Genomic DNA, 69304 nt, shown 5'->3' with positions numbered 1-69304 from the left:
TGCAACAAAGATGTTGCAGTTGCCGGGTGACCAGGAACTCAAGAAGCTTCGGGATGGCGGAAAGCTTTGCGATACCACGATAGTTTTCAATGTTTGATCTTGAACCTTTTTTGTGAAGCGGAATGATGTAGGACTCATTCCAAATTACTGGGAGACAAGACTGTTCCAAGGAGAGGTTGAAGAGAAAGGTCAAGGGTTTGCAAAGGGACTGGGCACAGTGTTTTAAGATGCAACTTGGTACCTTATCTGGACCCGCAGAAAACGATATGTCCATAGATGACAAACCTTCCAGAACAACGCTTTCCTCGAAAAAGGGCAGAAAAATGCTGTTAGCTTGAGGTAGCTGGTACGGATACGGAGTGGATGCGTTGTAAATATGAGACGAGTACGTTGTTTGGAAAAAGTTAGCGAATAAATGTGCAATACCAACAGCAGAAGCTTCTGTTTTGTTCTGGTAATGAAGGGACGGAGGTAAAAAGTTTGACTTGCGCTTAGAATTAACGAACGAATAGAATTTTTTAGGATCACTACGAAAGTTACTACTACATTGTGAAAGGTAATGATTATAACACTGACTATTGACGGCAAGGAACAGAGAGCGAGCGGAGGAGTATAGAGCTAAGGCCAACGTGGAGCCCGACTTCTGGTACTTTTTATAGAGCCGGGATTTATTATTTTTTAAGTATGACAAATACTTGGAGAACCAGGGAGGCTTGGACGATACAGGTACAGTGATATCTGGAACAAACGTATTAAGGGCGGAGTAAATAGAACTATAAAACGAGTTAACAGTTGCATCTATGTTCGGTAATGAATAAAGAAACGACCAATCAACACGCGAGAGATGTAGATCTAAATCAATAAAGTTTGTTTTGCGAAAACACTTTATGTGACAAGGAGCCATGGAACTGTCAGCACCTCCAGTGATAGCAACAAAGTTGGATGGTAAGGATCTTCAGGGAGAGATATTGGGCTTGCTCTAGATACAGTAGCAAGAGAACCATCGTTAACAAAAACGAGGTCAAGAAGTCTGTCCCTAATGTTTTTAACTGCATTAATTTGGACAAGGGAAATATCCGTTAGCCCATTGATAAAGTCATTATGGCAATTGGGAAACAACAGGTTAGCGTCATTACAAGGCAGCCAAGAAAGAAATGGGAGGTTAAAGTCCACCATGACAATAATTCCATCATTGCACCCTAATGTAGAAACAACATTATTAATTGCTGAAAGGTGGTGTAAGTAAAGCTCAGCATCAGACCTGGGAGGAATGTAAGAGCAGGTTAAATAGAAAAATGCGGAGCCAACACGAACTTTGACTGCAACAAATTCAATTCCATGAATGTTATTGAATGGGAATAACTCAGATGAGAAAACAGATTTAACTGCAATCAGAACCCCACCTGCAAAAGATGTGCGGTCCATTCTATAAATAGTGTAACTATCAATGAAAATTTCGTGATCATTGACAGAGGAGTTAAGCCAGGTTTCGGTAAACGCGATGGCATCGAAATCAAAGGACGCGCTATTAGTATGAATTTGACGCAACTTTCCCAGCAAACTGCGAACGTTCTGATAGTGCATGGAAAAATAGTACATCAGTTTTTTGGAGCATGTTCGGTAATTCTTGGATTCGAGTTCGAATCTTTGAGAAGGAACTCATGCACAATTGTATGCTCAGGCCATATTGACGGTTCTAGAGAACAGGATAGTAAAGAATCAGGGAGAAGAATTTTAAAGGATGATATGTTGCGCTTATGTTTAAATGTAAATTTAGTCACAACTATATCAACAGGCGAAGGGTTAAGTTTAGCGGCAAGATGTTGTTTAACATCCTCCGTTGTAGCCTCAGGAATAAGACGAGAAACAAATATTGCTTTCCGAGGGACCACTGCTTTAAGTTGAAGTCCCGAGCGAGATCGAGATGGTGGAGCCACTCCTAAAAGAGATCTCGGTACAAGGGCAGAGGAATTGGCAGCAATGGCTGTAGCAGGAATTGGAGTAGGAATTGGAGCAGGAATTGGAGCAGGAACTGGAGCAGGAATTGGCAAGACGTCGTCAGCAACCAGCACACCCGCACTAGGAGCACTCACCGCGTCAGAAGTGACGGCCACAGAAACTGCAGGGATGGGATTGATGCTGTTGGGGAGTTGGGTGCTCGAAGGAAGCACATTGCTCGGTGTAAAGAACTCCGGAGCCACCGTTGGCGGATTTACAGACAACGGCGTGGCATGCATACACGGAAATGCTTCCGATGGATGAAGGTGGGAGGCAGGCGTACCAATCGGATTAGGTTGCAAGAGATTGGTATCATTATGCGGAATGTTCCGTCTAGGCGATTCGCTCAAGAGTTTGAGCCCAAGAAACTGTGATTCAAGGGCAAGAAATTTCTCGTTGAGAGCCACAAATTGTTTCCGGACATCCAGAAACCCAGTTCGAGTCTGTCTCATAAATGTGCGCATTTCGGCCTCAATCTCCCGACAAGCCAGACATGACCAAGACAGGCCCATGCGTTTCGAGATCAGATCATTCAGCCGGCCAAAATTTCCACCACCAGCACATTTTATGTGGGCAAAATTGTCGCACAGCCAGCAGCTAAGAAATGAATCACCAATGATAACACCACCGAATTCACATTTCTTTGCACTACAAACGATTGCCATTATTGACAGCAGTAGAATCACTGTGCACGAATAATAAGAGAACGGAGTGAGATCGCAGGTAAAGTAGGAGAGCAGACAGCAGAGCGAGCCAGACAATCAGCTGCAGCGGCAATAATTCAAAGCAGATGATCCAACGAAGTGCAGAAAACGAGCAGTAAACTCACCAAAACAGAGACACAAAAGAAAAGTCCACAGAGAGGGAGAGTATAGGCAATCCAGAGAGAGTGAGAGCAACAATGAGAGAAGCCCGCGTATGCTCACGAGAGAGTGTAGGCGATGCAAACGCTGATGCGCGAGAACAGTGCACACCGAAGAAGCGATAACGAAAAGCAGACTGGGCAAAAAACAATAACAAATTGACTGCACGAGTCCGATGTGTTACGTTGCAATATTGAATTTAAATTAAACACTTGTTTACAAACAAAACACTGGTGGTTAACACAAAGTAGAATCAAATTAAAGAGATGCGATAATAAATCAAAACAAAGACACAACAATGTTGTATGATATTTAGGCAAAGGGCGGAGAATGCGGGAGCAAGAAAAAAACACAACCGGCTTAAGCAAGAGCTAGAAGCTAATCCTTCAGATATATTTTTGAATAAAATTTGTTTTAGAATCAGGTTTTTATTATAGATTTCAAGAGATTATTTTCCACAGTGTGTACTGTATGTAAATATACGAGTTTTTATACCCGATACTCAAAATGAGTATTGGGGTATATTAGATTTGTGGTAAAAGTGGATGTGTGTAACGTCCAGAAGGAATCGTTTCCGACCCCATAAAGTATATATATTCTTGATCAGCATCAATAGCCGAGTCGATTGAGCCCTGTCTGTCTGTCCGTCCGTCCGTCTGTCCGTCTGTCCGTCCCCTTCAGCGCCTAGTGCTCAAAGACTATAAGAGCTAGAGCAACGATGTTTTGGATCCAGACTTCTGTGATATGTCACTGCTACAAAAATATTTCAAAACTTCGCCCCACCCACTTCCGCCCCACCAAAGAACGAAAATCTGTGGCATCCACAATTTTAAAGATATGAGAAAACCAAAAACGTAGAATTGTAGAGAATGACCATATCTTTAAGACTGCGGAATCTGAATTGGATCGTATTATTATTATAGCCAGCATCAAGAAAACAATTTCATTTTTTCTCGCCCTGTCTCTCTCTAACACACACGTAGCATAGGCGGCTTTGCTTAGAGTAAAACATTAGCGCCTAGATCTCAGAGACTACAAAAGCTAGAGCAACCAAATTTGGTATCCACACTCCTTATATATCGGACCGAGACGAGTTTGTTTCAAAATTTCGCCACACCCCCTTCCGCCCCCGCAAAGGATGAAAATCTGGGGATATGCACAAATCTCAGAGACTATTAAGGCTAGAGTAACCAAATTTGGTATTCGCACTCCTGTTAGATCTCACTTTAAAACGTATATCTCAAAATTTCGCCCCCCCCCCTTCCGCCCCCACAAAGGACGAAAATCTGTTGCATCCACAATATTGAGGATACGAGAAAACTAAAAACGTAGAATCATAGATAATATCTATCAGATTGCTGAATCTGGATCAGATCAGATCATTTTTATAGCCAAAAGGAACAAATCAATTTGCACTGGCTACGCAGCCCCCGACGTCACGGTCAGACTGATTTTCTGTCTCTCTCGCACGCACTCTTTGTCGTGTCGTTCAATATTAGCGGCGTCTGCCGGAGGAGAGCCATACTGACTTAGTATCGGGTATAACTGTAGAGTTGCGGTGTCCGCTGCAACTCACAACGTTCCCCCTCGTTTCTTTATTATACCTTTTCATTTTTTGCCTTTTGACGCGTCCGGGCAGCATCTCGCGAGGCGCGACAGTTGCCAAATATTCGTTGTTATACCCGATACTCAAAATGAGTATTGGGGTATATTAGATTTGTGGTGAAAATGGATGTGTGTAACGTCCAGAAGGAATCGTTTCCAACCCCATAAAATATATATATTCTTGATCAGCATCAATAGCCGAGTCGATTGAGCCCTGTCTGTCTGTCCGTCTGTCCGTCCGTCCGTCTGTCCGTCCCTATTAGCGCCTAGTGCTCAAAGACTATAAGAGCTAGAGCAACGATGTTTTGGATCCAGACTTCTGTGATATGTCACTGCTACAAAAATATTTCAAAACTTCGCCCCGCCCCCCTCAAATGACGAAAATCTGTGGCATCCACAATTTTAAAGATATGAGAAAACCAAAAACGCAGAATCGTAGAGAATGACCATATCTTTAAGACTGCAGAATCTGAATTGGATCGTATTATTATTATAGCCAGCATCAAGAAAACAATTTCATTTTTTCTCGCCCTGTCTCTCTCTAACACACACGTAGCACAGGTGGCTTTGCTTAGAGTAAAACATTAGCGCCTAGATCTCAGAGACTATAAAAGCTAGAGCAACCAAATTTGGTATCCACACTCCTAACATATCGGACCGAGACGAGTTTGTTTCAAAATTTCGCCACAACCCCTTCCGCCCCCGCAAAGGACGAAAATCTGGGGATATTCACAAATCTCAGAGACTATTAACGCTAGAGTAACCAAATTTGGTATCCGCACTCCTGTTAGATCTCACTTTAAAACGTATATCTCAAAATTTCGCCCCACCCCCTTCCGCCCACACAAAAGACGAAAATCTGTTGCATCCACAATATTGCAGATTCGAGAAAACTAAAAACGCTGAATCATAGATAACGACCACATATATCAGATTGCTGAATGTGGATCAGATCAGATAATTGTTATAGCCAAAAGGAACAAATCAATTTGCACTGGCCGCGCAGCGCCCGACGTCACGCTCAGACTGATTTTCTGTCTCTCTCGCACGCACTCTTTGTCGTGTCGTTTAATATTAGCTGCGTCTGCCGGAGGAGAGCCATACTGACTAAGTATCGGGTATAAATGTAGAGTTGCGGTGTACACAGCAACTCACAACGTTCCCCCGCGTTTTTATACCCGATACTCAAAATGAGTATTGGGGTATATTAGATTTGTGGTAAAAGTGGATGTGTGTAACGTCCAGAAGAAATCGTTTCCGACCCCATAAAGTATATATATTCTTGATCAGCATCAATAGCCGAGTCGATTGAGCCATGTCTGTCTGTCCGTCCGTCCGTCTCATAAAGATATGAGAAAACCAAAAACGCAGAATCGTAGAGAATGACCATATCTTTTAGACTGCAGAATCTGAATTGGATCGTATTATTATTATAGCCAGCATCAAGAAAACAATTTCATTTTTTCTCGCCCTGTCTCTCTCTAACACACACGTATCATAGCCGGCTTTGCTTAGAGTAAAACATTAGCGCCTAGATCTCAGAGACTATAAAAGCTAGAGCAACCTAATTTGGTATCCACACTCCTTATATATCGGACCGAGACGAGTTTGTTTCAAAATTTCGCCACACCCCCTTCCGCCCACGCAAAGGATGAAAATCTGGGGATATTCACAAATCTCAGATACTATTAAGGCTAGAGTAACCAAATTTGGTATCCGCACTCCTGTTAGCTCTCACTATAAAATGTATATCTCAAAATTTTGCCACACCCCATTCCGCCCCCACAAAGAACGAAAATCTGTTGCATCCACAATATTGAGGATACGAGAAAACTAAAAACTCAGAATCATACATAAAAACCATATCTATCAGATTGCTGAATCTGGATCAGATCGGATCATTTTTGTAGCCAAAAGGCTATGCAAATCTATTTGCAGTGGCTACGCAGCGCCACTTCACTGTAACCCTCTATTTGGTTTGGGTTGCTTTGAATTTTGAATAAGAAACAGCAGTTCCTTGGGGCTTGGGGTTGTGACTGGATGGAACGTAGGTCCCATTCGCTTGTGGGCTAATTGAACGCCATTTGGTTAGACAGTAATTGATGTATGATTCGGTCCTGGATACGCCTGGCCGGGCATCTGGGGGATACCCACTGAAAGGCAAACGGCGCGGCACAGGACTCTCGAATGTCAACCGCTCAGTGTCGCTTTTCGGACAATTCCCGTATCCATTTCGAACTGTATCGTCCTTCTGCACTCTGCAATGCATTTTTCTGCTTTTGCATACCCTTACAGAGGGTACACGAACACGAACTCTGCTCCATTAGGAGCAAAGAAAAGAATGATCTCCCGACTCCCAATAGCTCCCTGCAGAAGCTGCACACCAATTGTCCGCTTTTTTTGGTAACGTCTAATAGCAAATTTATGAAACTGACCAACACAAATGAATCGTGGACAGGAGGCATTTCATGACAAAAAAACTCTCCTTGTTCCCCACTCGACTCAATTTCTCGATCACAAACAAATAGAAGAACTGCCATGTTTCCGTTCCAGTCTATCTGCCGTGGTCAGAGATTCATCCCTAAGGTTGAATCAACTTGATTTCCAATCGTCAGAATGGCTTTTCAACAAAAACATCAAAACAAATAAAAGATAAAGTTAAGTGAAAACTATCGCTAGGTAAATGTGGTCAGAAGGCAACTGCTCGCAGCCGACCCATTCTGAATTCCTATGCATTCTATCCCAGTCGTCCCTTCACTTGTTGAAAATATAGAAATCCCGCTCGAACCCACATCTCACTGGACAGGTTATCGCCTCTGAGGCTAATTTGCCTGCATTCCAAGTTTTTGTCATGGTTCCATGCTCGCAGAAAACTTTGTAGTGAAACAGATATTTGCCATCAAAGCTATACGCTTACCAGCGTAAACTTTACGGACAGCTACCCTACGCTATTCACTCAGACAATACAAGGTTGTAAATAAGACAGATGGGAAAGAAGACAATTGTGTTCAATGTAATGTGTGAGTCCTCCTGGTATTAATTAATCGGAGTCAATCCGATGTACAACACAAGGTGGCCCCACGTTGGGCGCCAAAAATAAGGATCTTCTTAATTATTACTGTAATGGGTAACGAGTACTTGGGCGAGATGGTATTACTCGGCTATGACCGGCACGTATTGTTTCCGGCTGCTGGCTCGTCAGCAAGGGGGTGGAGTTGTTTTATTGTCATAGTCCGAGGCCCTTTACTTTCTTTATTTTAAATTTAACGTGCAAGAAAAAAACAAGCCATACACCTCACCGGACAGAGTTCACTGCAAATGACCACATAACACGGACGATTACCTAAAAGACAGACGGACGATCCTCAGCTGTTTCGAGGACCCCTTGCCCTTGATATTTATTGGAACTAAATTATACATAAAAATACGGGGTATATGTTCCCTCCCATAGGCTACCTGGGCCTGGTTCCCTTGAACTAGGATCAGGTAAACTTATAAACTAGTATTTGAATAAATGTGCAATGGTAAAGATTAAAATTTAAAGATAGAATATAAATGTTGATTCTTACGGGCTACGAAACGGTGAGGCAATTTGGTCGGAACACCCATAGACAATTTCTTCCATGCCCAAATGATTGTAATCAAATACCTAGTAAATAAACTCACTTTTACTGCGGATCCACCGTCGAAAGCGCTTTCTGATGGTTGCTGCAAAACTGTGGTTAATATGATATTTTGGGTTCGGGTGTATTATTATTGCATTTCGGTTATAAACATATTGGTTCTTGTTATTTTTTGTTTTGTTTTGATCTGTGCATGGAAGGTTATCTATTTATGGATTTGTTTTAGTTTCATATTCACTCTTCCTCTTGCCCTTCTTTTCCTACTCTATGCTCCCTCACTGCTGTTCTTCATTTCTGCATTTCTTTTTTATGTATATGTATGTAAACTTAAATAGCTGTTCTGCTGCTCGGTACTATTCTGCTTACTCTTATGTTAACTTATGTTACTTCTCTCGGCTTATCGCCAGCCCCCTTCGGCTCCGTTGCTGGCGAGCGTTTTTATAGCTCGCTCGCTCTCCTATTGGGCTCTGCCTTTGCTGCTCGCGTGTTCTCTCTCTCCCCCGCTTTCACTCTCTGCCTATGCGCGCATCACCTTTGGCTCCGCTCGCTCTCTTTATTTTTTTGGGGCATTACCCTTGCAGCTCTGAGTATTGAACTCCAACAACACACTAACTCTTTCCTTCCCTATGTGCTGCGGATCTTAATTGGGCCTTGTTAACTGTATTTGCCATACGGCACGTTTAGGTAGGATTTGCGCTATTTTCCTCCTTTTTCTCCGTTCGTATTTCGCCGGTGCTGAACTTTCCGCTATCGCGGATTATCGACCGTCCCGCTTTGTGGCCGCCGCCTCACCGACGTCGATCCGGCTGCCCGCGAAGGTCGAGCCTCTCTGAATTTTTTCTGCGTCTCTGCTCCCTCGCTCTGTGCTGCGACGGAGCAGCTGCTTGGAGCGCCGCTGCTTCGCCAGCCCAAATTGCTAGGCGCCAAATCTAGTGCAGGGAGAAAGAACCGTCTAACGTATTCGGCCCCGAAAGATCTGTGGTAACCCACTTTTTGTTCCTCTTACCCGGCAATCTTGGCCCCAGTGGCCGACCTATCTTCAGTTATCGTAGTCCCGCGACTTTTGCTTTGCTGCTGCTGGATACCACTCGCGCTTTGACAATATTATTTTCTTGACTTTGGAACTTTTTCATTAATGATTTTTGCTGAGCCTGTTCGGGGCGATGTTGGTCGCTCGACATCCAAATTCCAAAAGGAAGATGGACACGCTCCCATCCACTATGAGACCGGTCGGATCCGCTGGATGACGTTCGAATGTCATCGCTTTCTCCTCTTTCTCTTCACCTGCCATCAGCGTTAACTCACCCCCAGAGGGAGCCAACCTTTCAGAGCACCGTTTAAGAGGAGCCCCTGACTCCAAAACCCCCTGTAGCAGCGAGACTTTGGCTGTCCATACAACGCCGTTGGCGGTCAATTTAGTTTACGCCCTCAGCTAAAAGCCTCTTACAATACCAATTCCCAGCGCTTGACCAATGTTTCTTGATGATCAGTATTGACGTCAGGAGGCGTTGTTAATGGTTCACCAATCAAGAAGTGTCCTGGGGTGAGCGCTGTTGTATCAGTGGGATCATTTGACATTGGAGTGATGGGTCGAGAATTGAGAATTGCTTCAATTTCGATTATCACTGTGTTTAGTTCTTCAAATGTCAATGAGGCTGTGTTGGTGGTTGTTATCAACAGCTTTTTTGCTGATTTTACAGCCGCTTCCCAGAGGCCGCCAAACGATGGAGCCCTGGGAGGAATGAATTTAAAATCCACTTGCTTTTTGTTGCAATGATTCGTGATCAGAGCACTTCCCTTTGAGCTGAATATAGAGTCTTCTAATTCTTTAAGCTGGTTGTTTGCACCCACAAAGTTCCTTGCATTGTCGCAATGAATAGTTTGGCACCTCACACGTCTGCTTAAGAATCGACGCAGGGCGGCCAAGAATGCATCTGTGGTCAGGTCGCTTACCAGCTCCAGGTGTACTGCCTTTGTGGAAAAGCAGCAGAACACGGCGATGTACGCCTTATCTGGTCTTTTGCCTCGGATCTTATGGTGGATCGAGATTGGTCCACAGTATTCGACGTCTGCATTAAGAAACGGGCGTGCTTGTGTGACTCGTTGTGCTGGGAGATTGCCCATGATCTGGTGCATCAGCTTTGGTCTAGCCTTGGTGCATCTAACACAGCTGTGGATGATGCTTCTAGCCATTGTCTTGTCATTGATAATCCAATATTGTTGTCTTGCGATTGCCCTTAATGCTTGAGCACCACAATGCATGTTCTCCTCATGTAGCTCCCGCAAAATCATTTTGATGATTGGGTCATTGTAAGGCAGCAAAACTGGGTGTTTTGCGTTGTATGGAAGTACCACCAACTCGGATGAGCTCATCGTCTCCTAGGAAGGGAGATAACGATATGATCGAGCTCTTTCTATCCACAGTCTTAAAGCGTTGGAACTTTTTTAACTCTGCTGTAAAATCGACTTGTTGTATGGTTCGCAGGATTATAGTTCGGGCGTGAGTCAGTTCTTCTGCGCAGAGCGTCGTGGTGTTCGCTCTGTTGGTTTTGTAGCAGAAGCGTAACATATATGCCACAATGCGTTGCAGTTTGTGAAACGAGTTGCTATGTCTGCAAGTATATAATTCATCCCCAAGTGCGCTAGGTGTGATTGGCAAGATTGCTGGGTTCTATGTTGGGTGCCTTCGTCCAGTTGTCTCGAGATCCGTGCAGGAATAATGGTTCATATAACCACAGATTGTGATCTGCCAGTCTGCTTGCTGCGATTCCTCTCGACAGGACATCGGCTGCGTTGTTGGCCGATGACACGTGACGCCATTGTGACTGGTTTGTTAATGCCTGGATTTTGGCTATTCGATTTGCCACAAAGGTATGGTATGTTGATGACGATGCGTTTATCCAGGATAACACAACGGTGGAATCACTCCAAAACCATCCTGAAACCGTGTTAATGTCCATGTGCAGATCCTGTCGGACTCGGTTTGTGAGCTCGGCACCGAGGACTGCAGCACAAAGTTCTAACCGTGGTAGCGATTGTTTGGCTGTCGGCGCCACACGTGATTTCGAACAGAGCAGTCTTACTGACACTTGGTTGTTTTTGTATGTAGCGCGTACATATACTGCTGCGCCATATGCTCGTTCTGATGCATCTACAAACGTAAGGAGTTCTTTAGTAACTGGAATTTTACCATCGTAGATATGCCGGGGAATTTGCATTTTGTTCAATGTTTGTAAGTCGTCCCGGTATTCTTTCTATTCGATTTGGTGTTGTAATGGTAATTCGTCATCCCAATCCAGTTTGAGCTCCCAAAGTTGTTGCATGAAGATTTTTGCCTTTACTACCACCGGTGCAAAGAGTCCTAGTGGGTCAAAGATTTGGGCCAGTTCGGAAAATACCACCCGTTTGGTGATGCGTGTAGCCTGACTTTTCTGTGTTCGTCCACACAATGTATCCTTCTCGGCATCCAGATGAGACCCAGAGTTTTCACGCTGTAGTGCTCTAGTGTCTCTCCTAATTTTACATCGGTTACAATATCCTCTTTGGGGATTCCTTGGAGAAGTTGCTCATTGTTGGAGCACCACTTGCGCAATTTGAATCCGGACGGTAGCAATATCTTATTTAGTTCTTGTCGAACATGAATTGCCTCTGGAATCGTGTTTGCTCCAGTTAGACAGTCGTCAACATAGAAATCTGTTTTTAATGTTGTTGATCCTACTGGTAGTCTGTCTTTGTAATGTATTGCCAAATGATCCAGATATTTCGTTGCTAGGAACGGAGCAGCTGTTGTCCCATATGATACTGTTTTTAGGCGATAGTACCTGATCTCTTCGGATGGATTGTTTCTCCAGACTATCATCTGATGGAATTGATCCTCCGGATTCATCCACACTTGCCGGTACATCTTTTCTATGTCCGCTGTGAATACGTACTTATGAATTCGAAATCGTAGCAGAATGGACATAAGTTCGCTCTGAACGGTGGGTCCAGCCTGCAGAATGTCGTTCAAAGATTTCCCGCTTGTTGATTTGCATGAGGCAACGAATACTACCCGAAGCTTTGTGGTGGAGCTCTAAGGTTTCAGTACACAATGATGTGGAATGAAGTAGTGCCTTTTGGGAACTTTTGATGCTGGCACAATCTTCATATGTCCTAGTCCTTCATACTCTTCCATGAAGTCCACATAACTCTTCCAAGTTTTTGTTGAGCTTCGCCGCTCCAACGCTAGGAATCTTTTTGTTGCGGTTTCCAACGACTCCCCCAGGGCTGAAGGGTGTTCGGAAAATGGGAGCTTTACAATAAAACGGCCGTCTGAAGCTGTCTGAAGATTTTCTATAAAATGAGCTTCACGCCGTGCTTCCACTGGAGTGCGTGGTTTGTCTTCCGTCTCTAGATTGTCCAGAGTCCAGAATTTTTCCATGAGCTCGTTTACTCCCGTTGCACAAATGGGTGAGGAATTGTGGGCAGATTTGACTTTTCCTGCCACAATCCATCCCAGTTGCGTGTTTTGTAGCAACGGGCCTCCTGTCCTTAGCTGCTGTTGATCTGGTAGCAGCAGCGAGTAGTAATGCTCGGCTCCGATTAGCATGTCGATTTTTCCTGGCTTATGGAAGTTTGAATCTGCCAGTGAGATCTTGCTTGGTATGTTTAAGCTATCTGAATCGAGTGCCTGAGCTGGTTGATCAGCTATTATCTGTGGTAATACGAAAGCTTCAATTCTTTGCGTAAAACCATTGTGAAGGGATTTCAAGAGCACATTTACTCGTGCTCTGCTGGTCTTTGATTGACCTCCAATTCCTTCGATCCGTAATGTTGTGTCTTTTAGTTTGAGTGACAACATTGATGCCATTCGTTCAGAGATCAAGTTTATCTGTGATCCTGAATCTAGCAGTGCTCTGAAATTAGCAACCTGCCCGTTGTTGGCTTCTACTGCCACCTTTGCTGTGGCCAGAAGATTGTAACTATTGTTACTTGCTGCACCAACCGTCGGGCCTCTTGATTCTGTAGCTGCGCCTGATGCTGTTTCCAAATGTAGCATCGTGTTGTGCTTCTTGTCACACTTGAAGCAGTTTCGACCAGGGCATGCGTTTGTTTTGTGATTTGTTCTAAAACAATTAACGCACATTTTTTGTTTTTGTACCCAATTTAGTCGTTCTGATGGAGATTTGGAGCGAAATTCTTCGCATCCCTAGAGCCAATGGCTTGCTTTTTTGCAGAATGTGCATAAGGGTGCTCGCGTTCTCCCTGTGTTTGCTGATGCACATTTCGTGCCTTTTGGCTTTCTCCTTGATGCTGGTGGCTTCTTACTGGTTCCTAGAACCCGAATTCTTTGCTCCAAGAACTGAAGCATCGTATCCAGCGCCTGAATGTTCTTTGAGCTTCCCAATGATTGCTCATACAAGGCCTTATTTGTTACATCCAGTTTGTTTCTGATAATGGCAATCAATATCGGATCCCATGTAGATATATTGATGCCCAATCCCTTTAGTGATGCAAGGGATTCTATGGTTGTTATATACAACTCTTTTAATGACTTGGGATCGTCATTAATTGTTTGGTGATTGAGGAAGCGGTTCAGTACCGTGTTCGAAACATCTCTGGGATTGTTGTATGCGTCAACTATGCGTCCCAAGCGGCTTCATAATTTTCTTCCTTTAGATCGATATGTCGAATCAATCTTTCTGCCTCGCCGGTAACGGTGGTTTTAGGATACCACATCTTTTTCACCGTAGGCATGTTGGTCTCATGCACCATGCATGAGAACAGATCGAAGAACTGGGTCCATTTTAATAGATCCCCATCAAACTTTGGGATGCTGATGCGTGGAAGATGCACGTTATCCGTGTTTGGTGTGGCTGATTTTGTCAATGCTCTTTGGACCTTACTTTCCAGTGTTAGGTAGGATTCCATGTCATATCCTCCTTCCACTGGGTCCTCGTATTCCTCATGAATTGTGAAGTGGACTTCCTGCGCTTGAGTCCATAGTGATTTTAGATCAGACCGCTTTCTTTGGGATCTACTGGAGGATTCTCATGCTTTTCTTTAAAGATGATTTGACGTTCCCCACGAGCACTAGACGTCTGTGATAGCTTATCCATGCATTCGGTAAAGATCGTAATGTGTTGCTTACATGTTGTACGTAAGTGTTCACGGAATTTTACGTATTCATTCATTCATAATTTTACGTTTTGTCTGTATCGCGAAGTTTGGAGTCGTTTTTGTTGAAGCGATTCCACGCATTTTCGAGTGTTGATATTTTGGCTTGAAAATAAGAGGCCGTTTGCTTTCGTTCTTGGGAATCTTTTTTAAAGTTCCGAGTGCACCTCGATATTTCCTCACCAATCTCTTGCTGCACATCCAGTGCCATTGTAGCGGCAGCTTCTGCCTCCATATGTGTATCCATTCTATCTGTTTGTACTTATTACTTTTGACCCGTTGGGAGTGTTTTATTTGCTTTGCAGCTGGATACGCTCCGAATCGCAACCGTTGTTGGTCAGAAAGGTAATAGTACAGGTGATGTGTTGGATGGAGGGATTTGTGCTGTTTCCAATTTATGGAACGCACGGAACAACAAAAATTGATTGCCTTGGTGGTAATCGAATTCTATAGCTGTTTTTCTGTTGGCTGATAACCTGAATATGTCCGATTTGCCAAAGTGATACTTATTGGTAGGAGATGCTACCGTAAGTGTATGGCCTGATGCCAAATTTTTATTGAGGATGTCCTGTTGACTGCTTCAATCTGATGTCCAGATCGAATCCTTTCACTGTAGCTTGTTAGACAGTTTGAAAGGATGACCAAGGTCGGGGTCACCAAATGTTAATGTGTGTGTGTGTGTGTGTAGGAAGCTGGGTTGCATACGGTACATAAACCGTCTACAGTTTGGTAGTCGCAACTAGAACTTGAACCAGTTGGTCTGCGGAGTGGGTATCCTACGGTGCGCAAGTGAGGATCTGAAGACACGGCGACAGCCTCTGATGATTGCGATGGAAGATGAGTGACAGGCAGCTATGGTACTGTTTCTGATACTGATTTTTATTGAACAAATGCATCTCCTTATATAGCTAGCAGTGGTACTCTTATTCTATGGGAAGGAACGCACATGCTCCTTGTGAGTGTATTTTTAGAGTGTATTTACTTAGGTACTTGGCGGCAATAAAGTAGATAGTTTATTGCTTGATCCCTTTTGGTGGGTTCGAGTTTACAAGTGCTATTGTCTATTCTTAGTTGCTAATGTCTTTTTCGTGTCGTCATATTCAGTTACATGAAATGACATGGACAATTTTATTTATGAGTATTTGTGTATGAGATTGAACTGTATATTCCTAATATTCATTAAATACATGTCTGTGGCTGAACAGTTATAATAAACAAAAAAGTCGAGAACCGACGGCGTTTGCATAACGACTTGCATAACGTTTGCAAACGACTCCTTTGCGAGCTATCATAAATGATACTTTCACTGCCACAAACTGAGCGACACAGGTATCATATTTCTATCATATGCGGGTCCGAATGCGAGCGTTTTATCGGGTTAAGTCTCGCATTTGACTCGTATGCGATATCATTTGTGAGCGTTTGGTTTGCTGGGATATTGCGTGTGTACTAACAAAGATGTTCTCGCTGCAGCGAGCGCATGCGCTCTCTCTGCGCTCTCTCTCATGATGACGTCACTCTGGGGTACGGAACGCGCTAGCCAGTGTGTGACGCTTTCGTTGTATGAACTGGCACATCTACATTGTATGTACATATATACTGTATGGTTAGTGGCTGAGGTCAGCTGCAGCAATTCCGTTGCTTAGGTTAATCTAATTTCATGGAACAAAATTGTTGAACAGTTAATGGTAGAGATTACGAAAACTCATACAGCAGCAGCTCCAGTATGCCCATTATGCATTTTGGTTTTGGTTTTTTTTTTAAATGCATTAACACGGCTCATTACGTAAAAAAACTAACTTTATTTGATTGTTTTATAGCACAAAAGTAAAGCATGAAAATGTGAGAATACAAATATGTACATATGTGAGAGGACTATGAATGGCTCTAATAGTTCTCGGTGGTGCGTACGTAGTTGACGCCGGAGGGCATGGAAACCTTGTCGAAGCCCTTGGGGAACAGCTTGTTAGCCTCCTCGTCTGTGACTGTGGGGAGGATTATGACCTTGGTGCCGGGCTAGGGGAAAAACCATGTCACAATTAGTTTGGAGATCCCTCAGCTGGCTCAGATATATGAGTACTCACAGTCCAGTTGGCTGGAGTGGCCACCACCTTCAGACGATCCGTCAGCTGCAGCGAGTCGATGGTCCTCAGAATTTCAATGGGAATCAGATTGTTAGAGTGGACATTGGGGGAATCTTGGAGCGGATATTCACTCAACGTTGCGGCCAGTGGACATCGGGTAGAACATGGAGAGTCGCACCTTGTGATCAGCTAATGATGAACAGAGCCCGAATGGTCTTGGCCACCTCTGGGTCCTTCTTCTGGTCCTCGTCCAGCATGCCCAGGCTCACGGCCAGGTCGCGGGTAGTGTCGGCTACGATCGGGTAGGGAAAGTCGCCGGGAATGTCCAGACAATAGCTCTTGATGTCGTTCACCCAGTCCACGTGCGAGTTCAGAGCGTCCACGGAGTGCGCCAGGCACTTGATGTTCCGCTTGGCGAACTCGGGCTGGTGCACCGCGATGCGTCCCAGCTCAGTGGCGCACAAGGGCGTGAAATCGGCCGGATGCGAGAACAGAACCACCCATCTAGTAGGTGGTCTCGAATCAACTTTCATAGAGATCGGTTGTGTCGCGCTTGTGCAAAGTTGTTTTCTTTATTCTGCTTTAGCGGAGCATTCTCTTGTGTGCTAAAAATAGCATACATCGTAAATTCGGGTGCTGCTTTGTGCGGTGTCGGCAATTGGACAAAAACAAAAAACACATTTGTGAACATTTTTACAACTGTATTCACTGCCCTTCGGGCAAGACATTCCCCTCAGTCTGCGCACAGCCGCACAAGAGGGGCAATAAAAACTTCGCTGATCATGAGAGAATGCTTCTAATATCAGGCAAATTACCTTCTGAGATTCGTTCTGAGTACCGTTCAGAGGCTGAACGCTCTACATGCACAGAAACCACAACAACAGTAACATTCACTAGTGCTACCAACAACACCACCTACACCATGGCAACTGCTACAATAAGCAGTATCTGCCCTGCACTAAGCTTTGATAGCCAAGAAAACTCCATATCCACATGCCCCGACGACACTGAGGCAAAAACACTTCGCACTGCTGCCGAACGACTTCTGGATGCTCAAAAACGGAGAACGGGCAAAAGAAAAAACGATCAGACTTTGTCATCTAAATCTAAACGAGGGAGCGGCGGCCGGGACCTGGGCTTGCCCCCCACTACAAGCCAACAGGCAAACACCAACAACAGATTTTCCATTCTTGACACGAACATCCCAAGTGATAGTAATAATGAGGAAGTTCGGATGAATGTAGATGCAGACGCTGGAAATGACCAACTGGATGAACACCTTTATGAAGCAGTTAATACAGACCAGTGTCTTCAAGGAGAATCAACGAGCTCTGGTAATCAGCTTAAAGGCCCTCCAAAACCACCGCAAATAGTTGTCAATATTAGCAACTTAAATGACTTATTTGATGTCATAAAGGACGTTGCAAATTTGAATAACGTTGTCGTCAAAGCTAACCAGGGGGAAACGGTCAGAATCCTCCCCAAAGACAGTGATACCTATAGAGCAATTGTGGATTGTTTCGATGCCATTGGAATAGAATTCCACACATACCAATTGCAGACTGAAAAGCCTCATAGAATTGTTGTAAGAGACCTACATCATAGCACCCTAAACAATGATATTACCGCCGATTTTAAAATGTTGGGCTTCGAGTTCCTTCACATCCATAATCCAAGCTCAAAGACTAACAAGGACGAAAAACTTAATATTTTTTTCATTAATATTAAGCCTTGTGCAAAAATTAACGAAATTTACCAAGTCAAGACCCAAAAAATAAGGATTGAAAGGATGCGAAAATCCACAGAGATTGCTCAATGTTGTCGATGCCAGGATTTCGGCCACACAGCCAAATACTGCCGCCGACATCACAACTGTGCCAGATGCGGTGAAAATCACCAAACCTCACAATGCACACGCCCCCTAGATGCACAGCCAACCTGCATTCACTGCTCTGGAAGCCATATGGCCAGTTACCAAGGATGCCAATGGTATCAGGAGTTTCTACGCCGATCAATCGGCTCCGCAAAGAAGGCAATTAATACGAACAGGACGGGTCATGTCCCCTTAAATAATCAAGTGGCATATGCTTACTCTACCACACTTCCTGGAGACCAGCAACAGTTTCCTACCTTGCAGTCTAGTCACAAAAAGGGGGCTAATAGACAAACAATACAGCAGCACCAGCGAAATATTGTTCAGCACCAACCTTTGGTAGGCACTAGAAGTAATACAGGAGCCTCCTATGCTGCCGTAGCAAATGGTAATTCAAATGCAATACCTGCTACACCTGCTCAGCGTCGTTTTCATAGTCTACAAGCGCATCAGCCACAAGGATTGAATAACCAGCAACAGAATTCATATGAAGTTCATGCACTGCTACAACAACAGCAGACAAAATTTCAACAATGGCAACAACAGCTCCAACAGCAGCAGCAGTTTCTTATGTGGCTACAGCAACAGCAGCAAGAACAGCAGCAGCATAATAGTCAAGCCAATCAACGCCTTGAAAAACTTGAAAAAATGGTTTTTGAATTGGCCAACACGATTAAGCAATGGGCTGGATCTAATCTTCAGCTCCAGAACAACGTTTCAGCATCTCAATGAACCCACTAAAGGTTCTCATCTGGAATGCTAACGGCATTTCAGGGAAAGCAAAAGAAGTTGAGCTCTTCGCGCACAAGAATAGCGTTGACATTCTTCTTTTGACGGAGATCAGAATTAAAAGAGGGGCAGCTGTAATAATAAATGGATATGCCTTCTATCCAGCCTTCAAGCCATCGCGGAATAATAATAGCGTTGGTGGAGTTGCGGTTTTAGTTAAGACTTCGCTTCGTCATTTTCCACAAAGGGTCATTAAGACACGCAGCATGCAAATGTCAGCAGTAAAAGTAGCCACAGGACTGGGCGATGTGGAGTTCAGCCCCATTTACTGCCCTCCCAGAGTCAGGATTGAGGAAAGACATTACATCGATGCACTCCGTGCTTGCGGGCAAAGGTATTTGGTTGGTGGTGACTGGAATGCCCGACACTGGCTGTGGGGAGACACTTACAATTCCCCTAGGGGCGAGAGCTAGCGGAAGCCATCTCTGCTACTGGCGCTAAGATCCTTGCAACTGGATCACCAACCAGGTACCCATATGTACTCAATCCGTCCTGCATAGACTTCGCAGTACATCATGGTATTCCGGATTCTCGAGCAACAATAAGTCAGAGCTGGGATCTGGACTCCGACCATCTGGCCTTAGTCATCAGCATTAAAACAGATGGCATTATAGAAAATCCAAGCCCTCATCTAGTCACCAAGCACACTGATCTGCTCGCATTTAGGCAACATTTGGAGAGGTCGATTCAACTGAACGTCACGCAAAACTCTGAGGAAGATATCGAGATGGCTGTAGATAACATCACAGAGAGTATACACATGGCAGCTGCTGCCTCAACGCCCTCGCATCCTCCGACAAGCGCCGCCTATGGAATAGTTCTTACAAGAGAGGCCAGAGAGCTTTTGTCACAAAAAAGGAGCCTTCGCAGACGCGCAATCCGATCTCAAGACCCATAGACCGAATTCTATGGAACCGGGCTGCCAAGCAACTTCGAAACACCCTGAGAGAACTTCGAAGCAACTTCTTTGAACAAAAGCTTGCTTCCATGGATTACACCGTGGATGCTGGATATTCGCTTTGGAAGATCACTAAGTCTCTTAAGAGACAACCGTCAAGACAGATTCCCATCCGGTGTCCCAACGGTGAACTTGCTAGAAACGAAGAAGAGCAGGCCAATTCGTTTGCACATCATTTAGGGGACAGGTTCACCCATTACCAATTCGCCACGGAGGCGCAGTACAAAGAGACAAAAGATAGTCTGCAAACACCTCTACAAATGGCCTTACCCATTAAACCAGCCAGGGCTGAGGAGATTGTTGAAGTCATCAAGTCCCTACAGAGTGTGAAATTCCACACTGAAAGCATTGCCTACTCGGGCGATACTCTACATAGTGCTCATTTTTAACGCCATGTTAAGGATGCAGTTTTTCCCTAAGCAGTGGAAGATAGCAACAATCCTGATGATCCATAAGCCTGGAAAACCGGAGGACGACCCTGAGTCGTATCGGCCAATAAGTCTTTTGTCTTCCTTATCTAAGGTATGGGAGAGGCTTCTTGCCAATCGTCTTGGTAGTATAATCAAGGAATGCCGTATCTTGCCGGATCACCAGTTTGGCTTTCGGGAGGGACACGGCACAGTGGAGCAAGTCCACAGATTGGCAGGACACATCCTACAGGCCTATGATGATCTAGAATACTGCAATGCAGTCTTCATTAATATGCAGCAAGCCTTCGGTAGAGGTTGGCATATCGGCCTACTGAGCAAAATTAAAAAACTGTTCCCAGCACCATACTACGGTGTCCTACGATCATACTTGGAAGGACGTCAGTTTATGGTCAGGTTCAGGAACACACATTCAACACATTGCCAAATGAGAGCTGGAGTTCCACAGGGCAGCGTCCTTGGCCCGCTGCTTTACTCTATCTATACTGCAGATCTACCCTCCCCAAGCGAGCAACATATGGAGGCCCCCCAAAGGCTCTGCTTGCTACCTACGCGGACGATATAGCACTGCTCTACAGCTCCAAGTGCCGCCTTGAGGCAGCAGATGGTCTCCAAGAGTACCTCTACTCTTTGGCAGCTTGGTGCAAAAGATGGAATTTAAAAGTCAACCCACTGAAGACCACCAATCCATGCTTCACCCTGAAAGCGCTCATAGACCACACCCCACCCATAAAGTTTGAAGGCGTAACTTTGGACCAACCAGAGCAAGCAAAGTATCTCGGTATCACCCTTGATAAGCGGCAAAGAATGCAGCAATTGCGGTGGCTGATTAACAGAAGAAGCACCATGTCACTGAGAGCCAAAAGAGCAGATTATGTACACTGTGTAGCCCCGATCTGGCTCTACGGTGTGCAGATTTGTGGTATAGCTGCCAAATCGAACTATAAACGGATACAGGTCTTGCAGAATCGCGCCATGAGGCAAATAACGAACTGCCCTTGGTACGTGCGCGGCTCCACCCTACATCGGGATTTGAATCTGCATACAGTAGAGGAGCAGATTGGAAGGCACACCAGCAGATACAGTGACAGGCTAATTAGACACCATAGTATGCTCGCCAGACGATTACTACCTGCCAGGCCTTTGAGGCGGTTGAAGAGATTGGGTTTTGCCAAAACTATTGGCCAACTCTAAGTTTCCCTCCCAATATTATAATATTATATTTTTTGTAAGTCCTCTCGCATTTAGCATTAGGTTTGGCTACCCCAATATTATTTACCAGTGATGTTAAGATACGTTATATGCAATGTACGGATTCAACGCTTAATAAAAAAATAAAAAAAAAAATAAAAAAAAATCTAGTAGGTATTCGGTATTTAGTGGGAGTGGAAATGAATGCGATTTGGATTCAGCTCACGAGTTTCCCTGCCATTCGTGGAAGTTGATCGGCCCCTTGGTGGTGTCGGCGTGGAAGTTAGGCACAGTCTGTCCCGGACGCATTTTGCACTACTTTTAGTTAATAAATCTCACTACTTTTTAATCTTGTTTAGCTCGCTTGCTTGCTTGTGCCTCCACTGAATACCCATGGAGCGGCGTCGCCTGCTTTTATATCCGACAGACTCGAACCTGCTCGACCAGAGCGACAGAGAACGAAACAGAGGGAGAGCGAGTAAAAGCGAGTGCGACGCTGCCTTATCGCATGTTTATGGTTGTGTATACATAGATTATATAGAATAATAAGCGATTCTAAGTAGCTGTGCTTGAGAGGGGGCATGTATAGGAAACCTCGTGCAAGGCCCCTATACCTACCCTATATAGCGAGCTGGCAGAGAGCGTTTAGCAGGGCAAGCAAGCGCAAAGCTTTAAAAAACATATGAGTGACATAGACATAAGTAACAAACAAAACGAGGGGGAACGTTGTGAGTTGCTGCGGACACCGCAACTCTACAGTTATACCCGATACATAGTCAGTATGGCTCTCCTCCGGCAGACGCCGCTAATATTAAACGACACGACAAAGAGTGCGTGCGAGAGAGACAGAAAATCAGTCTGAGCGTGACGTCGGGCGCTGCGTAGCCAGTGCAAATTGATTTGTTCCTTTTGGGTATACAAATGATCCGATCTGATCCAGATTCAGCAGTCTGATAGATATGGTCATAATCTATGATTCTGCGTTTTTAGTTTTCTCGAATCTGCAATATTGTGGATGCAACAGATTTTCGTTCTTTGTGGGGGCGGAAGGGGGTGGGGCGAAATTCTGAGATATACGTTTTATAGTGAGATCTAACAGAAGTGCGGACATCAAATTTGGTTACTCTAGCCTTAATAGTCTCTGAGATTTGTGGATGCCCCAGATTTTCGTCCTTTGCGGGGGCGGAAGGGGGTGTGGCGAAATTTGGACATGAAACGGTCAAGGTCCGATATCACAGGAGTGTGGATACCAAATTTGGTTGCTCTGGCTCTTATAGGTTCTGAGATCCTTGAACTCATATTTTGCAATTGGCAAAGCCGACCATGAAACCTGTGTGTTAGAGAGAGACAGAGCGAGAAAGAATGAAATTGTTTTCTTGATTCTGGCTATAATAATTATACGATCTGGTTGAGATTTTACACTTTAGAACATATAGTCATCCTCTACGATTCTGCGTTTTTGGCTTTATCGTATCTTTAAAAATGGGGATGCCACAGATTTTCGTCCTTTGTGGGGGCGAAAGTGGGCGGGGCGAAGTTTTGAAATATTTTTGTAGCAGTGACATATCACAGAAATCTGGATACAAAACATCGTTGCTCTAGCTCTTATAGTCTTTGAGCACTAGGCGCTGAAGGGGACGGACAGACGGACGGACGGACAGACAGACAGACGGACAGACAGACATGGCTCAATCGACTCGGCTATTGATGCTGATCAAGAATATATATACTTTATGGGGTCGGAAATGATTCCTTCTGGACGTTACACACATCCATTTTTACCACAAATCTAATATACCCCAATACTCATTTTGAGTATCGGGTATATGTAAAAATACTTATACTGAGGCCATTTTTCTGTACCTTGCCTCGCCCAAAACGAGAAGCAGAAATTCTGGACTTTGTGATGAAACTCGTGATGGAATGGAAAAGTACAGTTTCCTCCTCATTCCTATATTTCCTATTCGATTCGCTTCAAATTAGCAAAGATCCAGGAATTTCCTTCAGGATTTCCATCGCCACACAGCTGTGGAAACAGCTGATCCTTTCCGGCCCGTAACCGGCTCCAAACATAAACAGAGAGTCCAAACAGCGAAAGAGAGCGGTCGCCTTTGCATTGGTGTTGGTATTTAGCCTACAATTACCAATACCAGCTCACTTTTCTGCTCACCACACAGCGCTCTCCCACACGGACAGTAGAGACAAAAGAGAGCAGCGCGCTGTGTGAAGGTGTTGGTGAGGGCCTGTAGAAACACGCACACTGGCAAAGGTTTGCTCTCTCCACGGGTCCACGGACTGTCTCAGAAGGCGAAAGACTGTTCCGTAGAGATCTTGTCCCGACTTGGGATCTGTGAAAGTGAAATGGAAACCTGCAAAGCCCACACTGGATTGTTTCGGACAACGGATACACAGCTGGATAAATGGAGTCAACACCGAAGATGGAAATAAGACCCCCAAGTGCTGTATAGGGATTCTGAATGTCATTTGGAGGAGAATTCCTCGGCTTACACGTGTAACCAGTACAGTCTAGCCATTTAGTAGACATTTATTCAATTTCAGACTGAAATTCAAGACGCAAAAACATTTGGTTCCATAGTAAAGTCCCTGGTAATTTTCCACTTGCCTCCGTTATCGTCGTCCGACGCGTTGTTTGTCAGAAAAAAACATCAACAGTGTCATTCCAGCGATGAGAGGGACGAAAGATCATAGTGTAGTGGTTGAAATAAGTTGTTTGCATGGGAGAGGAGAGAGATGGAGATGGAGAGAGAGTATAACGTGTTGCCGTAAATGAGTGCGGAGAGTAACTAACGAAGAGAGAGAGAGCGATAAGAAGACATTGAGTGGGAACCAGTTTTAAACAGTGATGCCGAATATAGCTGAATCAGAAATGCAAGTAAGTCAAAACAAGCTCTAATCTATTTTAAATAGCTTAAGTAAATTTCGTTATATTTCAGGGTATTACAGAAGAAGAGTATTGCCGACCCTGTAATATCTTTGTATATATTACATCGAACAGGAGTACAAGCCGAGGGAGTTGAAATTCTGGAGGATCATATAGCTATGTCAGCTGTATGATCGATATTAGCGGGCAATCAAAAAGCATATAAAAACTTTGGTTCCAAAGGAAGTTCAACAAATGCTGATTTTGCACTGCTCCGGCAAAGTAAGATCGATTTATCATATCATACATATTGATATATAAAAACGGTCGATCCGAAAAAATGCTGGGAGAAAAACGTTTTAGTCCAACTAGATGATTGTCTGTTTAGGGTCTACGTAATCAGTTTCCATGTCAGGTGCCGGTGCCGCCTGTCGAAACTATCGAGGTTCGCCTTTGAAATTTGTGGGTTCAGTTCGATTCTCGGAGTCGCGGCAAGAAGTGCTAACAACAATTAAATATTCAAATAATCTGAGCATAACGGCTTTATAATGGCGCTGGTGTGGAGGACTTTGTGAAAAAGGCAGCAGAGCAGCTGGAAAAAATGCATTGGATTACTACAGAAGCGGTGCAATTCTCACTGGGGTTAAATCGTGAGGCGTTCCGAAGGCTTCGTCTCCGTCCACGCTGCCTGAGAGGCGTTTCCCAACCGCACATCGGATGTGAGATCTTTGGGGAGCAAATGAAGTGGCCGCTGGGGATCGCACCCACAGCAATGCAGAAAATGGCTCATCCCGATGGCGAGTTAGGCAATGCAAGAGCTGCCGGACAAACCGGCGGCCGCCGGCGCACCCGACACCTGCAAATGGTTTCAGTTGTACATCTACAAAGACCGGTAGGCATGGGGTCGCTTTAGGGTCTCATTACCTGAGTATTATTAACACTTGTGTGTGTATGTCTTTCCGAACCCAGCATGATAACTGAGAATATGATACGTCGTGCGGAGAATTCCAACTTCAAGGCTCTCGTCCTGATCATCGATGCCCCGATCAACGGAGATCGCCGAGCCGATGCTCGGAACAACTTCAGCTTACCGCCACACTTGACTTTGGCGAACTTCCTGGGTGCGAAGGCCGGCGGCGTGGCCCCCGGGAACCTAACGGGAACCTCTGGCATTAATGAGTACGTGGCCGGCCAATTCGATCGCACAATAACCTGGAAGGACATCCAGTGCCTGAAAAAATTCGCTCAACTTCCCATCGTCGTGAAGGGGATATTGACTGCAGAAGACGCCGTATTCGCCAAAGTGTTGGCTATGCCGGGATCATCGTATCCAACCACGGAGCGCGTCAATTAGACACAGTCCCAGCCTCGATAGAGGCCCTTCCAGAAGTGGTGAAGGCTCTGGGCCACGACTTGGTGGTCATGCTGGATGGGGGCATCATGCAGGGCATTGATATCTTCAAGGCCCTGGCTCTGGGAGCCAAGACAGTCATTGTCGTTTGTGTTGTTTTTCTCGGCTGCATCTTCGTGTCGGTGGCGTACGTGCCTCGACCGATATTTGGGGATGCGTCGGTTTTGATGAAAGGCATCCGCTGCTGGCGATCGGTGTTGCTTTACATGAGGGAGCTAGGGATGTGATACTCCTTGGTTTTATGACTAGCTCTGATTGGTCCTCATGAGTGGCATGATTGTAAAAAATCGATTTCTCGAGAGTGGAGTGATTTTGGCGTTGATGAATCAATGGGGTCCATTGTTTATATTAGTGGACTCTAGCTTGGAGTGTGGGAAGAATCAGTTATTGATTCTTGAGTGGTGTCCTGTTACTTTTGTGGATGGGGTGGGTGAATTGGACATAAACATAATGTGTATGTGAAGTGGAGAATTATGGATATGTCACTATATCTATATTATTGCACTGCACTAAAATTTAAAAAAAATATTTATATCATATTTTTCATCTAAAAATAAAGAACGAGACTTACTCAATGAAAGGGACGAAACTCGCAAATATTTATATATTTTCAGACCTGTAAGGATCAAACGCAACCTTGAACCGTTGTAATGAATGTTCTTTCAAAACAATCATGCGTATATTTGGAGTACGATGAGGGAGTTGATAAAAAGAAATATTAAAGTCAATAAATCCCCGGGAAACCATGAAAGTGACGGTCAGAAACTTATTCGAAGCATTCCTATGTGTGTATCCAAATCATAGAATATTGATCATGTACAGAGAACCATTGTAGACCAGTGGGTATTAAAATACACTCTACGAAAATGAATAATTGAATAATTTTTAACGCAGTTGAGGTGAAAGATATCGTAAGGAAAGGAAAGGAAAAATAGAAAGGATAGAATGGATATACAAGAAGAATTTACAAATACTATTATTTTCCGCGGTTAAACTCAAATTGTTCAACTGTTTAAATAGATGGGGGTTAAGTGGGCTAAGTTCATTTTTAGATCGGTATATTTAACATAAATTTAAAAAAAATTAGACGTTATATTTCTGAGGTTCATACTATATGTCTTGATTAACTTTAATTTTAGCCTAGTTTAGGTGAAACATATTTTGGGGTTTTTGTGGGTAAAAAGAGAGGATAGAATGGATCTACAAGAAGAATTTACAATTAGAATATTCTACCATTTTCCTCAAGACGTTGAACTGTTTAAATAGAGGGGGCTAAAGTGGGATAGGTTCGTTTTCACACCATACGAGACTCTATATTGTTGTTGAGGAATACAAATTGAGGCAAAAACTATGAAAGTCAAGTATTTAAAATATGACAGTCAACTAGAAAATAAGTTCATTAATTGGATACAATTATGTGGGCAGGGCTGAGGGTTCTATCTAGCTAGTAGTATTCAACGAAATATAAACGAGTGGGAACGTTGTGAGTTGCTGCGGACACCGCAACTCTACAGTTATACCCGATACTAAGTCAGTATGGCTCTCCTCCGGCAGACGCCGCTAATATTAAACGACACGACAAAGAGTGCGTGCGAGAGAGACAGAAAATCAGTCTGAGCGTGACTTCGGCGCTGCGTAGCCACTGCAAATTGATTTGTTCCTTTTGGCTATAAAAATGATCTGATCCAGATTCAGCAACTGGATAGATATGGTCGTTCTCTACGATTCTGAGTTTTTGGTTTTCTCGTATAATTGTGCGGGCGGAAGTGGGCGGGGCGAAGTTTTGAAATATTTTTGTAGCAGTGACATATCACAGAAGTCTGGATCCAAAACATCGTTGCTCTAGCTCTTATAGTCTTTGAGCACTAGGCGCTAATAGGGACGGACAGACGGACGGACGGACGGACGGACAGACGGACAGACGGACGGACGGACAGACAGACAGGGCTCAATCGACTCGGCCATTGATGCTGATCAAGAATATATATACTTTATGGGGTCGGAAACGATTCCTTCTGGACGTTACACACATCCACTTTTACCACAAATCTAATATACCCCAATACTCATTATGAGTATCGGGTATAAAAACGAGGAATATGAATAATTCATCGGTATTTTTTGAAAATGAGACCGTATATTTCGGACTTTATTTGAATCGGTAATAACCGATATGCCACAATGAGTCTCATTCATAATTCACGGAAAATGTTTCTGGGCATACCCTGGGGGAAATGGGTGTTATAGAATTGAGAATATGTTTGTCATCTCAGGCTCCAATTAATGCAAACACAATTTAGTCTCTGTTTTAAACCTATTTCATTGATATAGATACCAAGAATAGGTATAAGGATAAATATAAATACAAGATAATGATCATATGCATGAATATGTCTAAAACATATCAATTTGAGAAAATAACTTTATTAATTACGTTTTAAAAACAATTTGGATAACATGATCTTCATATGAATAGGGTAATAGGGTATGGAATAGGGTAGGAAATAGGGTATAAAACGGCCTATACATGCATCATGTCTTCAAATACCAGCAACACTGCGACTGTTTTTTTTTTGTTGAAACTATTTTGTTTAAGCCTTGTTTTAGTCAAAATATAATAAAAGCACGTATTAAAAACAAGCCAGTCGAGTAGAAAATTGATTCAGAAATTTTTAAAATTATTGGGGCATGGCAAAATGTTTTATCTAGCTAGTAATAATCGACGGAAAATCAAAAACGAGGAATATGTAAAATAGAATAGTAGAAATAGTATATTTACGGTATATTTTAAAACTGATACCGTATATTTTGGTATATTTCTAAGGGTCGGACGGTATATCTTATCGATAAGTGCTACCATTTTCCTTTCTAAAAATTCGCGTTCGCAGTGAGACGTGTTTAAAGCGTTTTGAGTGTTTTAATAGGTAATTATAGCCCCAAAACAGGTAAAAACGAGCCCGAAGGACCGTGCTAAATTCTGCACATGCCTGCGCACATAAGCAGCGGTCGTAAAGTGTGCGTAAACAAGTGCCGCGAGCAGCGTGTCACACGTTGAGTCTCGGGCTGGTCAACGGAGCATTCTCATTGCAGTGAGGTTATGTTGATTCGCACAGAGACAACAACAACTTGTAGTGGCAAACCATTTGCTAGAGTATTTGTGTAAAACGTTTGACTAATCTGTGGATTTTGTGTTTCAGCTCCGTCAAAATGTCCGGTACAACCGCCACAGTCCGCACCCGCAAGTTCATGACCAACCGCCTGCTTGCCAGGAAACAAATGGTCTGCGATGTATTGCACCCGGGACTCTCTTCGGTCAACAAGACCGAGATCCGCGAGAAGCTCGCTGCCATGTACAAGGTGACTCCCGATGTCGTCTTTGCCTTCGGTTTCCGCACAAACTTCGGTGGCGGCCGCTCCACTGGCTTTGCCTTCATCTACGACACCCTGGACTTTGCCAAGAAGTTCGAGCCCAAGTACCGCCTGGCCCGTCACGGTCTCTTCGAGCAGAAGAAGCAGACCCGCAAGCAGCGCAAGGAACGTCGCAACAGGATGAAGAAGGTCCGTGGTACCGCCAAGGCCAAGATTGGTGCTGGCAAGAAGTAAATTCTCTGACAAATCCTGAGTGCGTGTGTGTTGTCGGCCTGCTGGAACGCTCACCAACAATTCCCTAAAGCAGCTGGTTATGCGTTAGTTACACCTTTACACCAACAAACAAAGGACGAAACAAAATCAGTGTTTACTTTTGGAGTGGCTTTTGTTTGTATACTAAGTAAATAAAACTCTAAAAGTAAATCGTGAATGAACTCATTTGAAAATATTATATGCACAACACCATTAAAAGTAAGCATATATGTAGTATATTGGCGAAAAATGTTCGAAATGGAAATCCAAGTCAAATCTTATGATCTTCCTGGTAATAGGCTATTCACACTGACGACCATCCACCATCTATTTCGGGGATTGTCCGTAAGGTTTTGCCGTTCCGAAAATTTCCCAGTTAGTCCACCATCCATTTTGGATGTTCCTAAGCCGCACGTTTCTATGCGATAGTTAGCCGATGGTTTTCAAATGCAACTCTGAATAATTGTCATTCACAATGGAAAAATGGTATTCACTGCGAAAACGTAAACAATGATTGTGACAAAATTAACAAAAAATAAAAACAATAACAGAACAGCTCGGAAGGACAGCAGACCAAATTTTTGAAAAACTTATTAATAAAATGGATTTAGTGCCAGAAAACTCCTCCAGTGGTACGTTGAGTAGATATATTTGTTTTTTATTGTTTATAATATATAATATTATTACACAATGCAGCAAACAAGAGAACAACAGCAGGCGGCAGGGTGAAATGGAGTGCCGCGCTTGAGAGCCTGCTGATTGACATATGGAAGGAGAAAATTGAAGATTTGCGCGGACCACGCAAAAATTCACATGTGTAAATTAAGTTGTCCGTATGTCCAAGTAGCCTTAGCTGCTTGATGCGGTGGTCCTCGTGCGGGTTCCGTGGTATAGAATCCTTTATGAAGATTATGTTGGAGAGATAACTGTCTCTCTTATCACTGGCCTTGTGGTACAGTGGTATAGAATTAATAATTCAAAGTGTTTACGGCTGGTTGCCGGAGCAAGGTTTATTAACAAGCGTTAGCTTTCGTTATAAGAACAGAACTAAAACTAGGAGCCACCAGCAAGCTGGGGCATAAGCTGAATCAAAAGTATTTAATTGCCAAAGAATGCAAAGCTACAAAATATATGTACTTAGAGCTACAAAGCTACAGTCGGTAAGCCGACTTGGCATAAGCGATAATGCTGATCTTGCGGCATGTGCAAGATATCAGTATTGCAGCAGACGATCGTAATTACCCTATCGTAGCGTGTGCGATGTTGTGAGCAGAGCTTTTGCTATCACACGCCGCGCTCTTGTACTGCTCTCTGCGCATTCAAGATCGGCTCGACGGTGGAGTCGGGGAGTTTTGCTATCTCTGGCTGCGACCAGTCCAATAAATGCTTTGAAGTCGAGCACTTGTTTTTTTTTAGTCATACATTGCCTGAAAATTTAACGTAAAAACCGAAACTAGAGCCCGCTGGACCGGAGTCATCATCACGTTTGTTTTTGGAAAAAGTCTTCCGAATTTTCATTGGCGCCCGAGCAGGGACATCGGCATCCAGCATTTCGTGGAAATTCGCACGACAAACCAGTGACCTACAGTGCATCTTCGTTGTCTCGGCACAAGTCATTGGTTTTTTTTGTTCTGTTGCGAATAGAGCTCTAGCTGGCTGGTTTTGTGCGACAAATTGGATTCATCTTTACTCAACAAAAAAGGAAAGTGTTCGGCTAATCTATGCCGAATTCTCAGGTATTTAGTGCGAAAAAATTAAGTGCTAGAACCAAGCCACCATTTTGTGCGCTGTGTTTCTCTATTTGGCCACTGATCTCAATTTCATTGGCACCTCGTTGAATTGGAATACCAATTAAATAAAACACAAAGTAATAAAATAAACCAAAGTGAACAGCCAGCAACATAAAATATTTATTATATGCGGAATATTGGTGGATTGAAGAAAAGTGCAAGTTGATGAGGGTTTACGGTACTTGCTAATCAGACGCTCCGGTCATTGCCGCTGTTTTCAATTCTCTTTTGCGAAGTACCGCTTATTGGTGCTGCCTTTACTTCGGTAACGCTATCGTTGCGCCAAATTGTGCAATTTGGCTGCGTTTGGTTGTGTGCATTGGCAGCATAATTTGTGTTTGTTTCGCTGCGTTAACCCTTTGAAGCCGATACATAGTTTTTTGTGGAAATTTCGCGTTCTTTCATAGTTTTTTGCATACCCTACAGTATTTTGGTTAACCATTGTCTAAACCCAGTGCATTACTTTCCGACCCTCTTGAAGTAAGAGAAAGCGCCAGAATGAGTGAAAAGGAAAGGGAAATTGTTACCAGGGAAGGAGGTTCAAAAGAAGGAGGGGGTCCAAAAGTCCTGCAAAAGTTAGCAACAGCAATGCAAAGACACGATAGGGTGATGGGCGATCTAAGGCGTGTGAGAACGGCCTTTGAAGAAAAAACTATTTCGTTCGACTCTCTTCAAATTAAATACAGACTCGAGCTGATCGAAAATTATTGTGAAAAGTTGATGGATATACAGGCAGACGTGGATTGTTTAAATCCCAACAACGATCTACGAGCATCGGTCGAGGATATGTGTGTTACCACAAAGGCTCTGTACATGTCTGCACTTAAAGAACCCGAAACTCAGCGAATACAGAGGAGGGATAGGAGTAGCCAGCGTCATTCATCACATCTGCCTAAAATGACTCTCCCCAAGTTTAGTGGAAAACATTCTGAATTTAAAAACTTTATAAGCCTTTTCGAGAGTTTGGTGCATAACGACCCAATATTATCAAATGTGGAAAAATTCACCCACTTACTGTCGTTTCTCGTTGACGATGCATTGGGAACAGTGAAGGCGTTTCAGATCTCTGCAGACAATTATGAGAAGGCTCTTGATAGTTTGAAGGAGGTTTACGACAAAAAATATTTGATCTTTTCTGATACTGTTTCGCAGTTGTTTGACATTCCCAGCACAACAAATAGCGCGATGCTAATTCACATAGCGCTGTCTAAAGTAGATCCCACAACGAAGTCTCGGTTCGAAGAGCAACTGGATTACAATAAACTACCGTCTTGGTCCGAGTGCGCAGCCCAGCTGAATCGGCGCTATCAGCATCTAGCTGCCGAAGAGTCAACACGGAATAAGGATAAAACTAAACAAGAGACAAGTAAAGGACCCACTAAATCGTCATTTTCATGTGCAAAGACGGATAGGCGAGCTGATTCGAAATGTAGCTATTGCCACGCGGGGAATCATACCATAAGCAATTGTCAATCGTTTAGTGCTCTTCCTGTTCTTCAACGGTTCGATATCACCAAGCAACTCCGACTGTGCATAAATTGTTTGAAGCCAGGTCATACAGTGACGAGGTGCAAGACAGCAAAATGTCGAGTGTGCTCTAAGCCCCATAACACTCTGCTTCATCGATACGGGGTTGAGCCACAGCAAAATGTGCCTAGTTCTGTGCCAGTAGAACATTCGTCATCGTCTGAGCCTCAGACAGCTTATTCTAGTCACGTTGCTAGTGCTGACCAGGTTATTCTTGATACCGCTGTTGTAAAGGTGCAATATCGGTCCGGACAATTTCAGTATGCACGGGCACTTCTAGATTCCGGCTCCCAAATTAATTTTATATCCGAGGATCTAGCCCAGCGCTTACGATTGCGCCGTGATGAGTCGTGCCTTAATATCACAACTGTTGGAAAAAACTCGTCCGTCATAAAGCACAAGATTCATACTTCTGTCCAATCTCGTATCAACGATCACAACTTTGATTCCGATTTTTGGGTGTTAAGGTCGATTTCCACATACCAACCCGATCATGTTGTCAATTTCGCCCAATGGAAGATACCAGCAAACCTGCAGATGGCAGACCCGCAGTTTTACAAGCCTGCTAAGGTTGACTTATTGATAGGGGCAGAAACCTTTTTTGAGTTAATGTGTGTAGGCCAATTAAAGGCAAGTTCCGAACATCCAACAATCCAGAAAACATTGCTGGGATGGATTGTTTAAGGAAAATATAAGGCATCAGCACAGGATGCTGTATGCAATATCGCTGTTGGTAGCGATCATTGTTCTCTCGACTCTCTGGTGGAGCGCTTTTGGGAATTGGAACAGGTCCCAGAGAAGTCGAAGGCTGTATATACAGCTGAGCAATTGGCTTGCGAACAAAACTTTAAGCAGACTTTACGCAGGCTCGAATCGGGTCGTTTTGAAGTGGGGCTGCCATTTAAAATAAATCCCAACGTGTTGGGTTTCTCGTTCGAGACGGCAAAACGCCGCTTTCTATCCCTAGAACGCAGACTTGCACGAGATCAGTGTTTGCATGATCTGTATATGGAGTTTATGAAAGAGTATCTCATCCTTGGCCACATGTCATTGCTTCCAGACACTCCTCCAGGACGCCATTACTACATTCCACATCAATGTGTCCTGAGACCTGATAGTAAAACCACCAAGCTACGCGTCGTTTTCGATGCATCGAGCAAAACATCGACTTCAATCTCATTAAATGAGACTTTGATGGTGGGTGCAACTATTCAGAGGGAGCTTTACGCAACTCTTGCCCGATTTCGATTAAATCGTTTTGCGCTCACAGCTGACATCTCCAAAATGTATAGGCAAGTTCAGGTCGCCGAAGAAGACCGAAATTTCCAATTGATTCTGTGGAGGGATAAGGCAAATGTAGATGTTCAAACGTATCGCCTGAATACGGTTACTTATGGGACAGCCTCAGCTCCATTTCTGGCCATCCGCTGTCTCGTTGAATTGGCAGACGTTTATGCTGAGTCCCATCCTATTGCATCACAAGTCATAAAAAGTGACTTTTACGTCGATGATATGCTTACTGGAGCAAACAGTCTGGAAGATTTAGAACGTATTCGGCTGGAAGTGTGTGAGGTCTTAGAATCCGGGGGTTTTAAGTTGGCCAAGTGGGCGTCAAATCATCCCCAGCTGCTGTCCGATAGTGGCCAGGAGAAATCGCTGCAGTTTGATCCTTCGTCGTCTGTTAAAACGCTCGGAATTAGATGGAATCCGCAAAATGATTTGTTCCATTATCATTTAGATGACTCATTTGATTCATTGACCCCTACAAAACGAAACATTTTGTCAGTTGCGTCCCGATTGTTCGACCCATTAGGGTTATTATGTCCCTTAATAACGAGGGCAAAAATATTGCTGCAGCAATTGTGGCGGCAAAAGTTGGATTGGGACGAGTCGGTTCCCATGAGTTTGCACACGAGTTGGAACCACTTCAAGCAAAATTTGTTTGAATTAGACAAGATAACCATACCTCGCTACATTGGCCTTCCCACGAATAAAAGCGTTCAGATTCACGGATTCGCAGACGCATCAGGTGAAGCGTACGGATGCTGCATTTACATCCGTACCAGTGATGGTAAAAATGTCGTGTCTAAGCTTCTTACCGCAAAGTCTCGAGTAGCTCCTCTCAAAACGAAATCGATTCCAAGACTCGAATTGTGCGCAGCACTCCTGTTATCCACTTTATGGGCTCAAGTAAAACCGCTCCTGGACAAGTTCATGATCGAAAGTGTGAACTTTTGGTCGGACTCCCAAGTCACCTTGTACTGGCTGGAAAGGGATCCAGCCACGCTCGCAACGTTTGTGGCCAATAGGGTTGCTGAAATCCAGGAATCGTCAAGCGGTGTGACTTGGCGGCACGTTCCTACTGAGCAAAACCCAGCCGATTTGGTGTCACGTGGCACAGACGTAGACGGTGTAACGTGCTCATTGTGGACTGAGGGTCCCCAATTTCTGCTCAGGAATTCTGAGGAGTGGCCATGTCTACATCAGGTTGAGTTGTCCCCAGAAATGGAACGGTCGGAAAACAAGAAGTGTTTGGCAACACATTCAGTGGAAAAGTGTCAGGCCAATGATTTCATCGAGTTGATTGAAAGATGCTCTTCCTTTGAGAAATTGCTTCGGATTATGGCATATGTAAACCGGTTCCTACAAGGAAGCGAGCGTAGTCGAGAGGTCGTTCTGTCAGCCAAAGAACTTACGGTCTCATTTCTATGGCTGGTAGAAGTAGTCCAAACACACGAGTTGGGACCAGAATTCCACAAGCTAGCGAGGTCGGAAATCCTGTCACCGCATCTTCAACGACTAAACACGTTCATACATACGAGCGAACTCGACGGAGTAACGCTGCGACTGATTCGAGTGGAAGGAAGGTTGCTCAACGCAGAGATTCCGTATGACGCCAAATTTCCTCTGCTGCTGTCGCAAAAGTCGCAGTTCGTGACGCTTTATCTTCGCAATTTGCATCGGACTCACTACCATGCAGGCGCCAAAGTCATGGTTTCGTTGCTAAGGCAGCAGATATGGCTAATCAATGCTCGAGAAGCATGTACAAGGATCCTGAGAAATTGTGTGCACTGCTTCCGATACAAGCCAGTCCTACAGGGACAGATCATGGGAAACCTGCCAGCAGATAGAGTGCGAAGAGCTCGGCCCTTTTTGATTTGTGGGGTAGATTTCTGCGGCCCATTCTACGTGTCTCTCAAGATTCGCGGCAGGCCCCCTATTAAGACATATGTAGCCGTCTTCGTCTGCTTTGTATCAAAAGCTGTTCACCTGGAGCTTGTAGCAGATTTTTCCACTGATAGTTTTTTATCTGTTTTTAAAAGGTTCATCGGGAGAAGAGGCCTTCCGGAGAAGGTGTACAGCGACAACGCCACCAACTTCGTGGGCGCGAGCAAGGTGCTGAACGAGCTGCAACAAGCGTACCAGAGGGACCAGGACCGGCTCAAGGCGTACGCAGCGCGCCAAGGCGTCGAGTGGTGTTTCATACCACCGAGAGCACCACAATTCGGCGGATTGTGGGAGGCAGCCGTCAAATCAGCCAAGCAGAGGTTGGTACGCGGAGTGGGCAACGCCAAGCTCACCGCGGACGAGCTGTGCACCCACCTGGTAGAGGTAGAGGCTCTTCTCAACTCCCGGCCAATCGCGTCCCCGGGAATCGATCCCAGCGATGGAGAAGCGCTAACGCCAGGGCACCTGCTGATCGGGCAGCCGCTTCTTTCGCTGCCGCCCGAATCAGATCACGACTTGAAGCGGTGGCGAATGCTGTCAGCGCTCAAGCAGCAGTTTTGGCAGGGCTGGTCCAAGGACTACCTGGTCAGCCTGCAGAAGCGTCACCAGTGGGCTACCAAAGGGCCAGACTTGGACATTGGCTGTCTAGTGCTCGTCCACGAGGACAACACACCGCCACAGAAGTGGACCACAGGACGAGTGGTGGCCGCAATCAAGGCAGAAGATGGGAGAGTGCGCGTCGCCGAGGTGCGAACACCCGCGGGCGTAATTAAACGCCCCATACACAAATTGGCAAAACTGCCAATAGACGGTTGAAGCACCGGAGGTCTTCAACGGGGCCGGAATGTTGCAGCAGACGATCGTAATTACCGTATCGTAGCGTGTGCGATGTTGTGAGCAGAGCTTTTGCTATCACACGCCGCGCTCTTGTACTGCTCTCTGCGCATTCAAGATCGGCTCGACGGTGGAGTCGGGGAGTTTTGCTATCTCTGGCTGCGACCAGTCCAATAAATGCTTTGAAGTCGAGCACTTGTTTTTTTTTAGTCATACATTACCTGACAATTTAACGTAAAAACCGAAACTAGAGCCCGCTGGACCGGAGTCATCATCACGTTTGTTTTTGGAAAAAGTCTTCCGAATTTTCAATCAGATTACCGCCGGTTGACCGTCACATTCAGGGCGCTGAACTGAAGTTCGCTGATTTGGCATCTTGAGTGCAAACAACATGGAGCAGAGCACATTGGACAACGACAGTAAGTTTTATTAATTTATTGCTAAAAAAATATATTTCATTTAAGGTGTTCATTGCAGATCCTGATGAGTACTTTTCGAATATTATTGAGATGGACCTGGACGGATCTTGTAGCTCCAGCACCTTGTCTGGGCGTCCGCCAAAGAAAAAGAAAAAGACCGACATTTCGTGGCTGGCAGAGATCACCCAGGAGCGTCTCGAACAACAAAAGGACCACCACAGAAAGAAGGAGGAGCAACACGTTAGGCAGGAGAAGATGGTGCAGGACTTGATCAGCACCCAAACAAAATTCCAGAACGACTTATTAGAAGTTTTAAAAAATAAAAATAAATAAGTTTTTAATTTTCATTACGGTCTACACAATATTTTGCGATTGCAGATCGTATCTGTTCTGCTGACTGATTAAAGTCAGCAGAACTGTTGCTGGTATCGGGCTGTTCGCGCTGCTCATTTGTTGCAAGCTCCCAATTTTCATTAATCGCGCTGTTGTGCATATTTAATATATTGTGTAAAATACAACAGCTCATTATTATGGCGCTATTATTTTTGTGGTGGCTATCAAGACCTTTTCCGATTATTCGAAATCTGGCTTTTAAATGCCCAAATGCATTTTCCACCACTCCCCTAGCTTTGGAAAGGTTGTAGTTAAACGTGCGCTATTCCAAAGAGGCGACTGTGGAAAACGGGTAAGGTTTCATCAGCTTTTTAGAAAACCTAAATGCCGAGTCCCCGATAAGCATTACAGGGACGTTTACTCCGCTTATTTCCTTGGCTTTCTCTTGGAGTAATGCCGATGCTTCGATGTGTTTTGCAAGGCTTGACTTCTGGTATATCATCGAGTCATTGCACCTTCCTGCAGAGCCGATATTTACATATGTAAATCTGTATCTAAAAAGAATCGGATTTAAATAATTTAGGACATAAAACCAACTTGCTAAATACATATTTTTGCGCAAGATATTTGCATACCTATAATCCACTAGGGCAAACAAGACTGTGGAATACCAGCCCTTATAGTTATGGTGGTCTACTGCCTCAGCTGCTGGTGGTTTTATTTCGTTCTTATTGATTTCCTACCAATTGCACCTAGGCACTGAGGAAACCCAATTGCCTCGAATCCCTTTACGCACTCATCAATTTTGTCGGAAGTTAGGTAATTGGGCGACATGTACTCCTTCGAAAACTCGTCGATAAGTGCTCTGCAAAACTCGTGCAGGATATTACACACACTGTTTGGAGCTACACCGAAAAGCCTGCCAACTGTTCGGTATTCAGAGGACGAGCATAAAGTGTATAGCGCAATGGCGATGCGCTTTTCCAAAGGAATTGCAGCTCGGCAGTTGGTGTCCTTCTTTCGCAGCACTTCAAGCCGATTCACTAAAATATCAAAGCAGGGCCTCTCCATTCGGAAACTCTCTTTGAAAAACGCCTCGTTGTTTTCTGGTACATCTTTCTCCCAAAATGTCCGGAACCGCTTCTAAAACCATAAAATATGTCCTTGTACTTTAAACTATGGTTGAAGTTAGTAGAAGTACTCACAAACGACCATAATCTTCCTGGCTTTTGTGTTTTTATGGCAGTCATCTGGGTCATCTCATCCTCGTCAATGTTAAAGTCATCATCGTCATCATCATTATTCATTGACAGCAACATTATTAGTTGGTGCAAGAAAATATTTTGCTGTTGAACCACAGCCGAAATAATTGCTATATCTTCATCATCCATTATAAGAACCAAGAATTAATAAATCTTCCGCGCAAATTTAATGAACTTGTTATTGGCATCAGCTGTTTTTGACGGATGGTGGATGGTGGATGGTGGCAGTGTGAATCGGAGTTTCACATCTGTCAAAAAATCCCAACATTCCCCCGGGTGGGCTCAGTGTGCAGAGCCTATAAGGACATTGTCGGAGGGGTGGAATGACGAGCAGTGTGACCGGTCGGTTCTGGTACCGATCTATCGATATTTGCATCGATTGTGCTATCGTCTGGCCACGCTGTGCATATTTTTTTTGTTGGATAATCTTCAACCGGATTCGTATACAGAAATAATTGTATAAAAGTCGTTTAAATGCTTCAGCTAAGGCTAAGAGGGCTCTCCGAGTAGTAAGTGGCATTAGAGAGGCTACAATCGAGCTTAGACATGTCCACCAATTCCAATGGGAGTGGCGGAGCAGCAGGCGGCACCAGCAGCAGCGGCGGCGTCGTCTCGCCTGGTGATTGGATTTGCCCAGATTATGAGTGAGTGCGCGTAAATATTGAGGGAAACGCGAATACCCATGAGGAGCCAGGATATTTTGATATATTCGCACGACTTTGCAGCTGTCGGCATCTGAATTTCGCGCGCCGCACGCAATGCAATAAGTGCAATCACGACCGTGATAGCATTGATAAGCCAGAGCGCGACCGTGACCGGGGCAATGGCAGTAGCAGCAGCAGCAGCAGCTCCAGCAAGAAGAAGCTGGGCACCGAGATCGGCAAAGCGGCAGCGGATAAGTCGCGAGGGCTCTTCAGCGCCGAAGACTGGCAGTGCGCCAAGTGTGCAAACGTGAACTGGGCCAGGCGACAGACCTGTAACATGTGTAATTCGCCCAAGTTTACGGACTCGGAGGAGCGAACTGGTAAGCTCTGCGCACAGCACAATCCATATAAGCTTGCTAATTACCGATTTTAGGCTTTGGTGGTGGCTATAATGATCGCGGAGTTGTAGAGTACAAGGAACGCCAGGAGTCGGACAGCGAGTACGATGAGTTTGGGCGGCGTAAGAAGCGGAAGAGCTATGAAGAGCGCGATGGGTCTAAGCGAGCAAGGAGGGCCAGCGACGCTGGGGAGGATGAGGAAGAGGACGACGATGATGATGATGGGGATCTGTCCAAGTACGATCTATGGGGTGACAATGAAGTCACCTCATCCGAAGTCAATAACAAGGAGCCTACGGGCAATGGCAGAGACATCAAGGAGGGCAAACGGACCTCACGCGATTCCCCATCGTCCGTATCATCCTCGTCCTCGTCTAGCTCGTCCAGCTCCAGCGATTCGTCATCGTCGTCGTCATCCTCGAGCAGCTCGACCAGCAGTGGGTCCACCAGTAGGCGTGGCAAGAAGAGCACAGCATCACCCAGCAGACGTTAGCTAAATTTTATTGCGTTTCTCTTCACTTCTTTCCGAGGGGATATTTATTTGATTATTTATTTACTTTACATACTCTGCGCTGCCCCCAATCATGACATGCTAAATAAGGTCAAATTTATTCTAAAAATTATAATAAAAGCCATAATTTAAGAACAGCAGCATTTACATTTATTGTAAGACACCATAATATACAAAAATTGGGCCTAATTGAAGCTATCGTCTTGTTTTTTGCTGGTAACAGCCGCTGCCGCATCGCGTTGCTCTATCAACAGAACCAACTCTTTACTCGACTTCTCGATTTGCTCCTCGGTCACCGTCAATGGAATATCGCAGGATATTTGCTCTTTTCGTATAAATTCCATTTTACGAATGGCATCTTCTAAGAAGGATATTTTTTGGGCCTGCAGTTCTTTGTGATAGGCTTCGAGTCGTTCCTCCTTCAAGTTTTCGCAGTAGGTGTCGGTTAACTTCTGCAGCGACTCCTTGCGGGTGATCCAATGGAAATGTGCTGGCGGTGGCTTGTATACCAAATCAAGCTTCTCTAATATCCATTCGAAGCGGGGATAGTCCCAGCGTCTCAGATATTTAAGAAACTTCTTGCGCTTATCAATCAGCTCCTTGAGCCGCACCTTAATCATCTTGTCGCGGGGGTGCTTATCCATATGCTCTTGATAACGACGAATAATGGCGGTCATGTTGGCCACTAAAAAAGGACGAATGTTATATTGGTTATTCTGCAGAAGCACTTGAGGAAAAAGTAAAACCAGCTAGAAAAAAACCCAAATACAAAACACACCCATAAAATCTGGCTGAACTGGGTACCTAACTATTTTATGGACAGTGCTTTCCTGCAAACTACCATTATCTCCTACCTAGGGTTCCTGCGTATACTCTGTCATCGTATGAGAAACATTCATGCATTCTATTTAAGGCGAGAATTCTAAAGAATACATGTCAGTTTTCAGTTTCTGAACGGTGGACTAGCATGTAGCAAGGTGAAAATATCCCGGTGAGCTCTTAACGTTTGATCATTTGATACCTACACTTCGACTCCATCGATCCGTAGTCCTGGGCATGTCTCTGCACTTCCTTCACCATCTGATCGCGGTAGTAACGTGTCGTCAGATGGTTGGCGTTGTTGCACAGCTTAAACAGGGATTTAACCGTATCGTCGGCACTACAAAAGCAAACCAAAACTACTTAATACCTTCCGCATCGAATTGTTTGCAAGAAGTGCTTACTTTTCCAACTCCTTGCAATCTCTGTAGTCCAGAATAACTTCGTCGGCATTCAGGAGTGGAAGCTTGGAAAGATCGCCGCTCTTTTCTGGCTTAATGCACGAGATCTTCTCTGGGCGCACCCATTTGATTTTTAGGTCCGACTTAAAGGCATATTTACGAATAAATTGGCGCGGTACTGCCTGCGCTATATTTAATAGTTTATTCATTAATTTTGATTTTTATTTTGTAGCCTAGTGGTCGATAGGTTATATCACTTGGCCAGTGTACACAAACAAACAGAAAAGTATAATTGTGCATCAGCTGTTCCGCAGAACCATCGATACTAGCATCGATATCTTCAGCATGGTGTGTCCACATTTAACTTGGAATAAACATCGAGGGCACAAAGCCACTAATTGTTGCGCTCCTACGTTTCGAATTGATTTTGGACTGTGCAACGTGAAAATTCGTGATATTTGACCATGTCGCACGTGTCCCACATGTTGCAGCAACCGTCCACGCCCTCCAGCGTGGCCTCAACTTCGTCGCGGACCATGTCGCTGATGGAGAAGCAGAAGTACATTGAAGACTACGACTTTCCCTACTGCGATGAGAGCAGCAAATACGAAAAGGTGGCCAAAATTGGCCAGGGGACCTTTGGGTTAGTTAATTAGAGCATTTTTTTACATATCCCTATAAGGGATGCATTTTTGTGTATTCCAGTGAGGTGTTCAAAGCCCGGGAAAAGAAGAGCAACAAAAAGTTTGTGGCCATGAAAAAAGTGCTCATGGACAACGAAAAGGAAGGCGTGAGTGGAAAAATTATTTCACAGCGAATCGGAAACAATATATCTTTCTTAAATAGTTTCCCATCACAGCCCTGCGTGAGATTCGAATCCTGCAACTGCTGAAACACGAAAATGTGGTCAACCTGATTGAGATCTGCCGAACAAAGGCCACAGCCACCAATGGTTACAGGTCCACTTTCTATTTGGTCTTCGATTTCTGCGAGCACGACTTGGCTGGGCTGCTGTCGAACATGAACGTGAAATTCAGCCTCGGAGAGATCAAAAAGGTTATGCAGCAGCTGCTGAACGGCCTCTACTACATACACAGCAACAAGGTGTGTAATATCAAAGACTATACAATACCAAGATGTCGCATGAGGAACAAATGCTTTTTCAATTTTCGTTTGACGCTTCAGGGTACGGGCGCGCGGGGATAGTACTTCAATTCTCTTTTACGCTACCTTCGCCTCCAAAGTGCTACTCGGCGTCGTCAATGCCTCGGTCAGCACGAGCTCGAGCCAACCCAGAAATATGCTTGTAGTTGTGTATATGTGTGTATGTCCTAGGTCGGCACGGCCATAAACCGGTTTCGCCCGCAGCATATACGGCTTTTAGCTTCACACACAAGCGCACTGAAAGCATGTCAGTGTCTGCGTGCCAAAACCGTAGGGCAGCGTGGTCGCTGATGTCTTTGGCGCGGCACAGTGGGGACTCAGCCGAAATAGTCAAAAAATTGTATGAGTGCTTTAGATAAATTTAATGTACGCATCTAATAGAGAATTTTCCAATCGAATTTTCAAGATAGTTTTAGTTTAGGAGATACATATAAGCACTCAAAGTTTAACATTTTTTCAGTGTGCAAATATTTATTGACTAACTAACTAATTTAGCAAGCTGAGACGGCCAAAGGTCCCACTGTGCCGCTCCAAAGACATCGGCGATCTGCGACCACCGCTTCGACGGTGCTGTTGCCGAACAGACGAAACCGATGGGCAGCGGGGTCGCGGTAGAGACGAAGTACAGGCGAAAAGGGAATTTAAACCCCGCGCCCTCCCTCGTGACTTTTGGGTCCTAATGTTAGGACCCGCCATAGAACAGCTTTTTGGTCGCTCATGCGACATCTTGGTATTGTATAGTCTTTGGTAATATGAATTATTATGATGACACGAAAACTCCATCTTTTGGCTGCTATCTTTCAGATTTTGCATAGAGATATGAAGGCTGCCAATGTTCTGATTACAAAACATGGAATCCTAAAGCTGGCCGACTTTGGCTTAGCACGCGCATTTAGTATCCCAAAGAATGATTCAAAGAATCGCTACACAAACAGAGTGGTCACGCTGTGGTATCGGCCGCCAGAGTTGCTGCTGGGAGATCGCAACTATGGTCCGCCCGTGGACATGTGGGGCGCTGGCTGCATCATGGCCGAGATGTGGACACGGTCTCCCATTATGCAGGGCAACACAGAGCAGCAGCAGCTGACTTTCATCTCGCAGCTGTGTGGATCGTTTACGCCAGACGTTTGGCCAGGAGTGGAGGAACTGGAACTGTACAAGTCCATTGAACTGCCAAAGAATCAGAAACGGCGAGTAAAGGAGCGCCTGCGTCCGTATGTTAAGGATCCCACTGGGTGCGATTTGCTCGACAAACTCCTGACTTTGGATCCCAAGAAGCGCATTGATGCGGATACAGCACTGAACCACGACTTCTTCTGGACCGATCCCATGCCCAGTGACTTGAGCAAGATGTTGTCGCAGCATCTGCAGAGCATGTTCGAGTATCTGGCACAGCCGCGGCGCAGCAATCAGATGCGCAACTACCATCAGCAGTTGACCACGATGAATCAGAAGCCGCAGGACAACAACATGATTGACAGAGTCTGGTAGAATATGTTCTAAAACTAACATATATCTGTAAGATTTTCCCTATCACGAACTATAAGCACTTAGTTAGGCTTGAGGTATACCATACAATAATTATATTGCATTTGCAACTGATATCCCCCTATAATTTTTTGATTTTCTAAATATTTCCTTTCGGGGTGACATGTACACACTGGTGGCAGCATGCACGTTGAGCAACAGCAGCCAACTGTAAGCAATGCCAAAAAAGCGGATAAAAAACGGCGTAGATGCCCCGCCGCTCCCTATTGATCATGTCCGGAGAAGCTCGCTACGATTGGACGCATGGGATTAAGCCCAAGCACATCGATGTGGTGCCCACAGCCACTGGAAGTTTGACTACGCAAGCCCGCAGCAAGAGGACATCCCTCACGTTTAGGCGCTTGCGACGAGGCAACTGCAACTGCTCCTACCCCATGCTGTGTGATAGCCAGCAATCCAAAGTGCCGCAAGAGATGTCCACCACATTGGCGACCAAGCCGTTAGTCTTGAGCAGCAGAATGTTCACGAGGTGTACGATAAAATTGCAAATCATTTTAGTGAGACGCGGCACTCGCCGTGGCCTCAGGTGGCCCAGTTCCTGGATAGCTTCGAGCCCGAGTCTGTGGTCCTTGACGTCGGCTGTGGCAATGGAAAGTACCTCGGCTGCAATGCCCACATCTTAGCCATTGGATGTGATCGGTCCCAAGGATTGCTCGCAGTCGGACAACAAAAGGGCCAGAACGTCTTTCGTTGCGACTGCCTAAATGTACCCGTGCGCTCGTCCAGCATCGATGGGTGCATTAGCATTGCGGTCATCCATCATCTGGCCAGTGCTGACCGTCGCCTGAGTGCTCTACGGGAGATGGCACGTGTCCTCCGGCCAGATGGCCGGGCTCTGGTCTATGTCTGGGCCAAGGAACAGCGACGCAACAATAGAAAATCCGCCTACCTCAGGCAAAACGAGGCCGTGAACAAGGAACGCACCACCGAGCAGAAGCAGCGACAGAAGCAGCAACATGAACTTGAACAGCGGCCACAAGGTCATGTTTCCCTTCCAGTGCACACCAACCGCACTGAGTTCCAGCAGCAGGACGTCCTAGTACACTGGAAGACCAAGGATGAGCAACGCACCACGTTTCTACGTTACCATCACGTCTTTGAGGAGCACGAGCTGGAGAAGTTAGTGGCCCATGTGCCAGAGGTTGAGCTTATAAAGCTACTACGATCAGGGCAATCATTGTGTGATCTTCAAAAAAATCGCCATCTGCACAGCGAGGCCATGAGTAGTTAATACTTTTACTAAGGGAGAACGACTATTAATATATGTAATTCGTTTATTTGATTTCAAAAATACACATTTACAGGATTTTACTTTTGCTTATTAGCGAATCAAACGTAAACTAGAACTTAGTTAAGATATTGACAATTCCTTAATAGCAAAATTTTGTGTTCCACTGAAGAGTATTTCAACTCAAATATATAGGTACGAGTGCTGGATATATTTACATTTGATTTTTTATACACCTACATATGTAGACTTCAAACGAATTCAATAGCATAGGTCGCAATTGTGTGTTAATGCAAATATAGTAGTAGGTGGATAGTACGGAGATAGTATAAATTTGAGTATCATAACTAATATGTATAGAGACTACCTAAAACGGAGCAAACGTTTGGTATGGTGCTGGTTGGAGCTTCTTCAAGTAATGTTCCTATGTATGTAGTATGTATATTTATAAATCCATGAATAGCTATAGTTCGAGCTACAGAAACGACTACACGATAGAACTCGATTTTAAAAACACGCTTTAAACTCTACATTTAACTATACTTTTAGTTTGCAATAGGATTCATATAACTATGTATTTATAGACTAGTTGACAGTTTCAAACGTTTCGCTTTGGTCGTGGGTAGAGTAGAGTAGAGCAGAGTATGTGTCTGATATGTTAGCAGGTAACATTTGGTCTTAACGCTACGAGCTAGTAGTCTAAGATTTTTCATAAAAATACATACATGCGAGTATGTGGGTGTACGAGGTGTATAAATATATATCTGTGTATGTGTCTAGGTCGCGTGTATAACAGTAGTGGTGCCTAAAGTGGTTGGTTTTTGGCTATATGTATAGGAGAACAATAAAATAGAGTAGTGTTTGACTTATTTCATACATACAACAGCTATGTGCGTCTACAGACTAGGTTAAACCAGAAATTCATCATCATAATCATAATATTTAAAGCCTGATAGTTTACTCGTTTGTTGTTAAAGCTGATTTATCAGTTAAACCTATGTATATAGTACATATTCGTATATAACGCCATATAAAGTTCTACAGGTTCCGATTAATGTAGGTATGTGTATACTTCAGTCGTTGTGGAATATACAAAGCTTTCTTCCCTGGTGACGGGTGATGACCTTTGGTACAGTATTTCTCCTATATCTACTTATACTCCTCCTTCGTTTACATTCTCTCACATCTTTAACCGAAACACTTATTTGAGCAGCTGGCATACTAAGTCCACCTTTTTCGTCTCATTTCTCACATTACAAGATTTGGGGGAGCTGGGGATGTGTCTGGGGTCTGTCTGTGGTGTGTGTTGGCGGTGCTCGGACTGAGTCTCATGTCCAGATGCCTTGAGCGCGCGCTTAGATAAATGTTTCGGTTGCCATTTGTTACAAGCACACCGCCAGCGGCGGCTTCTCAATGGGCGGCGAAGGCCCTGAAACGGAAAGCATTGGCACGGCGCTGATCATCGGCTTGATTATCTTCAGCCCCAATCCCAGGTTCTTGGGGCTGCTATGCGGCGATGAGGAGGCTGTCGACGAGCGCTGGTGCACCAGAACTCGTGGCATGGCCTCGATGGCAAAGCTGGGCGAGGATGAGGCGGAAACTATGGCAGTGGCGTTGGCACTGGCCTGCAGCGGTATATGTACCAGCTCCTCCACCGTCTCCGCCGAGTCATGCGATTCGTGCACAACGGCAGCGCCGTCGCTGTGAATCAGAGCAGCGGTCGAATACGTATCGGCGTCGTCGTCCTGCATGTACGGAGGCGGCGCCTCAAGCGATATGCTGCCCACAATCATGTTGGCCGTGGTGATGGCAGCCGAGCGGGCTAATAGGCTTGTCACAGCTGTGCCCGATGGCTTGGCGTCGTGGATCACCGGGAGACGGAGCAGTTCTCCTCCGGTTTCGCACTCCCTCAGCTCGATGTCGTTGCTGTCCTGTGACAGATTCTGATGCTTGTCGGCGTCGTCATCGGTTCGCCACTGCCGGAGGCTCTTCTACAGGACAAGAAGGGCCTTAGAATTGACTTCGAATAGCTTCATATAGTTACCTTTCTGCAATTGTCCGTGATGTTCTCCGCACTCTTGGCCTTCCGGCAAAGCGCACTCTGGGAGCCGTGGCGGCGCAGGAACTCAATCCAGTCGAATCCGCGACCCTCCGACGACACGAATATGGCCGAATTGATGCGACTCCGTGTGCAGCGCTCAGATATGGATGTGGAGTGCTCCTCGGCCAGCATGTGGATGTGCTGCAATGGAAAGAGTGTCAGTAAGGGCCTCGACAGGGTGGTCCACTGGTTCTGCTCAAGGTTCTTACGCGGCTATTGCAGTGCAACGGTGGGTTTGCGTTGGCACAGTCACTGCTGTCGAACTGCGCCACCAAAGGAGAGCGGAGGAACGCACAGAAAGAAACAGATAGAGAGGTAGGAAAGAGTAGAGAGGAGAAAGTGTCACAGTCTCGCTCGGCAATCGGGGAAAAAGATTTACACACTCAGAACACAGAAACATAAGCCTGGGCACCGGTCGTCCTCACACGGCCATCTGCCACTCGAACAACTGACCTTCAGACCTTCAGAGTCCTACAGCCAGCAAAAGCAACAACAACAACAAGAGCAAGCGAAAAGCGTGGGAGCGGTGGCGGCGACGCCTCTACCTAACAACTACAAAGATACTTTTACGAAGCCAGGGAATGCAGATGCTGTAGCGATTGCCTTTGCGATTGCGATGGTGTCTACGTATGCTGTTAGAGAGGTGAGGAAGTGTGCGGCGCCAGGATCAGATCCATTTCATTGCTACAATTGATAACTGTTCTTCTGTACAGGTGTTTGTGTTTGTTGCATGTGTGTTGGTGTGTTTAGTTGCAGGTGCGATTGGTGGCAGTTGGTGCTTGGCGCTGACTCAAAGCGACGGCAAACACACACACGGGTGCAAGTCGATCGTGCAATTATCGAGATCGTTATCGAAACGAGCGAAACGGTTCTTGCTGCAATCTGAATTTGAATTTGAATTTGTATTTGCATTTCGAAACAAAATCCGTGCACCAAGCTGTTTGTGTGGGAACGACTTACGCTGGCCGGCTCGCTGTAGTTGCTGTGGATGAGCACGGACGAATCGGTGCGTATGGTGTCGCTGGCCACCATACTCTGGTACTTCTGCAACTGCAGGCGGGATGAGCTGCGGCTGACGTCGCGCGAGCCCTCCCGACTGCGATCGGCACAAGAGTAGTGTCGCCGGTACTGGCGCCGCCGTCGTCCTGCGTTGATGGAGGACGAACAGCTGGTTGGCCCACTGGCTCCCATGCTCTGGCCCATGCCGACTGAGCCGAAGCCGGCTGCATTGTAATCAGCGCATGCCAGCGTTCGAGGCAGTGCCGGAGGCGGGCGAAAGTAACTGGGATCGTAGCTGAACTGCCGCCGGCGCCACTGATCGTACTGTCGGTAGTGGCTTAAGAGGCGTCGGCGACGCAGGATCAGCTGCTTCTTGGCCTCGAGTACATCGTTCTCCTCCACAAAGGTCCGCTCCTGCGAGTTCTTCAATATGCTACGCTGCTGGGCGAACTTCCGCTGTTTGCTGGCGCCCGCCTGCAGTGGCAGGATGCGCTGGGGAGGAGCGGACAGCAGGTCCCTTTCCCTCTCCCGTTGCAGCAGATGCTGGTTCTCGTTCTCCTTGCCCAACCCCTCATCGGCATCGGCATCGACATCGACATCGGGTTCCTCCGGCGCGGTGTGGCTGTCCAGGCTGTCCACATTCTGCAGCACACTTGCCCCCACAATCGACTGATTGTCGACGCTGGATCCCCGGAAATACGTGTTGATGGGCGTTCCATGATTATGGCCATGGCCGCGGTGCGCTGGTTGCTAGCTCTCGACATCCGCCTTGTGCAGCAGGGCGAACTGACAGCCGCAGTCGCGCTCCAGCTCCCGTCGCGGATACTGGAAGCAGCGATCGAACAGTCCGCAGCCCTCGCAGCGGGGCAGGCACTGCCGTGAGAGCAACCCAGAAAAACCAAAAGAAGGCGGCAGGCGGCACGAGCAGTGTCGGCAGGGCAGGGCGGGCGAGAGCGAAGTGAAAGTAAGGAACGTTTTGTCAGTGATTTCAGTGGAAAGCTCGAACCTGAACAGCAAAGCTCAAAACCAAAACCAAAACCGCTAAATGCAATAAATATGTATAGTAGTACATCTAGGGAATGTGTGGATAAGACGAGTCAAAGATTGAAGTGTACTGGAATCTGGGTATTGCAGGATGCCTATGGCGACCCGACCTGGGCTCAACGAATCTAAGTGGAATCTAAAGCTAAGATTATGCATTCGCGGCCTTCTTTCGTCGCACGGTATCGATGTTGAGAGACTAGGGTCAGTTCTCTACGGTTAAACGAGGTGGAACGTTGTGAGTTGCTGCGGACACCGCAACTCTACAGTTATACCCGATTCTAAGTCAGCATGCCTCTGTCCGGCAGACACCGCTAATATTGAACGACACGACAAAGAGTGCGTGCGAGAGAGACAGAAAATCAGTCTGAGCGTGACGTCGGGGGCTGCGTAGCCACTGCAAATTGATTTGTTCCTTTTGGCTACAAAAATGATCCGATCTGATCCAGATTCAGCAATCTGATAGATATAGTCATTATCTATGATTCTGCGTTTTTAGTTTTCTCGAATCTGCAATATTGTGGATGCAACAGATTTGCGTCCTATGTGGGGGCGGAAGGGGGTGGGGCGAAATTCTGAGATATACGTTTTATAGTGAGATCTAACAGAAGTGCGGATACCAAATTTGGTTACTCTAGCTTTAATAGTCTCTGAGATTTGTGGATGCCCCAGATTTTCGTCCTTTGCGGGGGCGGAAGGGGGTGTGGGAAATTTGGACACGAAACGGTCAAGGTCCGATATCACAGGACTGTGGATACCAAATTTGGTTGCTCTGGCTCTTATAGGTTCTGAGATCCTTGAACTCATATTTTGCAATTGGCAAAACCGACTATGAAACCTGTGTGTTAGAGAGAGACAGAGCGAGAAAGAATGAAATTGTTTTCTTGATTCTGGCTATAATAATTATACTATCTGGTTGAGATTTTACACTCTAGAACATATAGTCATCCTCTACGATCCTGCGTTTTTGGCTTTATCGTATCTTTAAAAATGTAGATGCCACAGATTTTCGTCCTTTGTGGGGGCGGAAGTGGGCGGGGCGAAGTTTTGAAATATTTTTGTAGCAGTGACATATCACAGAAGTCTGGATCCAAAACATCGTTGCTCTAGCTCTTATAGTCTTTGAGCACTAGGCGCTGAAGGGGACGGACGGACGGACGGACGGACGGACGGACGGACGGACGGACAGACGGACAGACAGACGGGGCTCAATCGACTCGGCTATTGATGCTGATCAAGAATATATATACTTTATGGGGTCGGAAACGATTCCTTCTGGACGTTACACACACCCACTTTTACCACAAATCTAATATACCCCAATACTCATTTTGAGTATCGGGTATAAAAAGCCAAAATCAATACGAAACTAGCAGGTAGCAGGTGCCATTCCTTTTAAGCAAATCATAAGAATAATCTGGAAAGGACCACTATACAGCAGTCTATAAAGTCTGCTGGATAGAGTCCGGAACATCTTCTTGGTTTTCAATTATGGTGGTGGTTGGGAGAAAGCGATCTAAAGTAGGAGGTCAGGGTCAGGTCAGGGGATAGACAAACTCCACGAACAGTTTTTCTGGTGCTGGGGAGCGGGCGGGCGGGCGGGTGCACGAGATAAACGGAAACGGTGTACGTAGTTCTATAAGAGTCAAATGTTTACTTGAGTTTGATGCATAGAAAAAAGCTAATTAAATGCAAAAATATTTTGGTTCATACATATTGCAAGTAGTTTGAAGAATTTGTTAGTTTTGAATACCTTGACAAAGAAATCGGGGTGTAGGTTCTAAAAAGGAAGCATAACAGAAATGAAACATAGATAAGTTCTTCGCGAATATGATGGGATCCACAACAAGACGCGAGCGACTCGAATCTCCGGGGAATCCCACACGTACACACAACCATCCCCAACCATGCCCCCGTCTGGTGTAGCGAAATTCCGTGGATGCGTACCTGATGCGAGTGCTGGCCATTGCAGCCGCCGGCGCTGCACACCCCCGTGCCCGGCACCTTGAGCTGTTCGTGCTTGTAGTCCGGTTGGTAGGGCAGCAGCATCCGGATCTTGCCCCATCGATTGAAGAACAGAGCTATGGCGCCGGCCCACACCATCAGCACGATCAGCACAATGCCGATTTCCACACCGCGTATCTGTTTATAAATCGATTTGATGTGATTATATACTAAAACTCGTTCTTTTGCTGATCTTACAGTGGGCAACTCCCGGGTAATGCTGTGCGTCAATGTGTTGGTGGCCGTGGAGGTCACATCATCGCCAAAGATGCTTCCGTTTCCCGTTGCGTTCCGGCCACTGCCATTGCCATTGCCGTTCCCAAAGATGCCAGGCGAAAAGTCCAGCTCTGTGGTGTTCCTTGGCAGATCTGCAGGCGGAAATATCCCGTTTTTATCTATTTGTGTGCCGATTGAATCTATAAGATACTCACCCAGGGTCCGGAACTTGATTTGGCCACTGCTGCGATACTTCTTGCCCTGCCAGATGGCCGTCACGACCAGGGAGTACTGTGTGCTGGGCAATAGTCGATCCAGGACAATGGCCTCGCTGCTACCGGCAACGTCCTGTACAACCCTGTAACTTAAATTAATTCAATTACCTCTCTCGAATGGCAATGGACGGGGCGGTGAACGGTACGGTAGGATAGTGCATTCTGTATGCGTGTGTGTCTTTTTGCTGCTAATTGACCAACTACAACAAACCCAGGCGTGATATATGAGGCCGGTATGTGTGCGTAATTACAGCATTGGCCAATATTTCACTTTGTCACTTTCCGCCAGAACAGAATACCCCACATGTCCTAGATTTTGCCAATCGAGAGAGCTCACATTACACACCAGAGCCGAGCTGTGTACTGCCTTCTAAATTATCCTGCCCTCTACTCGCCGCCCTGCAAGTGCGTGGCCTGGAAAAGTGGCCAGACCTCGGCTTTGTCTCCCATTACTATGGCCGCCGCCACAACAGTCTGACAAATGATTCATTATTCATACATACTCCATATCGTACATACATACGATGGCAGCTTACACACACTCGTATACCTACACATATATACAACACCAGTACATTTCCATCGCAATGGTGCCCAGAGGAACTAAGAACAAAACAGGAGTTGCGTTGCCCGCATTTCGCTTGTTCCGATTTCAGACAAAACAAAAACAGCGCCATACTCGTACAAGTAAACATTAATGTTAAAAGCCAGGACACCGAAGGGGCACCAACAGCCGACCAATTAAATACAGAAATATATTTAATGGGTATTCTGAAGCTAGAGATCGATCTAGTGCCAAAAGCTAAAGGAGGCCGAGTTTTCGACCATATCCGACCGTAGCCATATCCGTTTGACCATTAGTCAGAAAGGCACCATCTTCAGGCCGATGAAAATGTCTCTGTACGAGTAAGCTGCTTATTCGGCTGATGCCATTTTAAGCAGATAGTCATCTCTTAACCCGTACTGTTGGCTCATTATAGATTAATGAATTACCTCCATCCAGGGGCTAAATACACACACATAATTGATTTGAGATTCTGGGCGGCTGGCTCCACTGACTTTGCACACGTGTCGCATACATTGCCACACAGCTAATAGACTCGAGGCCCCCGGGCAAATGGAAATTGGGCCGTTTTATGCAAACATCAGCCATATGTGACATGGCCAGGCGTTGTCTAAAGTTTCCCAGTTATAGTAAGTTTTCAGCATGTGGCGACGCCTGGGGCAAATCAAGTTTAATCCTCCCCTCTCCGCTCGCTAGTCGCTGTGTGTGGAAGTCGCTTATTATCCACAATTTAAACACACGCCATGGCTTCAATTCTGTTCTGGGCGGATCCCGTACCCTTTGCTTGTCCTTAAATGGCATTAGAAATGCACGTGAATTTCCAGCAGCAGCAACAGCACGAAGGAGTTTTCTCAATTTCATGATGTTCTTTGCTTAGCTTTTCCTTCCTCGCCTCTCACTCGTTGGCAAATTCCTTTTTACTGCCGGCTTGGGCTCTGGCCAAGTTTTATGAGCACTCGCAAAGGTGCACAAAATATTTACTCGCGTATGAATTTCTTTTTTGCTTCAATTTTCATATGTATTTATTTTTTCTGGTTTTATTACTAAATAATCAGTTTACAGGCCAGTGAATCCCATTCGAATGAGTCGTTCGCCCCGATCCCTGTCCATTTCTGGAACTCCACAGTGGCTTTCCGATATGTAAAAACAAACGTGTCACATATGTGGGGTGAAATAACTTATGATGTACAAAGTGCACGCTCCTAAACTTTACTCTAGGCCGGATGTTCCTTCTGTTTCTGTGGGTGGAGTGGTGACATCGGAGGTCTGCTGTCCCTCTAGTCAGAATTTTTAGTTGAGTTTTCCTAGAACAACATGACTTTGAGGGCTTTTCCTATTTGCATGGAATTCGAAATGCAATGAAAATTCCGCATACGCCCCTTTGGACAGTTCCATCAATGTCTAATGAAGAATATCTGCTTATCACGGACGTTCCCAAGACAAATAACTTCTATGGAAAGATAATGGATACAGGGATTAGGCTTAGGGATTACCTCTGCAATACGAGTACCCGTATCGTAGACTATGTGATCCACGTACAAATCAGGTTTACTGTAGGTACATATAGTATGTTCTCCGTTTCTGTCCATGTTGCCATGGACATGCATGTGGTCATCGGAGAGACAGTAGGGGGGAGGCGCACATGCCTTATCTGCTTTGACGTGCCACAAAAGCTACGTGTATGTGTACCTGAAGCACTTTTATGTGGGCCTGGTCCCTGACATTTCAATTTTAATAATGTCAAATTGGCTCTAAAGGAATTGATAACGATAAATGAATATAATCTAGGGCACAGGGATATTTATTGATTGGTGTTCTCCAACTGTCTGCCCCACACCCCCCAGTACCTCCTTCGGTGGGACAGTAATTGTTATTAATTATTATTGTTATTGATAGTGCTTGACATGCTTGGACATATTGAAACTCAACTCGAACCTTTGCCTCTCACAGGACCCATTGTTCGTCAAGAATTTCATAAAACCACTTAGTAATTTGGAGCATGTATGGGACACTGAGAGAAATGGCTTAATAAGTTCTGAAACATAAACAAGGACAACATTCCAACATATAATTTTCGACTTGATTATTTCTTCGAGTGTAGTGGTAAGGTAAAAGTCGCCGCACGAGGGTGTTGGTGAAATAATGTCTAGGACAAAAGTTTAGTTTAGTTTAGAGCCAGAGCCAGAACCAGGGCCAAAACCAGAGCCCGGATCCGTCGACTCACCGTCAACGTGTCTATGTATATACTAATCATACATTATTCACGGCCACAATTTACTCGAAAAACGGTAGGAAGATAGAACTAACAACGAATAGTACACCGCACCGCAACGGCCCGGCCCGGCCCGGCCCGGCCCACCATAATGACTGGCTGACTGACGGAAGTGGGTAATACACCAAAAATCGATACGAAACACAAAAATTAAAAACAAACTCACTTATAAATAATGACCAGTGGAACAAGAAGTCAAAATAAAGTCCTAGTTTTTGTAATACAATTTTTGACATAGGCGTGAACTTTATGGAAGAACAGCAGTGGGGCAATAACTACAACAACATCAATGCTTTGGCATTGGAATAAACGGCAGTAAAAGACAAAAAAAACACGCTTGCACACACACACACACGCAATGTGAGCCGTTAAATTGAAAAACAACAAAAGAACACAGCTTGGCTACTGGTCTGCGCGGACTGTGCGGACTGCAGCAGTCAAAAAGTGAAAAAGTCGAGCACTTAAGTTATTACACGGCATGCCAGCCACCGAACGGTGCTAAAGCCCAGCATTCCCATTCTGTGAGCACTAGTCGGAGCTGAAGTGCTTAGTTTGTAGTCGAAATATGCAGCCCATTCCGGCAATCCACCACTCTCTCTCTCTCTCTCTCTCTCTCTCTCTCTAACTGTTTCACTGTGTGTTCCTGACGCCACGCAGGCGATGAGAAGCAGCAACAGCAACAGCAATCAGCAAGGGAGCAGCAAGTGTGAGAGATGGTGTGAGAGCGGCGATGAGTGCATGGTGATAGTGATGCGGGAGGAGTGGAGTGAAGGCAAGACAGCTGCAGTTGAGCAAAATTATTACGGTAAATCATCGAAAATATTGCATTCGTACGAGAGAGCACGAGAGCGAGTTGCTGGCACACAGCAAGAAAGTCACAAAGAAATGTTCGCTCTACTCTTTACACATAAACACACATTAAATACATATATACCGTATGTATGTATGTATGTACATATGTACTTGATCTACGGCTAACTCCCCTTTTCGGTGCTTCTTCTAGTCAGTTCTTTTATTGGCTTTTGTTTTAAATAACTTTGCTACACGCGGCTTTTGTTTTTCTTTTTGGCCTGCATTCGCGGTCAAATTGGCCTTAACTTTCCTATTTTGTTTTTCTTTGGTTTTTCTTTCTCTGTTGGTTTACTTGGGCCGTTATTTAGCTCATGGCCATATGCCACACAGACACGCAAAGTAACACACTTACACACTTGCACACGCACACACTGCTCTTGACTGACCGCGGCCGCCTCCGGCTCACTCCGCGGCCTGGCCCGCCGGCCCGCCTGTCAATTGCATACAAAATATGTACATATTTTACTTGTTCCCTGCATAAATGCACTTGACTTGCCGCCTCTTCGGCTCTGCCCCCGCACCTTCAGCGCGTCAGTTACATTTGAAGTGTACTCTGGCGTTATTTAGCCTAGTCAAGTGGGTAGATTGAGTTCTTGCTTTGTTAGTGGTACCTACCTGTCGTCTGTCGGCTTGTACGTCACGATGTACTTCTCGATGGGATGTGCCTTCATTTCGATTTGCGTTTGCCATGACACCCGTACCGCAGTGGGCGTCAGAAAGGTTACGGTTATGTTCTCCGGCGTAGCGGGAATGGTGCCTATTATAATAATAATTGCTTGTTATTATCCGATTATCCTTGTAAATTATATGAATACGAGGCACCACAACTACGCAGCTAAGTTTATGTGCCTAAGGAATGGGATAATCAGATAAGCTCAAGTTTAATTGAGAAACTTGAGTAATATGAACTTCTACTTTATGGCTTGCAGTAGGAAAAATACAAAGCCTGATCGTTGCAAGCAAGGGGTTTTCTACTCTTCTACTCTAGGGCTTTCTGTGTGGCAATGCGTCATCTTATATAAATATACCATAGTAACAGGTGCATAAAAAGGCTCGATCAATGAGCATTGAACTATTTCGTCCCGCCCTGCTTATGCCAAATGAAAGTAAGTAACATTTACACCTGTCCCCAGGAATAAAAGAATAATTCACTACAAGATTGCCCTAAATTGTTGTGCACTTGTTTTACTTAAACAGAACTTAGACTTAAACAAGGAATTAACTTAAATTTGAGATGTGTTTCTTTTACTCACCCGCCAGGCAGGCATTAAAAAACAGCACGGCTATGAGTACAAGCATGGTTGCGTATGATTCTGTTCTGTGGCTGTCGCTGGGTCTCTGCTGTTGCTTTTGTTTCTGCTTTGTGGGGGATTCCTCTTGCTCTTCCTGTTTTCCTCTTTGCTAAGGTTTCCGCTTGCTGTTGCTGCGGTTCTTTTGCCTTTGGTTTGCAATATAGTTGATTTATTTAAAAAATAATCTAACTAAACATATCGAGGGGGAACGTTGTGAGTTGCTGCGGAGACCGCAACTCTACATTTATACCCGATACTTAGTCAGTATGGCTCTCCTCCGGCAGACGCCGTGAATATTAAACGACACGACAAAGAGTGCGTGCGAGAGAGACAGAAAATCAGTCTGAGCGTGACGTCGGGCGCTGCGTAGCCACTGAAAATTGATTTCTTGCTTTTGGCTACACAAATAATCCGATCTGATCGAGATTCAGCAATCTGATAGATATGGTCGTTATCTATGATTCTGCGTTTTTAGTTTTCTTGAATGTGCAACATTGTGGATGCAACAGATTTTCGTCCTTTGTGGGGGCGGAAGGGGGTGGGGCGAAATTCTGAGATATACGTTTTATAGTGAGATCTAACAGAAGTGCGGATCCCAAATTTGGTTACTCTAGCCTTAATAGTCTCTGAGATTTGTGGATGCCCCAGATTTTCGTCCTTTTTTTTGATTCTGGCTATAATAATTATACGATCTGGTTGAGATTTTACACTCTAGAACATATAGTCATCCTCTACGATTCTGCGATTTTGGTTTTATCGTATCTTTAATAATGGATATGCCACAGATTTTCGTCCTTTGTGGGGGCGGAAGTGGGCGGGGCAAAGTTTTGAAATATTTTTGTAGCAGTGACATATCACAGAAGTCTGGATCCAAAACATCGTTGCTCTAGCTATTATAGTCTTTGAGCACTAGGCGCTGAAGGGGACGGACAGACGGACGGACGGACGGACGGACAGACGGACAGACAGACAGGGCTCAATCGACTCGGCTATTGATGCTGATCAAGAATATATATACTCTATGGGGTCGGAAATGATTCCTTCTGGACGTTACACACATCCACTTTTACCACAAATCGAATATACCCCAATACTCATTTTGAGTATCGGGTATAACGAGGGGGAACGTTGTGAGTTGCTGTGGACACCGCAACTCTACAGTTATACCCGATACTAAGTCAGTATGGCTCTCCTCCGGCAGACGCCGCTAATATTAAACGACACGACAAAGAGTGCGTGCGAGAGAGACAGAAAATCAGTCTGAGCGTGACGTCGGGCGCTGCGTAGCCACTGCAAATTGATTTGTTCCTTTTGGCTATAAAAATTATCTGATCTAAACCGGATTCAGCAATCTGATAGATATGGTCGTTATCTATGATTCTGCATTTTTAAATTTCTCGAATGTGCAATTTGTGGATGCAACAGATTTTCGTCTTTTGTGGGGGCGGAAGGGGGTGGGGCGAAATTCTGAGATATACGTTTTATAGTGAGATCTAACAGAAGTGCGGATACCAAATTTGGTTACTCTAGCCTTAATAGTCTCTGAGATTTGTGGATGCCCTAGATTTTCGTCCTTTGCGGGGGCGGAAGGGGGTGTGGCGAAATTTGGACACAAAACGGTCAAGGTCCGATATATTAGGAGTGTGGATACCAAATTTGGTTGCTCTAGCTTTTGTAGTCTCTGAGATCTAGGCGCTAATGTTTTACTCTAAGCAAAGCCGCCTATGCTACGTGTGTGTTAGAGAGAGACAGGGCGAGAAAAAATGAAATTGTTTTCTTGATGCTGGCTATAATAACAATAAGATCCAATTCAGATTCCGCAGTCTTAAAGATATGGTCATTCTCAACAATTCTACGTTTTTGGTTTTCTCATATCTTTAAAATTGTGGATGCCACCGATTTTCGTCCTTTGTGGGGGCGGAAGTGGGCAAGGCGAAGCTTTGAAATATTTTTGTAGCAATGACATATCACAGAAGTCTGGATCCAAAACATCGTTGCTCTAGCTCTTATAGTCTTTGAGCACTGGGCGCTGAAGGGGACGGACAGACGGACAGACGGACGGACGGACGGACGGACAGACAGACAGGGCTCAATCGACTCGGCTATTGCTGCTGATCAAGCATATATATACTTTATGGGGTCGGAAACGATTCCTTCTGGACGTTACACACATCCACTTTTACCACAAATCTAATATACCCCAATACTCATTTTGAGTATCGGGTATAAGGAGGGGGAACGTTGTGAGTTGCTGCGGACACCGCAACTCTACAGTTATACCCGATACTAAGTCAGTATGGCTCTCCTCCGGCAGACGCCGCTAATATTAAACGACACGACAAAGAGTGCGTGCGAGAGAGACAGAAAATCAGTCTGAGCGTGACCTCGGGCGCTGCGTAGCTATAAAAATGATCTGATCTGATCCAGATTCAGCAATCTGATAGATATGGTCATTATCTATGATTATGCGTTTTTGGTTTTCTCGAATGTGCAATATTGTGAATGCAACAGATTTTCGTCCTTTGTGTGGGCGGAAGGGGGTGGGGTGAAATTTTGAGATACACGTTTAATAGTAAGATCTAGCAGGAGTGCGGATACCAAATTTGGTTACTCTAGCCTTAATAGTCTCTGAGATTTTTGAATATCCCCAGAATTTCGTCCTTTGTGGGGGCGGAAGGGGGTGTGGCGAAATTTTGAAACAAACTCGTCTCGGTCCGATATATTAGGAGTGTGGATACCAAATTTGGTTGCTCTAGCTTTTGTAGTCTCTGAGATCTAGGCGCTAATGTTTTACTCTAAGCAAAGCCGCCTGTGCTACGTGTGTGTTAGAGAGAGACAGGGCGAGAAAAAATGAAATTGTTTTCTTGATGCTGTCTATAATAATAACACGATCCAATTCAGATTCCGCAGTCTTAAAGATATGGTTATTCTCTACAATTCTACGTTTTTGGTTTTCTCATATCTTTAAAATTGTGGATGCCACAGCTTTTCGTCCTTTGTGGGGGCGGAAGTGGGCGGTGCGAAGTTTTGAAATATTTTTGTAGCAGTGACATATCACAGAAGTCTGGGTCCAAAACATCGTTGCTCTAGCTCTTATAGTCTTTGAGCACTAGGCGCTGAAGGGGACGGACAGACGGACGGACGGACAGACGGACAGACGGACAGACAGACAGACAGACATGGCTCAATCGACTTGGCTATTGATGCTGATAAAGAATATATATACTTTATGGGGTCGGAAACGATTCCTTCTGGACGTTACACACATCCACTTTTACCACAAATCTAATATACCCTAATACTCATTTTGAGTATCGGGTATAAAAAAAGAGCGCAGAAAAAAGTAGAAAATTCAAACAAAAACGAGGGGGAACGTTGTGAGTTGCTGCGGACACCGCAACTCTACAGTTATACCCGATACTTAGTCAGTATGGCTCTCCTCCGGCAGACGCCGCTAATATTGAACGACACGACAAAGAGTGCGTGCGAGAGAGACAGAAAATCAGTCTGTGCGTGACGTCGGGCGCTGCGTAGCCAGTGCAAATTGATTTGTTCTTTTTGGCTATAAAAATGATCTGATCTGATCCAGATTCAGCAATCTAATAGATATGGTCGTTATCTATGATTCTATTATTACATATCACAGAACTCTGGATCCGAAACATCGTTGCTCTAGCTCTTATAGTCTTTGAGCACTGGGCGCTGAAGGGGACGGACAGACGGACAGACGGACGGACGGACGGACGGGGCTCAATCGACTCGGCTATTGATGCTGATCAAGAATATATATACTTTATGGGGTCGGAAACGATTCCTTCTGGACGTTACACACATCCACTTTTACCACAAATCTAATATACCCCAATACTCATTTTGAGTATCGGGTATAAAAAGCCAAAATCAATACGAAACTAGCAGGTAGCAGGTGCCATTCCTTTTAAGCAAATCATAAGAATAATCTGGAAAGGACCACTATACAGCAGTCTATAAAGTCTGCTGGATAGAGTCCGGAACATCTTCTTGGTTTTCAATTATGGTGGTGGTTGGGAGAAAGCGATCTAAAGTAGGAGGTCAGGGTCAGGTCAGGGGATAGACAAACTCCACGAACAGTTTTTCTGGTGCTGGGGAGCGGGCGGGCGGGCGGGTGCACGAGATAAACGGAAACGGTGTACGTAGTTCTATAAGAGTCAAATGTTTACTTGAGTTTGATGCATAGAAAAAAGCTAATTAAATGCAAAAATATTTTGGTTCATACATATTGCAAGTAGTTTGAAGAATTTGTTAGTTTTGAATACCTTGACAAAGAAATCGGGGTGTAGGTTCTAAAAAGGAAGCATAACAGAAATGAAACATAGATAAGTTCTTCGCGAATATGATGGGATCCACAACAAGACGCGAGCGACTCGAATCTCCGGGGGAATCCCACACGTACACACAACCATCCCCAACCATGCCCCCGTCTGGTGTAGCGAAATTCCGTGGATGCGTACCTGATGCGAGTGCTGGCCATTGCAGCCGCCGGCGCTGCACACCCCGTGCCCGGCACCTTGAGCTGTTCGTGCTTGTAGTCCGGTTGGTAGGGCAGCAGCATCCGGATCTTGCCCCATCGATTGAAGAACAGAGCTATGGCGCCGGCCCACACCATCAGCACGATCAGCACAATGCCGATTTCCACACCGCGTATCTGTTTATAAATCGATTTGATGTGATTATATACTAAAACTCGTTCTTTTGCTGATCTTACAGTGGGCAACTCCCGGGTAATGCTGTGCGTCAATGTGTTGGTGGCCGTGGAGGTCACATCATCGCCAAAGATGCTTCCGTTTCCCGTTGCGTTCCGGCCACTGCCATTGCCATTGCCGTTCCCAAAGATGCCAGGCGAAAAGTCCAGCTCTGTGGTGTTCCTTGGCAGATCTGCAGGCGGAAATATCCCGTTTTTATCTATTTGTGTGCCGATTGAATCTATAAGATACTCACCCAGGGTCCGGAACTTGATTTGGCCACTGCTGCGATACTTCTTGCCCTGCCAGATGGCCGTCACGACCAGGGAGTACTGTGTGCTGGGCAATAGTCGATCCAGGACAATGGCCTCGCTGCTACCGGCAACGTCCTGTACAACCCTGTAACTTAAATTAATTCAATTACCTCTCTCGAATGGCAATGGACGGGGCGGTGAACGGTACGGTAGGATAGTGCATTCTGTATGCGTGTGTGTCTTTTTGCTGCTAATTGACCAACTACAACAAACCCAGGCGTGATATATGAGGCCGGTATGTGTGCGTAATTACAGCATTGGCCAATATTTCACTTTGTCACTTTCCGCCAGAACAGAATACCCCACATGTCCTAGATTTTGCCAATCGAGAGAGCTCACATTACACACCAGAGCCGAGCTGTGTACTGCCTTCTAAATTATCCTGCCCTCTACTCGCCGCCCTGCAAGTGCGTGGCCTGGAAAAGTGGCCAGACCTCGGCTTTGTCTCCCATTACTATGGCCGCCGCCACAACAGTCTGACAAATGATTCATTATTCATACATACTCCATATCGTACATACATACGATGGCAGCTTACACACACTCGTATACCTACACATATATACAACACCAGTACATTTCCATCGCAATGGTGCCCAGAGGAACTAAGAACAAAACAGGAGTTGCGTTGCCCGCATTTCGCTTGTTCCGATTTCAGACAAAACAAAAACAGCGCCATACTCGTACAAGTAAACATTAATGTTAAAAGCCAGGACACCGAAGGGGCACCAACAGCCGACCAATTAAATACAGAAATATATTTAATGGGTATTCTGAAGCTAGAGATCGATCTAGTGCCAAAAGCTAAAGGAGGCCGAGTTTTCGACCATATCCGACCGTAGCCATATCCGTTTGACCATTAGTCAGAAAGGCACCATCTTCAGGCCGATGAAAATGTCTCTGTACGAGTAAGCTGCTTATTCGGCTGATGCCATTTTAAGCAGATAGTCATCTCTTAACCCGTACTGTTGGCTCATTATAGATTAATGAATTACCTCCATCCAGGGGCTAAATACACACACATAATTGATTTGAGATTCTGGGCGGCTGGCTCCACTGACTTTGCACACGTGTCGCATACATTGCCACACAGCTAATAGACTCGAGGCCCCCGGGCAAATGGAAATTGGGCCGTTTTATGCAAACATCAGCCATATGTGACATGGCCAGGCGTTGTCTAAAGTTTCCCAGTTATAGTAAGTTTTCAGCATGTGGCGACGCCTGGGGCAAATCAAGTTTAATCCTCCCCTCTCCGCTCGCTAGTCGCTGTGTGTGGAAGTCGCTTATTATCCACAATTTAAACACACGCCATGGCTTCAATTCTGTTCTGGGCGGATCCCGTACCCTTTGCTTGTCCTTAAATGGCATTAGAAATGCACGTGAATTTCCAGCAGCAGCAACAGCACGAAGGAGTTTTCTCAATTTCATGATGTTCTTTGCTTAGCTTTTCCTTCCTCGCCTCTCACTCGTTGGCAAATTCCTTTTTACTGCCGGCTTGGGCTCTGGCCAAGTTTTATGAGCACTCGCAAAGGTGCACAAAATATTTACTCGCGTATGAATTTCTTTTTTGCTTCAATTTTCATATGTATTTATTTTTTCTGGTTTTATTACTAAATAATCAGTTTACAGGCCAGTGAATCCCATTCGAATGAGTCGTTCGCCCCGATCCCTGTCCATTTCTGGAACTCCACAGTGGCTTTCCGATATGTAAAAACAAACGTGTCACATATGTGGGGTGAAATAACTTATGATGTACAAAGTGCACGCTCCTAAACTTTACTCTAGGCCGGATGTTCCTTCTGTTTCTGTGGGTGGAGTGGTGACATCGGAGGTCTGCTGTCCCTCTAGTCAGAATTTTTAGTTGAGTTTTCCTAGAACAACATGACTTTGAGGGCTTTTCCTATTTGCATGGAATTCGAAATGCAATGAAAATTCCGCATACGCCCCTTTGGACAGTTCCATCAATGTCTAATGAAGAATATCTGCTTATCACGGACGTTCCCAAGACAAATAACTTCTATGGAAAGATAATGGATACAGGGATTAGGCTTAGGGATTACCTCTGCAATACGAGTACCCGTATCGTAGGCTATGTGATCCACGTACAAATCAGGTTTACGGTAGGTACATATAGTATGTTCTCCGTTTCTGTCCATGTTGCCATGGACATGCATGTGGTCATCGGAGAGACAGTAGGGGGAGGCGCACATGCCTTATCTGCTTTGACGTGCCACAAAAGCTACGTGTATGTGTACCTGAAGCACTTTTATGTGGGCCTGGTCCCTGACATTTCAATTTTAATAATGTCAAATTGGCTCTAAAGGAATTGATAACGATAAATGAATATAATCTAGGGCACAGGGATATTTATTGATTGGTGTTCTCCAACTGTCTGCCCCACACCCCCAGTACCTCCTTCGGTGGGACAGTAATTGTTATTAATTATTATTGTTATTGATAGTGCTTGACATGCTTGGACATATTGAAACTCAACTCGAACCTTTGCCTCTCACAGGACCCATTGTTCGTCAAGAATTTCATAAAACCACTTAGTAATTTGGAGCATGTATGGGACACTGAGAGAAATGGCTTAATAAGTTCTGAAACATAAACAAGGACAACATTCCAACATATAATTTTCGACTTGATTATTTCTTCGAGTGTAGTGGTAAGGTAAAAGTCGCCGCACGAGGGTGTTGGTGAAATAATGTCTAGGACAAAAGTTTAGTTTAGTTTAGAGCCAGAGCCAGAACCAGGGCCAAAACCAGAGCCCGGATCCGTCGACTCACCGTCAACGTGTCTATGTATATACTAATCATACATTATTCACGGCCACAATTTACTCGAAAAACGGTAGGAAGATAGAACTAACAACGAATAGTACACCGCACCGCAACGGCCCGGCCCGGCCCGGCCCGGCCCACCATAATGACTGGCTGACTGACGGAAGTGGGTAATACACCAAAAATCGATACGAAAGAAACACAAAAATTAAAAACAAACTCACTTATAAATAATGACCAGTGGAACAAGAAGTCAAAATAAAGTCCTAGTTTTTGTAATACAATTTTTGACATAGGCGTGAACTTTATGGAAGAACAGCAGTGGGGCAATAACTACAACAACATCAATGCTTTGGCATTGGAATAAACGGCAGTAAAAGACAAAAAAAACACGCTTGCACACACACACACACGCAATGTGAGCCGTTAAATTGAAAAACTACAAAAGAACACAGCTTGGCTACTGGTCTGCGCGGACTGTGCGGACTGCAGCAGTCAAAAAGTGAAAAAGTCGAGCACTTAAGTTATTACACGGCATGCCAGCCACCGAACGGTGCTAAAGCCCAGCATTCCCATTCTGTGAGCACTAGTCGGAGCGGAAGTGCTTAGTTTGTAGTCGAAATATGCAGCCCATTCCGGCAATCCACCACTCTCTCTCTCTCTCTCTCTCTCTCTCTCTCTCTCTCTCTCTCTAACTGTTTCACTGTGTGTTCCTGACGCCACGCAGGCGATGAGAAGCAGCAACAGCAACAGCAATCAGCAAGGGAGCAGCAAGTGTGAGAGATGGTGTGAGAGCGGCGATGAGTGCATGGTGATAGTGATGCGGGAGGAGTGGAGTGAAGGCAAGACAGCTGCAGTTGAGCAAAATTATTACGGTAAATCATCGAAAATATTGCATTCGTACGAGAGAGCACGAGAGCGAGTTGCTGGCACACAGCAAGAAAGTCACAAAGAAATGTTCGCTCTACTCTTTACACATAAACACACATTAAATACATATATACCGTATGTATGTATGTATGTACATATGTACTTGATCTACGGCTAACTCCCCTTTTCGGTGCTTCTTCTAGTCAGTTCTTTTATTGGCTTTTGTTTTAAATAACTTTGCTACACGCGGCTTTTGTTTTTCTTTTTGGCCTGCATTCGCGGTCAAATTGGCCTTAACTTTCCTATTTTGTTTTTCTTTGGTTTTTCTTTCTCTGTTGGTTTACTTGGGCCGTTATTTAGCTCATGGCCATATGCCACACAGACACGCAAAGTAACACACTTACACACTTGCACACGCACACACTGCTCTTGACTGACCGCTGCCGCCTCCGGCTCACTCCGCGGCCTGGCCCGCCGGCCCGCCTGTCAATTGCATACAAAATATGTACATATTTTACTTGTTCCCTGCATAAATGCACTTGACTTGCCGCCTCTTCGGCTCTGCCCCCGCACCTTCAGCGCGTCAGTTACATTTGAAGTGTACTCTGGCGTTATTTAGCCTAGTCAAGTGGGTAGATTGAGTTCTTGCTTTGTTAGTGGTACCTACCTGTCGTCTGTCGGCTTGTACGTCACGATGTACTTCTCGATGGGATGTGCCTTCATTTCGATTTGCGTTTGCCATGACACCCGTACCGCAGTGGGCGTCAGAAAGGTTACGGTTATGTTCTCCGGCGTAGCGGGAATGGTGCCTATTATAATAATAATTGCTTGTTATTATCCGATTATCCTTGTAAATTATATGAATACGAGGCACCACAACTACGCAGCTAAGTTTATGTGCCTAAGGAATGGGATAATCAGATAAGCTCAAGTTTAATTGAGAAACTTGAGTAATATGAACTTCTACTTTATGGCTTGCAGTAGGAAAAATACAAAGCCTGATCGTTGCAAGCAAGGGGTTTTCTACTCTTCTACTCTAGGGCTTTCTGTGTGGCAATGCGTCATCTTATATAAATATACCATAGTAACAGGTGCATAAAAAGGCTCGATCAATGAGCATTGAACTATTTCGTCCCGCCCTGCTTATGCCAAATGAAAGTAAGTAACATTTACACCTGTCCCCAGGAATAAAAGAATAATTCACTACAAGATTGCCCTAAATTGTTGTGCACTTGTTTTACTTAAACAGAACTTAGACTTAAACAAGGAATTAACTTAAATTTGAGATGTGTTTCTTTTACTCACCCGCCAGGCAGGCATTAAAAAACAGCACGGCTATGAGTACAAGCATGGTTGCGTATGATTCTGTTCTGTGGCTGTCGCTGGGTCTCTGCTGTTGCTTTTGTTTCTGCTTTGTGGGGGATTCCTCTTGCTCTTCCTGTTTTCCTCTTTGCTAAGGTTTCCGCTTGCTGTTGCTGCGGTTCTTTTGCCTTTGGTTTGCAATATAGTTGATTTATTTAAAAAATAATCTAACTAAACATATCGAGGGGGAACGTTGTGAGTTGCTGCGGAGACCGCAACTCTACATTTATACCCGATACTTAGTCAGTATGGCTCTCCTCCGGCAGACGCCGTGAATATTAAACGACACGACAAAGAGTGCGTGCGAGAGAGACAGAAAATCCGTCTGAGCGTGACGTCGGGCGCTGCGTAGACACTGCAAATTGATTTGTTCCTATTGGCTATAAAAATGATCTGATCTGATCCAGATTCAGCAATCTGATAGATATGGTCATTATCTATGATTATGCGTTTTTGGTTTTCTCGAATGTGCAATATTGTGAATGCAACAGATTTTCGTCCTTTGTGTGGGCGGAAGGAGGTGGGGTGAAATTTTGAGATACACGTTTAATAGTAAGATCTAGCAGGAGTGCGGATACCAAATTTGGTTACTCTAGCCTTAATAGTCTCTGAGATTTTTGAATATCCCCAGATTTTCGTCCTTTGCGGATGATACTTAGTCAGTATGGCTCTCCTCCGGCAGACGCCGCTAATATTGAACGACACGACAAAGAGTGCGTGCGAGAGAGACAGAAAATCAGTCTGTGCGTGACGTCGGGCGCTGCGTAGCCAGTGCAAATTGATTTGTTCCTTTTGGCTATAAAAATGATCTGATCTGATCCAGATTCAGCAATCTGATAGATATGATTATTATCTATGATTCTGCGTTTTTTGTTTTCTCGTATCCTCAATATTGTGGATGCAACAGATTTTCGTCCTTTGTGGGGGCGGAAGGGGGTGAGGCGAAATTTTGAGATATACGTTTTAAAGTGAGATCTAACAGGAGTGCGGATACCAAATTTGGTTACTCTAGCGTTAATAGTCTCTGAGATTTTTGAGTATCCCCAGATTTTCGTCCTTTGTGGGGGCGGAAGGGGGTGTGGCGAAACTTTGAAACAAACTCGTCTCGGTCCGATATATTAGGAGTGTGGATAACAAATTTGGTTGCTCTAGCTTTTATAGTCTCTGAGATCTAGGCGCTAATGTTTTACTCTAAGCAAAGCCGGCTATGCTACGTGTGTGTTAGAGAGAGACAGGGCGAGAAAAAATGAAATTGTTTTCTTTGTGCTGGCTATAATAATAATACGATACAATTCAGATTCCGCAGTTTTAAAGATATGGTAATTCTCTACAATTCTACGTTTTTGGTTTTCTCATATCTTTAAAATTGTGGATGCCACAGACTTTCGTCCTTTGTGGGGGCGGAAGTGGGCGGGGCGAAGTTTTGAAAGATTTTTGTAGCAGTGACATATCACAGAAGTCTGGATCCAAAACGTCGTTGCTCTAGCTCTTATAGTCTTTGAGCACTAGGCGCTGAAGGGGACGGACAGACGGACAGACGGACGGACGGACAGACGGACAGACGGACGGACGGACAGACGGACAGACGGACGGACGGACAGACGGACAGACAGACAGGGCTCAATCGACTCGGCTATTGATGCTTATCAAGAATATATATACTTTATGGGGTCGGAAACGATTCCTTCTGGACGTTACACACATCCACTTTTACCACAAATCTAATATACCCCAATACTCATTTTGAGTATCGGGTATAACGAGGGGGAACGTTGTGAGTTGCTGCGGACACCGCAACTCTACAGTTATACCCGATACTTAGTCAGTATGGCTCTCCTCCGGCAGACGCCGCTAATATTGAACGACACGACAAAGAGTGCGTGCGAGAGAGACAGAAAATCAGTCTGTGCGTGACGTCGGGCGCTGCGTAGCCACTGCAAATTGATTTCTTGCTTATGGCTACAAAAATGATCCGATCTGATCCAGATTCAGCAATCAGATAGATATGGTCGTTATCTATGATTCTGCGTTTTTAGTTTTCTCGAATCTG

At 45.0% G+C, this 69304-nt stretch overlaps 6 protein-coding genes, 2 long non-coding RNA genes and 3 pseudogenes across 14 annotated transcripts; 6 read left to right on the top strand and 5 right to left on the bottom strand.

The window, feature by feature from the left end:
* Positions 1-16030: 16030 nt before the first annotated feature.
* On the bottom strand, positions 16031-21952 carry LOC117190971 (annotated as a pseudogene).
* Positions 21953-25162: 3210 nt separating this feature from the next.
* Positions 25163-26723, top strand: LOC117191395 (annotated as a pseudogene).
* A 1959-nt stretch (positions 26724-28682) lies between these two features.
* On the top strand, positions 28683-29595 carry LOC108159426 (40S ribosomal protein S24). Its single transcript, XM_017292693.2, has 2 exons — positions 28683-28784; positions 29058-29595. Exon 2 carries the CDS (start codon positions 29068-29070, stop codon positions 29461-29463), a length of 396 nt encoding a protein of 131 aa, XP_017148182.2. The 5' UTR covers positions 28683-28784; positions 29058-29067; the 3' UTR covers positions 29464-29595.
* Positions 29596-37185: 7590 nt separating this feature from the next.
* LOC117189965 lies at positions 37186-37460 on the top strand. Its single transcript, XR_004473613.1, has 2 exons — positions 37186-37279; positions 37338-37460. It is a non-coding gene; the product is annotated as an uncharacterized LOC117189965 (long non-coding RNA).
* LOC117189966 lies at positions 37371-39117 on the bottom strand. Its single transcript, XR_004473614.1, has 3 exons — positions 38818-39117; positions 38248-38755; positions 37371-38166 (listed from the first exon to the last, which is right to left on the bottom strand). It is a non-coding gene; the product is annotated as an uncharacterized LOC117189966 (long non-coding RNA).
* Positions 39118-39268: 151 nt separating this feature from the next.
* LOC117189963 (zinc finger Ran-binding domain-containing protein 2-like) lies at positions 39269-40621 on the top strand. Its single transcript, XM_033395045.1, has 3 exons — positions 39269-39518; positions 39600-39898; positions 39952-40621. The coding sequence occupies exons 1-3, from the start codon at positions 39421-39423 to the stop codon at positions 40407-40409; spliced, it is 855 nt and encodes a 284-aa protein (XP_033250936.1). The 5' UTR covers positions 39269-39420; the 3' UTR covers positions 40410-40621.
* Positions 40555-41917, bottom strand: LOC108159425 (28S ribosomal protein S15, mitochondrial). The gene is made up of 3 exons (XM_017292692.2): positions 41651-41917; positions 41453-41586; positions 40555-41112 (listed from the first exon to the last, which is right to left on the bottom strand). The coding sequence occupies exons 1-3, from the start codon at positions 41854-41856 to the stop codon at positions 40613-40615; spliced, it is 840 nt and encodes a 279-aa protein (XP_017148181.2). The 5' UTR covers positions 41857-41917; the 3' UTR covers positions 40555-40612.
* A 194-nt stretch (positions 41918-42111) lies between these two features.
* LOC117189961 (cyclin-dependent kinase 9-like) lies at positions 42112-44413 on the top strand. Its single transcript, XM_033395043.1, has 4 exons — positions 42112-42290; positions 42353-42437; positions 42494-42751; positions 43616-44413. The coding sequence occupies exons 1-4, from the start codon at positions 42112-42114 to the stop codon at positions 44300-44302; spliced, it is 1209 nt and encodes a 402-aa protein (XP_033250934.1). The 3' UTR covers positions 44303-44413.
* Positions 44414-44448: 35 nt separating this feature from the next.
* Positions 44449-45708, top strand: LOC117189962 (annotated as a pseudogene).
* A 965-nt stretch (positions 45709-46673) lies between these two features.
* LOC117189959 lies at positions 46674-57247 on the bottom strand. Of its 4 annotated transcripts, XM_033395039.1 has the most exons (9): positions 57166-57247; positions 56528-56669; positions 52164-52312; positions 51931-52100; positions 51676-51870; positions 51482-51508; positions 47898-47951; positions 47632-47829; positions 46674-47578 (listed from the first exon to the last, which is right to left on the bottom strand). In XM_033395039.1, exons 1-9 carry the CDS (start codon positions 57209-57211, stop codon positions 46970-46972), a joined length of 1590 nt encoding a protein of 529 aa, XP_033250930.1. In that variant the 5' UTR covers positions 57212-57247; the 3' UTR covers positions 46674-46969. The 4 variants fall into 4 exon arrangements, with proteins under 4 accessions (XP_033250930.1, XP_033250931.1, XP_033250932.1 ...); XM_033395040.1 differs by lacking the exon at positions 51482-51508; XM_033395041.1 differs by lacking the exon at positions 51482-51508 and having other exon boundaries at positions 52164-52306.
* A 16-nt stretch (positions 57248-57263) lies between these two features.
* On the bottom strand, positions 57264-67421 carry LOC117189964. Of its 4 annotated transcripts, XM_033395048.1 has the most exons (7): positions 67198-67420; positions 66560-66701; positions 62182-62330; positions 61949-62118; positions 61695-61888; positions 61500-61526; positions 57264-57350 (listed from the first exon to the last, which is right to left on the bottom strand). In XM_033395048.1, the coding sequence occupies exons 1-7, from the start codon at positions 67241-67243 to the stop codon at positions 57314-57316; spliced, it is 765 nt and encodes a 254-aa protein (XP_033250939.1). In that variant the 5' UTR covers positions 67244-67420; the 3' UTR covers positions 57264-57313. The 4 variants fall into 4 exon arrangements, with proteins under 4 accessions (XP_033250939.1, XP_033250940.1, XP_033250938.1 ...); XM_033395049.1 differs by lacking the exon at positions 61500-61526 and having other exon boundaries at positions 57267-57350; positions 67198-67419; XM_033395047.1 differs by lacking the exon at positions 57264-57350 and having other exon boundaries at positions 61382-61526; positions 62182-62324; positions 67198-67421.
* Between the last annotated feature and the right edge of the window lie 1883 nt (positions 67422-69304).

This window comes from Drosophila miranda, assembly GCF_003369915.1.
Source record: "Drosophila miranda strain MSH22 chromosome Y unlocalized genomic scaffold, D.miranda_PacBio2.1 Contig_Y1_pilon, whole genome shotgun sequence".
In the NCBI taxonomy this organism is placed as follows: Eukaryota; Metazoa; Arthropoda; class Insecta; order Diptera; family Drosophilidae; genus Drosophila; species Drosophila miranda.
Note: the sequence above shows the minus strand (reverse complement) of the source record. Positions and strands in the feature narration are given on the sequence as shown.

Excerpts from the sequence above, each read along its gene's own strand:
- LOC117189963 (XM_033395045.1), top strand. The coding sequence starts at position 39,421 with ATGTCCACCAATTCCAATGGGAGTGGCGGAGCAGCAGGCGGCACCAGC. Across the intron at positions 39,519-39,599 it reads TGGATTTGCCCAGATTATGA|CTGTCGGCATCTGAATTTCG; the intron begins GTGAGTGCGCGT and ends ACGACTTTGCAG. Across the intron at positions 39,899-39,951 it reads GGACTCGGAGGAGCGAACTG|GCTTTGGTGGTGGCTATAAT; the intron begins GTAAGCTCTGCG and ends TACCGATTTTAG.
- LOC108159425 (XM_017292692.2), bottom strand. The coding sequence starts at position 41,856 with ATGAATAAACTATTAAATATAGCGCAGGCAGTACCGCGCCAATTTATT. Across the intron at positions 41,587-41,650 it reads GATTGCAAGGAGTTGGAAAA|TGCCGACGATACGGTTAAAT; the intron begins GTAAGCACTTCT and ends TTGCTTTTGTAG. Across the intron at positions 41,113-41,452 it reads CGGATCGATGGAGTCGAAGT|TGGCCAACATGACCGCCATT; the intron begins GTAGGTATCAAA and ends GTCCTTTTTTAG.
- LOC117189959 (XM_033395039.1), bottom strand. The coding sequence starts at position 57,211 with ATGCTTGTACTCATAGCCGTGCTGTTTTTTAATGCCTGCCTGGCGG. Across the intron at positions 52,313-56,527 it reads TACAAGCCGACAGACGACAG|TTACAGGGTTGTACAGGACG; the intron begins GTAGGTACCACT and ends AATTAATTTAAG. Across the intron at positions 47,952-51,481 it reads ACCCCGATTTCTTTGTCAAG|TTCGACAGCAGTGACTGTGC; the intron begins GTATTCAAAACT and ends TTGGTGGCGCAG.
- LOC117189961 (XM_033395043.1), top strand. The coding sequence starts at position 42,112 with ATGTCGCACGTGTCCCACATGTTGCAGCAACCGTCCACGCCCTCCAGC. Across the intron at positions 42,291-42,352 it reads ATTGGCCAGGGGACCTTTGG|TGAGGTGTTCAAAGCCCGGG; the intron begins GTTAGTTAATTA and ends TGTGTATTCCAG. Across the intron at positions 42,752-43,615 it reads ACTACATACACAGCAACAAG|ATTTTGCATAGAGATATGAA; the intron begins GTGTGTAATATC and ends GCTATCTTTCAG.
- LOC117189964 (XM_033395046.1), bottom strand. The coding sequence starts at position 67,243 with ATGCTTGTACTCATAGCCGTGCTGTTTTTTAATGCCTGCCTGGCGG. Across the intron at positions 66,702-67,197 it reads TTTTAATGCCTGCCTGGCGG|GCACCATTCCCGCTACGCCG; the intron begins GTGAGTAAAAGA and ends TTATTATAATAG. Across the intron at positions 61,889-61,948 it reads TTACCCGGGAGTTGCCCACT|ATACGCGGTGTGGAAATCGG; the intron begins GTAAGATCAGCA and ends ATTTATAAACAG.
- LOC108159426 (XM_017292693.2), top strand. The coding sequence starts at position 29,068 with ATGTCCGGTACAACCGCCACAGTCCGCACCCGCAAGTTCATGACCAAC.